Consider the following 72,089-nt stretch of genomic DNA (forward strand, 5'->3'; position numbering starts at 1 on the left):
CTGCTACACTGTTGACATTCAGGGTTAAGTATCCACTGAAGAAATCTCCATGTTTTAGGACATATAAATTAAAACTAGTAAAAATAATACATCAAAGGACCTCACATTTGTGGCCACCTTCCATTAGATAACAAGTGTTTTTTTATATAATGTCTCCTTTAATTTCTAGTCTAAACCTGCCAAATACAAGATTTTATTCAATTATAAAAATGAAGAAATTGAGGTTAGGAGGTAAGTCACCAAGAGTCACCAGTTTGTATGTCAGGAAAAAGTCACCCCTGATAACTAAGTTTAAAGGGAAAAAAAAAATTAAGTAGATTTCTCAAGAAGAAGATGTGGAAACTGAGATGGGTCATATTTCCACCATAACTGAGCTCAGAGGATATTCAGGATCTCAGTTTCTCAATAAAAACAGCCTCTCTCTTTAACTTAGTGTTATTAGTTTCAGAAAACACTTAAAAAAAAGGAAAACACTTTTATTCTTAATAGAGCTCATTTTATATATAAATATAAAATGGTAGTATATATTAAATTGTTGTATATGCAACAGAATAAGAACCATAGACAAATAATGAATAGTTATGTGTACTCATTGAAATATAAGGCATCTTTGGGGGTTGAGGTGAAGAATCAACAAACTAAATAAATCCTAATTCCTCATAATAGAATTTGTACAAAATTGGCCTATTTCATAATTTTTAAGGGGCTAGAATGAATTTGCATTCACTTGACCACTGCTTCACAGAAGCCTGGTACTATGAACTTAAGCAATTTAGAATTTATCATTACAGACTTGCATTCCTCTGTTTCAAAAGGCAACAAAAAATATTCCATGCATGACATACAAAAGAGCAAATTAAAACGTTTCATAATTTTAATTTTCTTGTTGGTACTTTTTGTGTTCCTTCTATATTAATGTGAAATCTGATTACTTAAGTCGATCTCATAATAGTTGGAAATCTCTAATTTAGTTGTTATGAGAACGTGGTAGCCACATGTGTTTAATGAGACTGCATTGTGCAATATGTAAGAAAGCCTGCTCTTTGCTTGGGTCTTCTGCATGAACACTCTTGTCTTTGTGTAGAGGTGTCACAATTTAAGTAAAATAGAGCCTCTCTTCAATTGCAGGCAATTTTGTCCAATTCTCCACACTATTTCTTTCATGTCATCATTTCTCAATTTGTACTTCACTTGCTCAAAAAATATTCTTAGATACCCATCATGCATACGGCTATAATTATTCAGAGTGTTTTTCAGCATTCATTTTACCTTTTACTGGCCTTTACAAAATAAATTTGAAGAAATGCAATTTGTTAATGGCATAGATTCTTAATAACAAAATGCTACATTTTTCAAGGCCTTTGAAAAAGTAATGCTCAATATTTCCTTGATGTCAAAAGCTTAGAAAATATTAATAAGGAAAATAGATACTTTATTATCTAGAAGACTGTGACGGTTCACCATCATCAGGATGTGTTTTTTTAAAATTAATTAATTAATTATTACTCCTTGCATTGGGTGATATGTTAAAAAGATAAAGTTTTAAAAGTAAAACTGAGTTTATAATACATCACTAACTAGCTGTATGATCTTGGACAAATTGACTTCTTTGTACATTATTTAAAAATAAAACAAAAACAAACAGACAAACAAACAAAAAAACTGAACTAATACCCAACCCAACTCTTTGTCTTGTTTTATGGATTATAAGAGTATATTGTTATAACATATATTATTAAAAATGAAAGCCCTCAAAATTTAGACTACTGCTTTTAAAAGTAACATAAAAGTGGATGAATTAATGACTGTAATTGTGATAACTAATTTTTATTTTTGTCTACAATGAAAATTTTTAAATGTTGTGATCTTTTTTTCAGCCAGCAATAAAAGCCTAACAGTATAATTTGGTATTAATGGAGCGACATTGTTCAAAACGTCCTTACACACAAGCATGTTTGAAATTGTCATTAATAAGAAATATGTGCTGCTTCTGAGACGGAACATTCAGCTCCTTTGAGAGGATTGCTCTGTCTCCAAAATTTTCTACTGTTCATCAGGAAACATGGCCTGTCTGCAACATAATAAGATACATGTCAGAAACATCAGGAAATAACAGAGATTTTTGTCGATCAAGACAACTTCTGAGGGACAGAAGATATCAAGGTAGTTTTCTACATTTAATAAATAATTTATAACTAAAGTGCTGTGCTCCCTTAAAAGAAGAGTGACTCAATTGTTAGCATTTTATTAAATGATACTCTGAAGGTAACAAATTATGAAGAAGATACAGTTCTTGTCTTGGGGCTTCCTTTCAGGCAAGTGGGCAAGAGTTGGAAAAAAAGGATATAACCCTCTAACAACAAAATATTTCTAATACCTTTCTGGCCAGAATGATTCCAAATGATAAAACATGAAAAAAAAAGTGAATTGCAAATATATTGCAAAAAATCTATTGACTAAAATAATCAAATGAAAGTTCTCATTTAAAAATCTGCCCCCCAAAATGCACATTAAATTGAGATGACAGAATGAAATTCTAAAATTATTACTCAGAAATTTCTATTGATCTCGTTTCTTATATAATATAATCTACATTTGTAACTATGATACCCATGGCCAAATAACCTTTCTAGTTCAAGCTGAAGCTTCTTTTCCACACACAAAGGCAAGGGAGTACCCTCATAGATACTTTGCCTATTTCACTTGTCCTATTTCCTGTGACTTTAATCTGCCTGTTCAAATGTATTATCTTCTAAGTCCTACCTTGAGCTTTACTTTTTCTGGGAAATGTCTTCCAATCTTCATGTCTTGTCTTGTGAGATTAAATCAGTCTAACTAAAATTATAGTTAGTTTACAGTATTGTTGATAGCTGTGTGTCAGTTTCATTACACTATTACCTAAACTTGTATTCTCCAGGACCTAGCATAAACCCTGGCATATAGCAGGAACAAATAAATGTTTGTTTAAATAAACTTGTTTTCTTGTATTTGAAATATTAATCTCTTTGGGTAGATGAAATATTTAGCATGAAATATTTGGTAGATACAACTGAAGAAGTTCATAGTAAAGTACCCATATGATGAATTGAATTGAAATGTTGAGATACTTAGAGAGTAAAACTTGTGATGTCAGCTTCAAAGCCTCAAATTGAAGAAATGTAGTTTATGATCAACTTCATCACTGCTGGCACATACTAAAAGAGTTGAAGTCTTTTTTGTGGAGTACACAGAATGAGTCAGATAAATTGAAGAAAGCTCTCAGAATGTCCAAGAGATATTGCAGCAGAGTCTATAAACCAGAAATTGGCCTCAATTGGTCTTGACTATTTGAAACAGTGAGAAGGTAACTAAGTCTTACTATTACTTTTTGGTCTGGGATGATCAGAATAGGTGTGATCCCAACAGACAACTTAGACATTCTAGAGCTGAGAAGCTTGTCACAAACATACCATTTTCTTTTCTCTAATTGCATTTGAACAGATCATTATAATTGTGATAGTTGTAAACATAATCACAACTACTATATTTATGTGCAACAGTGGAATAATATTTGTCAAGTAAGTATTCAACATTATTTTAGATTTATGAAGTATAAATATATTATTGGGTAGTCATCATTCATAACACCTCATTAATCCATGGAATAAAGTACTATTGCATTTTTACTGTTCTAGCCCTATCCAAAACATCTCATTCTCAGAATACCCATCTAAATCAGTGGTTCTAAACAAGGGATAATTTCACTTCCAGGGGACATTTGGTAATATCTGAAGACATACTTGTTTGTCACAACCGGGGTGAAGAGGGGATGGTAGTGGGAAGAGACCAGGGATGCTATTAAACATCATACAATGCACAAAACAGCCCTATCCTAACAAAATAGTATCCATCCTAAATGTTGATAGTGCCAAAAGTTATGGAAACTGTGAAGAGAATGAATACATGTATAAAGTACAGGAAACAAAGCAGGAAAGTAGAAAATGATAAAAGAAGGGCATGACAAACAATGGGGGCATGAAAGAAGTTAATGAAGCAAATATGAGAAATATGATGACAGAAATAGCATAAGTTGAGCAAATAGATTAAAAATGATCTTGGAAATAAATTCTCTGAACATTGCCCTCTGCCCTAATAAGTCTCTTGTGCACAGCTGGGTCATAGTTGTGTTCTTAGCAGAACCACACTAAAGAGGCCAGAGGGCTCATTGCAGAAAAGAAATAATTTTTGTGAACAAATATAGACATTTTATTGAGACTTAGTTATTCTAGTGAGTGATCATGAAATTGTGCTAGAAATCTCTCTTACAAATTAGACATAAGAAGCTGAAAAATTGATTATTAAAAAGTACGAAAATAATTTTGTAAACTGAGAGGAAGATTGCTTATAAGTAAAATTTTGATTTACTCTCACTTTCAGTCTTTCCATAATTTAAACTATATTTTTTTATGAAACAGAAACTGTGAGCCCAGATTTTCTTGGAAACAGAGACTTTGATGGTTAATTTTATGTGTCAATTTGGCTAGGCTATGGTGCCCAGTTGTTTGGTCAAATACTAGTCTTGCTCTCATTGTAAAGGCATTTTCCAGATGAATTTGTCGTTTATAATCCATTGACTTTAAGGTGATTGCTCTCACTAATGTGGGCAGGCTCATTCAACCAATTAAGACCTTCAGAGAAGAAGACATTCTGCCCATTGAAAGCATGCTGCCAGACTCTGCTTGCATGAGTAGCGTAGCAAGTGTGTGTGTGTGTTTCCTTTAGCCTAAGAGGGTTGGCTCCACAACAAGTGGATCCTAGCAGAGGAAAGCTGGGTGGGTGCAGCACTGGTGGTGGGCAGGAACTGAGGGTGAGGACCTACGGAGAAGTTATGGAAGTGTGTGTGCTGTCAGGGTAACGGTTCAGTGCAGAGGGTCCCATGGATTGGGGCGGGTGGTAAGACGGTGGTTTCTGGAAAACATACCACCAGAAAAGAGCTAGTATTCAGACATGAGTGATAAGTGAGGATATTCAACAGCAAAGACAGAACCATAGGGGACACTTAGCACTGGCTAAGTGGAAAGACTTTTGATGTCCCTTTTGAACATCTCAGAATATCACCAGACAATCTGTTAACTAAGCAAAATGAAGTGTATTCAAACTTCCTGCAGAAAAGGGAACACTGTTGCATGGAGGCATTTGGCTGCGTCTCTATAGACAGACATTAGAAGTGAGATCTTGGGCTCAGATGGTTTCAAGGCACAGAATTGATCAGCACTGGGCAAATTTATTAGTTGATAGTTTAGAATTGATGGGCATGGCAAAGAGGGGGTACCAACACGAGTCTCTTGAAAAGTTAACTGTTGCTTAATTAGAGAGCTATTTTTCAGGTCTGCAGACTGTTGTATTCATACTACAGGAGTTTCCTGAAGCATACAGTGAAATGATTTATTGGTTTAGTCTCATCTTTTCCCAGGAAAAGTTTCCTGAATCAACTAGCTCATGCTGACACAGTTGGTCTAAAGCAGATTGAGACAGATGGCCTCAGCTGTCATTTCCTTTCCTCCCATCCTTTCTTTTTGGCTTGAAGAGGAGAAGCCAGGAGGAGCACATTAATGGAAGACAAGAGAGATCAAAGCAGGTAAATAAAATGATTGGGCCCCTCCAAGTCACAGGCGGCCTACGTAATCACATGACAGTCTTGAACTCAAGATAAAGGGAGGAGGCTTTAATATGGCTGTAAGACTGGTTCTTAATTTATACTGGAGTAAACTTAACTACTAATATGGAATAAAATGTTTCTTAATATCTTAATGTGATCATAGATCTGCACAAGGTATTATTCAGAAATTCAGGGAAGTTAGAGTCTGCAGGTCAAGAGTGAAGTTCCATAGCAGGAGAAAAATGAAGCACTTTCCTAATGATGCCCTACTGGGTCCAATCTGTTTAATACATCACTTGCATTTAAAATCAAAGATGGCCATCCAATAATTCTGAATTGTTTCTCACATTCAGTTGTAAGGTTTGACTTTCACTCAGTGAGTCCCATATAGGGTCTAATATAGGAATTAATTTTTTTGATTGATGAAAGTAAAATAAAGTATATTGAACTTAATTCATGGAAAAGTCTTTTTTTCAGTTATTATTATACTATTTGTCATTATTTCGGCTTATTTGAAATCAGAATAAATTTCATGAACATGGAAACTATGAAAATGTAGCTCTCAGAACTTCCCTGGTGGCACAGTGGTTAAGAATCTGCCTGCCAATGCAGGAGACATGGGTTCGAGCCCTGGTCCAGGAAGATCCCAAATGCTGTGGAGCAATTAAGCCCATGCACCACAACTACTGAGCCCACGTACCACAACTACTGAAGTCTGTGCACCTAGAGCCTGTGCTCTGCAGTAAGAGAAGCCACTGCAATGAGAAGCCTGTGCACCACAACGAAGAGCAGTCGCCGCTCGCTGCAACTAGAGAAAGCCCGCGGGCAGCAGCAAAGACCCAACACAGCCAAAAATAAATAAATTTTAAAAAAAATGTAGCTCTCATATCTCCCACTTCAGGGAGCATAACTGACTTACAGTCCCAGCTGCCAGTCTCTGAATCTACCCCCACGTTTATGCCAAGGTCATGCTGTGCCCTGTTCTTGGCCAGTGACTGAGCTTGGCAGGGATACTCAGGCAGGCCCATCTCTGTGACTTGCGGGTGACTTACCAAAACTTTCTTGGAACTGTCTGAAGAAGATTATTCTAATGCAAACTTCCTTCCTTCCTTCCCTCTTTCCTTCACTGAGTTCAGACCTGCATTGTTGTCTACTGGATCTCCCAGAATTCTCCAGCTACCTCCCCATTTTCACTGACAGGTATTTTCCCCAATAAATATCTGTCATGTCAAATCCTAGAGAGCAGCTATTTCTCAAAGGACCACAACTAACATATTAGAACAGCAAGATTTATATTTTTATATGAACTGGTAATTTACACTTACTATTGTCAATAATGAGTTTTGTGTGATATTCTCACCATTCTTTGAAGTTTCTGTTCTTTGTGTTCCCTTTGAAACATGTTTTTATCACCATTTTGCACTTGCTACATGGCAGTGAGTTAAAATAGTGTGTGTGTGAATTCCGTGAAGGCAGGGAATTTATGTCTTCATTCAGCATAAATGCCTGGTCTAGCACCAGAACACAATAAATATTTTTCAACGAATGCCTACCTAAAAACAAAATTTTCTAAAGCAATTAGGTAAACAAATGTACCCATTGAGGAATATAAACCTGTTAAGACATAAGATATGCCATATATTTAGATTCTCTAAACTTCCTCTTTTCTACCCAGCAAAATATTAATGAAACATATGAAACAAAGAAAACAACAACAACAAGATGTTTAGCTAATGAAGACAGTTGAAGTTACTGGATGCATTCACTAAATGTACCATATGGATAAAAAAATGGAATGCCATAATTCATGCTAGAGAAATAAGTTTATTTTAAATGCCATATCTATTTGAAATACACTTAAGTGAAAGAGTCTCAGGAGGAAAATAAGAATCTTATTAAGATAGTAACAGAAATGATTCAGAACATTGGTATAGGAATGAAAATTCAAGATATATCTCACATGTCTGATTTAGAAAAGGTTACAGGCCAAGGTTACTTTGTTACTTCTGGGAGGACTGTGATAGCGAGTCCTAGTGTTGAAGATGGTCAGTAGTCAAAGATGTTGGAGAGGCTGAGTGTTAAAGTTTCATAAAGTGCAGATATAACCATGAGGTAACGGGAGACATTCAGTAAATTTATGCAAAAAAACGAGAGCTAAAGGCTGGTTGGTAACAAGATGATTGGCAATTCCTGGAAGAAAAGTAAGTTGGGCAGCAGAAGCTGGATCCACACCCCAGAGACTGCAAGCCAGTATTTCCATAACCAAAAGATCCAAGGCCAGTATTTCCAAAACCTAGAGATCCAGTGTAATTTGTTTGGCAGGGACTGTGGAAGATGATATTTTTTGGATGGAAGTAGGATTTCTGGTAGGATCTGGTCACAGCCCAGGGTGTCTGGAAGCTGGTGGGCTTAAAGAAGGTCTCATGACAACCCCCGTGGAGAGAGAAGCCCAGCTGGAAAGTGCTGGGGTGGGGGTAGATTATATTGCTGGGGTAGAAAGAATCATAGGTGGAAACTGGGTACCCCAGGTAACCTCTGAGGGAGAGGGAGGAGAAGTTTCCGGAGCTGCAGTTGAAAGACATGTTGCCAGGAGTTCTAAGTTCAACTGAGTTGCAGAGGGAAGTTTGTGAGTGTGAACATTACCTTCTATAGTGGACAGTTATATACTGTACTCTAGCAATGGGTGTAATAGCATGTGCCCATTTTAATAAGAACGCTTAATTAGGTTCTAGTCCAAATGAAATACATTAACCTTCAAAGACCTTTTTTTATGAATGTGGACTTTTAAATGAAAGAATTGCATTTGTTTTTTAAAGTAATTGTTCATGAAGCAAAAATGTTACTGTACTATAATTGTACCTATAAGATTGGTGTTTTATTCATCCTATCCTTAAAGATATTGTATTGAATGGGTAACACAGTGAGGATTTTGTTGTGTTTAAGGCTCTAAAAAATACTTTGTGTTCTGGAGGGGACATTTATTTAGTTCAAAGTTTAGCAACCAGGTTGAGAAAAAGAAACCCTCAATATCTGCTCCATCTCCCAAATTTTGTGTACCTTATAGAAGAAATAACCTACTTACAATCCTCAATTGGTACAAACATTAGATGAGTGTTTAACACATTTACATTCTAGTTTTCTTATAGCACAGGTACCCAAGCTGCTCTTGTGTGCATGAGTTTTTGATTTAAAAATAAGGGTTCAGTATTTGCAGGAGTGCTTTGAAGATTACATTATAAAAATACTTAAGTCAAGAAATTTTTGTTCTGAAGTTGATTTGCTTCTTGAAACAACTCATCACTAAATTTAATTCTCAAAAAAATCTCTATCCCCATAAAGTTTAAGTAACTTTTGGTGGTGTTGATGTTACTGAGAAGTAAATGATAAGCAGTATACATTAAAAATGGGCTCTTATTCCCTTAGTTTTCACTCATAGAGTGGGATTTTTATTACAGAAGGTAAGTAAAATCAAGAAATTAGGAACGTGTCTACCCCGGGTAAACTTCACCGAAAGATCAAGTTAGAAAAATTCATAGTCACAAATGATCTTTATAAATTGAACTGAGAGTGGAGGTTATCAAAATGTATGATAATGTGAAAAAGAGAATGAATCCTTTTGGGACCTCTGATGTGGTAAATATATCAAATGACGTATATATATTCTGCCTAGAGGACTAGTATAAGTATTTTTCTAGACTCTCTCATAAAGTTCATCATCGCTAACTGTAAATAGAGTAGTGCCTGGTACAGGGGATGGCTTAAGATAACCTGTGGGTATAGGCAAATATCTTAAGACATCTATCTTCAAAAATTGATGTATTGTCCAATGGAAATGAGCTGAGACTCATTCTATGAAGACTTGAAATTACTAAGTGGAAGTTTTGAGAAAAGATTCAGCTAAAAATCTAAAACAAGGTACTTTTACAGGTAAGTGAGATTTCCATCTTGGGGGCACTTATTAGATATCCACCTAAAGAGGTATTGTAAATGGGATTCCAAAATGGTAGAGTACTGAAGGTAATTGCAAAACTCCCTTCCAAACTGTAGATTTTATGAGTCTGAACATTTTGAGTAGACAAATTGGTCTTCAATTATGTTGCGTATCCTAGGTAACATAATACGTGCTCCATTTCTGTAATAAACAATTCTTATTTATTAGGCTTCTTAATTATGAATAGAAAAAACATTCTAGTAGATTCCTAACCTTCCTGTTTTATTTGTTAATAAATTATTGAACATCAAAACATCCATATAAATATTTAACTCAGCTAAATTGAATTTGCTTGCTTCAATGTCATCCACTCTTATATAAGCTATTTCTGTGGAAGAATATTCTATGAGATCAGATATTAAGTAATTTTGAGCATCCTTTTCTCAACAAAATGGAGGTTTGTGTACCCAAGCACTTTTGTTCAAAAGTAGAAGGGAAATGTTTTTCTATGAAATGAACAAATCAAACAGGACAGAAGCCACAGAAAGATAAACTTTCTTAATCTCTCCTCTTCTTCAAGGTTTTCAGTCTTCATTAGCCTACTACACAGAGGTGGAATACAAGTCATAGAACAATAACAACAAAAAAAAATGACGATTATTTTAGAAATTTTCTAATACTTGTCAGAAACACCTGAAAACAATTTAAGTCAAAGTGATATATTTCGCTTTCCGAGGCAAAGGAAAAATCTGCTTAAGATGACTCCTTTGCTCCAAAAGTTCAAGGCAATTACCTTATAAACTTTCTATAGAACAGGGGCATTTTTCAGATTCTGGGGAATCCTTTTAGTGGTAAACATTGCCTCTTATTAGAGAGAGAAATACTAGGCATTTTTGCCACATTTTTAATGTTTGTTTTTTCCAGCATCTTAGATAAATAACCTCTAACATTCCAAACTAATATAAAGAAATTTATATTTAATACTTAACTCATTCTACAGTAAAGACACACACAGAAGACAGAAAAACTAAGACTGACTCATTAGTTTGCATACAGTTTTAAGCAGGGACAGCAGAAATAAGGGGATCTCTCAGTTAATATTTCACTAAAGCCATTAAAATCAAGATCAGATGTAAAAAAATAATCCTCATACATCTGCATGTTACCATTGCTGCTTCCTGATGGCACTGTCCATTAGGTAAACTTTCCACTTCCTGGTAACAGTCAATGCATGTTTTTGCTTTTGAAAAAATGACTTTGAGTAGATCAGTTAGCAACTTTGTTATCCAGATGGCAACGATTTTGAGACAGACTTTGAAAGGGGTATCAATTATTTTTAATTAAGCCCGCTTCCCTCAGCCCAGACACTACATCTAAAGTTTTCTGAGTGATCTGCTCAGTGACCTTTGGTAGAGAAGGATGACTAAGAGCTTTGAAAATTCAATACTATTACCTGATTCCAATTACCTGAATTCCAAGGCACAAACATGACTGCACTTTCCAGTTGTAAAAACACAAATACTACATATGTATAACTATGCTGATCTTTTCCAATTCATTTAAAAAGAGGAAGGTGACTTGTTTTTATAAACCATGTGGATGACACAGTCAATGATAAGATTATATAAATGCCCCTGTCGAAAAAGCGACATTCAAACTTAGAGTATTCCCATTGTAAGTTACATGTCCTGTCAACATGTCCTACTACCGCTGCTCTGGAAACTTCTCCTCCCGCTCCCTTGGGGACCACCTGCACTACTCAGGCTTCTCCTGTGGCTCTTCTTACCCCAGAGACCTGGTCTAAAGCACTGATCGCTGCTCTCCCAGCTCCTACCGTCTGCACTCCTCTCTCTACACTGGCTGTCAGGAGACTTGCTGTGATCCCATCAGGTGCCAGACATTCCATGTTGTGTCCGGTCCCTGCCAGACGTCCTGCTACAACCGGAGGACCTCCATGTTCTTCATTCCCTGACAGATGACTTACTCTGTGTCTCTGGGCCTCTGGGCTTTGGTTCCAAGTAACTTTCAATCTTTTGATTGTGGCATCCCATCTCTGGGCTTTGGATCCAGTGGTTTCCAATCAGCGGTTTGTGGTCCCAGTGCTTTCTCATCCCTAAGTTGTAGATCCAGCTTTTACCTTCTGACCTACCTCTCTTCTAGGAGCTGCCAGTCTCTTTCTTTCCAACCAACCTGTGGACCTGGCTTCTACTAATATTATGCGTGAACACAATACCTACTACATCTAGAAATTTAATGCAATACCTGCTATATCAATATCTATACTATTTATTGACCTTTTGTCATACATTTAGCTTATAAATTTGACTTCTACTGTTACCTACTATGGCTTAGGGGTAATTTGAATACCACTAACTGGTATTACTAGTAGAAAAAAATGTTGTAAGTTTAAATAAAAATATGGTAGGGCTTCCCTGGTGGCGCAGTTGTTGAGAGTCTGCCTGCCAATGCAGGGGACACAGGTTCGTGCCCCGGTCCAGGAAGATCCCACATGCCGCAGAGCGGCTGGGCCCGTGAGCCATGGCTGCTGAGCCTGCGCGTCCGGAGCCTGTGTTCCACAATGGGAGAGGCCACAACAGTGAGAGGACCGCATACCGAAAAAATAAAAATGTGGTATATGACATCCACATATTGGCTTTAACATTATTTGTTTACTTTTTGTCTTCAAAACTACTTCTAAATATCTGGCTGAATATTTCTGTATCTTGTATTCATCATTGAAAAAATCTTTACTTTAAAATGTAAAATTGCCCAGTGTCCTTTAGGTTTGGAAGAAATTATTTCATCTTTTACGTTTACTCCATCTGTTAATATCTTTATATGATAAAACCTGAAAATACATTTTTAAGACTACAAACAAATAACTGTGACCTTTGGTTTTGTCGTGGGTTAGAAATGAATATTTTTATATAAAATAGTTACAAATTGTAAGGTGTATTAAATTGACTACATCATATAATTCCGGAAGGAAAGTTAATCATAAATACATTCTAAAATATTTGAGAAATTGAAATGGGGATATTCAGTAAGAACTTAGATTTTAGTGAGTTAGATTTGGTGAGAATTCCAGTTCTCCCAGCTTTACAGGCATATAAGAAATCAAATGAAATTTCTAATTGATTTATAAATGAAACATCTAACACATTCCAGCACTTATTAGCAAGTAATCCCAACATTTTCCATACAATCTGTTATACAAGTTTGATGGAGTCCCAATTGCTACTATTTTTTTAGTTCTGTTGATAACATTTGTTTAGAAGAAAACAAACAAAAAGAAAATGAAATTCAAAAACAATGCAAATATTCTCTTGTTACCACATTCAACTAAATGTTTAAGGAGCTGATCACTCCTGAATCAGCAGTTATGCTCCAAACTTTTATCCATTATGTCAAGGACAACATTACTGAAAGATACAGATGACCTAGATTCTCACCCACAGGGTAACCATATGTCTTGGTTTATTCCATTTGTCTCAGCATCCAGTCTCATTTGGTAATTGTCTTAGATTTTTCACTTTTTATTTATAATGAATAATTGAGTTAACATAAGTGATGATCAGTTTAGGAAACCACTTTGCTTTTCCTATGGTTTCATCTAGTGGAGTATGAAATACATGTATAGTGTACAGAGTTTTCACTTTAACCAGTGTTAAATCTGAAAGAAGACAAGCCGTATCCTATCCTTTCTTTGGTCATCCTGCCTGAACAAAATGGAACTACTCCTTTTATTGCAGAGGGACCATGGAAAACAAATTACACTCAGATACAAGCGGTAGGACAGCTCACATGTTCAAATCTTGCTGGAGGGTCATTTGTCATTCTAACCTAGTCAGTACTGCTACGGCTCTTTCCACAGCCTGCAAGATGCAATAATACACCCCAAACTACCAGTTGGTGGAGATAGTGGGGAATTTAGAATTACTGATTAGGTGTACATAAAATATGGGCCTAAAATTGAGGGTGGCACACAGCATATAAGTATTAATCTAAATGTTCTTGCTACAGTGGCTTGGCCACATGTCGTATTGTTTAAATCTACAACTATTCATTTAATTGTTTGGGAGCATCTTTCTTCTTTAACCTTTGCAAAAAAATATCTTTTTAGGAGCAAAGAGCTAAAGCTAAAAGTTCATATTTAATTTAAAAATGTGAATACTTAATATCTATTACTAAAGCAAATTGATGGTGAATATATGACTTGTACAGCAATTCAATAACATTAACTCTCCACCACTGGGGTCAGAAATATCACTTACCACATGAAAAATAAAAGAGGCAATTTTGCTGAAGAAGCATCAGTATCTATTTCAAAAGATAGAAATTTTAAGATGATTATTTCCAAAGATAATTATTTATCACTAGTAGTTGCAAAAGCTGTGTTAATATATCACTCTGATGCATACATTTCATTTAGGTCACATAACTATTCTAAATCATTTTCACTCATGTTAAATCCTAAGTTTTCTTGTGGAAGTAAAAACAAACAGGGCTTCCCTGGTGGCGCAGTGGTTGAGAATCCGCCTGCCAATGCAGGGGACACGGCTTCATGCCCCGGTCCAGGAAGATCCCACATGCCGCGAGTGGCTGGGCCCGTGAGCCACGGCCGCTGAGCCTGCGCGTCAGGAAAGAACAAGAAAAGATTAATTCAAGAGATTGGATTCTACTAGATCTTTGATGTATAACCTTGGGCAAGATTCTAATTCTTTTTGACTTTTCATTCCTTCATGCCTAGAAAGATCTATATGACACAATATCTGTCTTTCTCACAAGGATGTTTGAGCATTAAATGCAAGTGGTATATCTGGTACCTTTGTATTCTCTGTTATATCCTCATTTTCTCACCTATGATCCCAGGCACAGCTATGGTGAACAATTTCATGCAGGTTTCAACCCTCTTTGCACAGTCTCTCCCTTCATGCATAGACAACTTTTCTTTCACTCTCTACCTCGGTTTCTCAGAGGGCACAGCCAGGAAAACAAAAGGAACACACTATGAATCCTCTTTGCACAGGTAATGACGTTCCAGAAAAGTGACAAACATCAGGGACAACATTCTAGCAATGGGAAACAGAAGCTGATGCATAAATGCTTCCCCCTGTTGATCAGATCCTGGGGTGGACAATTCCAAAAGTCATTCTATACATTCCTAAAAAGGCCCTGAACGATTGAGTCCCCAGTGCCCACCATAAAGTCAACCAAAAAATATGTCCCTTTGTGAAATTTTCGTCTTTCATTCTTTCACCTTCCATGGTCTCCCAAACTAGCTCCCTGGGGTCTCGTGGCAAATACACTGTCTGCACCCAAGGTTTTGACTTCAGCTCTGCTTTCGGGGAGAGAGGGGTTCAGGCTAAGACTAATGGATACAAATGTTTGTTCAGCATTGCTCAGGTGTGTTGCTCTTAGTTGATGCACTTTGAACCTTGGAGAAGCATCAGGAGGTTTTCCCACACCGCCTCAACCCAGTTACTCCCCACTTAAGGTCATTGTGCATCTCTTTACATATGTTCATAGGGACGGCTCACGAATGGATCATGCTCAGAGACCAGGCTCAGGGAAGGATCATGGCATTTATGCCAAGCAACAGGGAGCAAAACATCTATCTTAGCAGTTGTTTAAGGCTCATCTTTTCTCTTAGCTGAAAATCCACACTCAGATACTAGACTTTCAGGTATGCTTTTGGTCTATGTTTAACCTTATCTTATAAGTTATATTGTATTCTTGTTGCCTGCATTTCTAGTTTTGTGCCAATTTCTCTGTTTTCCTTTATCAGCAGAAATCCATGCCTCCATTCTCAGGCAAGTGTCACTGATATTGAGACATACAAAATATGGACCTCCAGGAAATAAATACTCCCAGTAGGGAACATATGCACTGACAAAAGAAATTTGCTCAAATCTATCAAAATGTGTGTTCCCAAACCCAGTTTCAGAGTCATATTGGTCTTTATTTTAAATTCCCAAATCCTAAATAAACTATAGGCAAATAATAATAAGCCGAACAATATATTTCGGTGCTAGATGACAATATAAATTTATCAGATTAAGGTTTTCATTTTCAACTGCTCTTCCAAGAAAATCCAATAGCATATTTTCTATCAATAGTACAGATATTAGGACTTCATACTGGGTTATTCATTAAATTCAGAGTCTCTCAAAAGTTGATGATGCAAGAAACTGATGATTTTAGAATAAAAGAACAGTGGTAAATGGTGAGAATGAAAATGATGGCTGTACTGAGTAGAGACTTTGATCTCAATACTCGAAAGGATCTCGACCCTCAACAAGTTGAACGATAGAAAGCAAATCCACGTGTTGTTCTGTAACACGATGATCGGCAGCTACTGGAGGCAAAGTTGGTTGGACGGAAGAATCTGGATCCACAGCCCAGGGAAGGGAAGCCACAGACTCCATGACCCCGGGGTTTGAGGCCATGGAATCCATAGCCCAGTGAGTAGCAGCTTCTGGGTCCAGAGCTCAGGGAACTTCAGCTGCTGGACCTAAAGCCCAGACACCCAGCATAAGTTGTCCAACAAGGACTGCAGAGACTGGAGGGCCTGGGGCAGTAGCAGGATGTCTGGCAGGGACTGGACACCACAAGGGACATCTGGCACCTGATGGGCTCATAACAGGTCTCCTGACTGTAGAAAGAGGAGCCCAGCTGTCAGGTGCTGGGAGAGCAGAGGTCAGTGCTGTAGACCAGGTTGCTGGGGTGGAAGGAGACTGGGTAGCACAAGTGACCTCCAAGGGAGTGGAAGGAGAAATTTCCAGAGAGGCAATTATGGGACATGTTGACAGGAGATGTGAGTTCAGCTGAGTTACTGTGAGAAGATTCTAAGTTTGAATGTCACTCCTGCACTATGGCATTTATATACTTTCAGCAATAGGTGTGACACCTATGGGATCATGGGCCCTACATTAGATTTCCTCTTTTTCATATGTGTAATTCAATAGTCTTCTCTGTAATTGCAGTTGCATTCGAATAGTTTTCCGCATTTGTTTTTATGGGTGCTGTATTTTGTTGTTATAGCCAAAGCCAATGGACTACTGCTGTGTCAGAAATGCTGACTCTTTTACATTAATGCACATCCCATCATGGCCAGGAAAGCAACAAGACTAGGAAAGCTTTTCCTCTGGTTTATGCTAATCTGATTCCTGTGTATCCACATCTGGTTTTGCTGGTAGATGCTTTCCTCCTAAGAGTGGGGAGTGAGACAAAATCAATTTTCTTCTGGTACAATGGATCAGAGGCACAGTTTCTAGCTGGATAGAATCCTTCCTGGAATGATCCGCCGTGTCAACATTCATTCCCATTCTCCAAAATCACTTGGTGGTAATCTGTTATGGCAGCAATAGAAAACTAATACACCAAGTATCACAGTTACATTGTGTCTTTAATCTGATGAAGAGAGACCAAAAATAAATAAAACAGAGACTGAGAGAGAAATGGCTAGAAACTGAAAGACACTTTGCTGTGTATGTAAAGATAAGATGACAAAAAAAACAAAAACAAAAACAAAAAACGGCCCAGTTGAAATAGTACCAAGGAAGATCAATCTGGGCCCATCTCTATTCAGCCAGGAAGGAATAGTCTGATGAGGGGAGGAAACAAATGAAAGTGAAACAGAGAAGGCTCAGGATTTTGTTTTTTCTATTGCACTAAAATTACTATCTGTTTCCTAATGTCTTTTTAATTAAAATTTTCAAAATTAGTATATTTTATGAATTTTCATATGTTGTTCCTTTGCAGAGCTGCAGTTTGAAGGTGTTTTTTTTTTTTTTTTGCGATACGCGGGCCTCTCACTGTTGTGGCCTATTCCGTTGCGGAGTACAGGCTCCGGACGCGCAGGCTCAGAGGTTATGGCTCACGGGCCCAGCCACTCCGCAGCATGATCCTCCCAGATCGTGGCGTGAACCCGTGTCCCCTGCATCGGCAGGCGGACTCTCAACCACTGCGCCACCAGGGAAGCTCAGTTTGAAGGTTTTTTTTTTTCTTTCCAGTTCTCTTTTCCTCTGCAGAACGTATGAATCTCTCTCTCTTCTCTCTTTCTGTCCCCACAGTAGCATTTTTCTTTCCTCCTTTTTCTGTGCTTAACTTAGATTTTCTCTTCTGTTTTTTCATATATATATATATATATATATATATATATATATGTGTGTATATATATATATATATACATATATGTGTATATATATATAGCCTCTACTTAACTACAGATTATAAGCTTAAAAACAAAATTTGCTAGATTTTTCATATTCTGAGAGTATAAACAGATACTTTCTAGTTCATTCACAAAATATTTAATGTTAGAATAAAACCAGTTAAATTATATTCCAGACTCGAGGAAATATAGTGTTATGGTTGATGGCAATATTTTCTTATTTTATTTTCTAATAAAACTGTTATAAACTTACAAAAAATAATAATGTTAAAAATATTGAATTTTATCAATAAAATCTATGGCAACTGGGCTTCCCTGGTGGCGCAGTGGTTGAGAGTCCACCTGCCGATGCAGGGGACACGGGTTCGTGCCCCGGTCCGGGAAGATCCCACATGCCGCGGAGCGGCTGGGCCCGTGAGCCATGGCCGCTGAGCCTGCGCGTCCGGAGCCTGTGCTCCGCGACGGGAGAGGCCACAACAGTGAGAGGCCCGCATACCGCAAAAAAAACCAAAAAACAAACAAAAAAAAACTATGGCAACTTTAAAAGTAACATAATGTAGACCTTATAGAAGGAAGAGGACCGAGGAAAGAAGTAAATACAACCAATTCAAATAGTTACTTGGTGAGTCCTTTATTTTCTGTTCTTCAAGACCAGAATTCATTTCTTCTTGCTTTGTGCCTCAGCAAGTAGGTAAAATGTCTAATTGATACAATACTGTGGACACTATTCCTTCCCCATTTTTTCTGTTTTCAAACATAACTCTAAAAGTATTCTGATATTGGCCAAAGGGTACAAGATGTTAATTATGCAGGATGAACACATTCTGCAGATCTGATGTACAGCCTGGTAACTATAGTTAATGATAACACTAATACTATTTTGTATACTTGATATTTCCTAAGAGAGATGATCTTAAGTGTTCTCACCACACGTACACACACAAATTGTAACCACATGAAGTGATGGATATGTTAGTTTGATTTCAGTGATCATTTCACAATATATACCTATAGCAAAATGCCACATTGTACACTATATATATCAACTGTTATCTGTCATTTATACTTCAATAAAGCTGGACAAAATTTTTTAAATGTTTGAATATAAAATGCCTGAGTTAAAAGGGGAGCATAAATTTATCTGGCAAAACTGGGAAATTAAGTGAATTTGTCTTCAGTTACTCCAGTTTCCTTGTTCAAGGACTATTCCCTGAGAAGAGGTATTCTTCTCTTCCCTTTGCTCTAAATTGCTAAATTTTCATCTACCTTAAATTAATATAAATTCAAGAAGAATTTGTAAACTCCCTAATCATGGACGAAATTAAGCCCAGAGATTATATTGTTTGTTCTATGTACCATAAACCTCCACCATTATTTTTGTTCTTTTTTTTTAAACTGAGTTATTTATAACAAAAAATGAGATATATATTTCACGTAAAATTTAACACTTTGAGCTGTGATCCTGTGACTTCTGATTTTTTAATTGCAGAGTCTAAACCCTTATGTTATGAACAAAGTTGTTTTGATATGTGAGATGTGTTTCCAGCAGAATCTCATCCATAGTTAAAAGTTACAATGGTCGGCACCCAGCTACTACTCTTCTCCAAATTACCAGTCAACTTGTCACTAACCTGCTGGGGATCTTTCTTTTATTAATCATCTAGGTTTGAAACAATAAACAAAAGCCAATACTTCTTATATAAAGATCCCCTTTAATCACTATCTATTATTACCTATTAGCCACAAAATATGTTCTTTATTATTATCCAACATAGATTAGAAGTCTTTTGGATTCTGTGTTCTTAAAAATATATTCATTGAACAAAGATATCATGGCTGCCTTTCTTAAATGTGTCACATGCAATACTAAAGCACATTTCCCTTTGTAATATATTCTTGGTATTTTTCCCTAGGACTTTAAAATTACAATTTATTTATTTTTATTAAATTATGGTTGATTTAGAATACTGCATTAGTTTCAGGTGTACAGCACAGATTCACTTATAATGTACATATTATATATATATTCCTTTTCAGATTTTTTCTCTTATAAGTTATAAAATATTGAGTATAGTTCCTTGTGTTATAATTACAATTTTACAAGGTGGAGAAACATCAAAGATTTTTCAGTAAATGTATTAATGAGACATCCAAGTATTTTTCTATAAATTATCTGGAAACAAAGCTTGAGAACATGGTTTCAAGGGCAAGTTTTTTACTTGGGAGGTGATCACAGTAAACACCTGCAGTGGGTGGGAAGATTGACAGGGAATGGAAGGAAAGCAGTACAGTGTGCATTACTAAGCCAGGCACCACTGTAGACATTTGGAGCTCAGTTCTAGTGGAGGATTCCCTGTGCAGGGGCTCAGCATGCCCTGGGAAGTGAAAAGGTCCTTAGACAGAGCTTTACAGATGCGCTGAAGAATCAGCCTTCAGAATATACAGATGTACCCAGGAGACATAGGCAGGGTGTGGACAGCTTCCGTTGGGAGTGGGGTGTCACTTAGAAAAGCAAAGATGCAATAAATATGGAACAGAACAAGATAAGGTCTGGAAGGTTAAAACGGGATGAGAAAATCAGAAAGGTATGAAGGCACGTGGTGAGTGTAGGCCATGTTGTAACAGTGTAAGGCATGGGAAGTGGTACGGGGGTGGGAGACAGGGTTAGAAAGAAAGGTTGATACTCACAACAGCAGCTTTAAATTCCATGACTTCTGGTGTCATCTATTACTACTTAAACTGCTGTAACAGACTTTTAAATGGTCACCTTCACTGTAGCTACTCCCTTATTTGAAATGCTCTTATGTATTCTAAACATAAATAAACCTTTCAAAATTACATAAAATTTGCAAGCTAACATTGTTTAAAACATTGAACAATTCCTTTCAATGAGAATAGAAAAGCTGGAGAAATTAAAAAAAAAAATCTGTGTTTGAAAACTTCAGAGACATATCAAAATGTTCCAGAGTCACAGGGATACTATATGGGTCAGAACTGAAATCAAAAGAAACGAGCCTATATCTGGAGTTTGCTATTCCCTTCAAATTATATGTTGATTTTGGAAGTAGTGACTAAGAAGCTGAGAGAATTTTCATAAACTAACAGGGCTAGAGAAATAAAATTAGAATTTTGGACTTACCAAAGAGTTGGGACCATGGAAAATATCCCAGACCATGGAGAACAAGTTCATAGAAGTAAAACTGAGTTGCTAATAGACAGCTTCCTATAAGAACTGAAGCCCAGGTTTGAATTCTCTCAATCCCTCTTTGGATTAAAATAATCTAGAATTCTGACATCTTTATCCTAGCAGCCTTCCAAAAATATAAGCAAATCTTTCTGGAGGGAGGTAAAGTCACCCAGGTTCTTAAAATATATATGAAATATCTATTACTCTAAAAATATAGCAGGAATATGAGAAAATAAGACTGGAACAAAACAGAACAGCAGAAAATAGAATCTGAAATACACAATCCATATAATGGACCTGTCAAAATCAGACATTAAAATACCTATGTAAAGAATTTAACAATAAGAAATAGGAAAATACTATTATCAAGGAATATTTATGTTTAAAGAATTAAAGATAAGATTGAAGATTTTGACAGAAAACTGAAAACTAAACAACAGAAACTAATTGAAATTTTTAGAAATTTACAAAATAATAACTGATTTGGAAAACCTAATTTATATGTTTTATCAGGGGATTAAACATTGCTGAATAGACAATTAGTGAATTAGAAGATGGAATAGAAGGAAATTCCCAAAGTAAAGCATAAAAAGACAAAAAGATTGAAAATAGAGAAAAGACTGTAAGGGGCATATATAACATAGTTTAATAGTGTATTTTGCTTATAATTAGAATCTCAGGGAAAAAAGGAAATAAGAATGGGACAGAAAAAATACTTGAAGAGACTATAGTTGACAATTTATCAAAATTGATGAAAGACATCATCTCACATATGAAATAGTAATGAGGAAAATAAGAAGAGCTGGCCTAAGGTTGAGATGGCTGAAAGATGATGGGCTTTAGCAAACGTTACCCAGAGACAGCCTGCAACAAATGCGCCAAAGCTGAACTTCCAAACAGTTTTCTTTGATTATTAAATAACTGAAATAATTTTATTTGTTAACCTGGGTTGGCATGTACAAGACAGAATGTTCAGTCAGAATGCTTTACTACCCACCAACCAATTAGTTTAATTCCAAAAATGTGTAAACAAGATTCAACATACTCAGATTACCTGCATTTTTCCCTCACCAGAATCTACCCTTTGTATTTTAAATCTTATCTTGCCTTTGCTTCTTTAAGACAAAGTTTAATGACTGTCTTCCTTACATTTAAAGTAAGCATTTAGAATATTTAACATGCAAGACAGATAAATGCATCTGGGAATTCTTTGACACACAGATTAAGGAACCATCACAAATTTCAAACACAATAAATACAAAGAAAAAGATGGCTCACGCTGTCACACCAAAAAAAAAAATGACAATCTACAAAGAGAAATATACAAATCCACAATCACAATTAGAAATTTAATACTCTTCTTTCACTTCTGAAACAGATGACAGACAAACAAACAATAAGGGCATAGAAAATATTAATGACATGATTAGCAAATATGGCCTAAGTAACATGCATAAAACATTGTGGTCAAAACTTCAGAATATCAGTTATGTTCAAATGCCCACAAAGCATTTACCAAAATAGATCATATGCTTATCATAGTGGTATAAGCTAAGAAGAAATAGCAACTAGAACAACAGAATTAACTAGTAAATCCTCATATATTTGGAAATTAAGCATTATGCTTATAAACAATCCATCCTCAAAGAAGAAAACACAATAAAATATAAAATATCAAAATTAAACTATGCTTAGTAGGAAAGTTATAGCCTTAAATGCATATATTTTAGAAGAATGGCTGAAAATCACTGAATCCATATCCACACTAAGGAGTGAAAATTGGAAAGTACATTAATCCCAGATTAAGCAAAAGAGTGAACTAACAAAAGGGCAGAATTTACTGTTAAAAAAAATAAGGAAATGGAGAATCAGTAACACCAGATAGATTCTTGGCAACAAATCCGTAAGGCCTGGAAGAGACATAGTTGGGCTGGCAAAAGTCACTCCATAACTTACTGTGTTAGTACAGGTCATTCATGAAGCAGACACCAAGATGGAATTAAAGGTACAAGGATTGTATTGGGAAATGTCTGTGGGAGAAAAGAGCTGGGAGAGGGAGTGAAGAAGGCTAGGAGATGTCAGACTTCCATACGAGTCTGACCAGAGTGAAGAAGAGAGGGAAGGACATGCCCCAGGTAGCCACAGATTAAAGATAGTTCCTCAAGGCCATTGGAGAATCCTCAGTTGTTGGCCATCAGAGGATTCCATGTGTCTCTGCTATGCTCAGTCATTGCCCGGCAGCAGTCACATGAATAGGAAGGCTTCCATGCCAATGAAGTGCTAGATTTCAGACCATAGCATGGCGGGGGGGAGCCTTGGTCAATCAAGCCTCCTGCAGATGAAGATCTGAGAAGTAAATTCTCAGGGCTGCTACACATACAGATGAGAATCTGTTAAGACTACAGGTCTCATATCAGATACACTGAATCTAAAACTCAATTTTTCCTTCCCTCATCTCAATATTTCTTAGCTCTTTGATTCTCTTCATAAGGGTCCAAACTGGCCTGGATTTGTGACTCTGTCTTGGTTCTGTCTCTCACTGTCACTATGTCTCCAAATAATTGTCCAAGTTTCTCTCTGGTTGTAGCCATCAGTGATATTCAATTTGTCCTGGCTGATATTTTTTCCTCTCCATTGTATCTGAGACACATGTGTAATAGAATGTAATAGATGTGTAATAATTTTGGAGAATGAGAAAACATAGGGACAAGTAAGGTCAGTATTTAGTAGATTCCTCATTCAAGCCAAAGTTGCACCTTTGATCCATTGGCAAAGAAGAGATATAATTTTATCTTATTTAACCACCATTTGAGAAAAGTGTTTTCTCATCATTGCCAGACATAAAGCACACAAGTATTATGACAAGAGGAAAAGGAAAATGATGCTTATCTCACCATTTCCTGACTATGATGGGATAAGCATTAGTGTGAAACAGTCATAGCATTTCTGACATAGTGTAGTTCATTGGCCTGGGCTATAACACCAAAATTATAGCACCCATAAATACAATATGGAGAAAATGATTCCAACTGCAATTACAGAGAAGATTACTGAGTTACACACATGTAAACGAGGGAGCACAAATATGTAAAAAATGACCCTGTAGGTTACCACACCTACTGCTGAGAGTATATATATACACACCTGTCCAGAAGGTTAAATTCAAACTCAGAATCTTCTCCCTGTAACTCAACTGAGCTCATACCTCCTGTCAGCATGTCCTACAACGGCTGCCCTGGAAACTTCCCTCCTGCTCCCTTGGAGGCTATCTGCGCTGCCCAGGCTCCTTCCAGCCTAGCAACCTGGTCTACAGCACTGACCTCTGCTCTCCTAGCACCTGCCTGCTGGGCTCCTCTCTATTACGAAGCTGTCAGGAGATCTGCTATGAGCCCATCAGGTTCCAGACATCTTGTGTGATGTCCTTTCCCTGCCAGACATCCTGCTACCGCCCCAGGACCTCCAGGCTCTGCAGTTCCTGCTGGACAACTTACGCTGGGTGTCTGGGCTTTAAGTCCAGCAGTTGCCTCTCCCTGAGCTCTGGATACAGAAGCTGCTACTCAATGGGCTTTGGATCCCATGGCTTCAGACCCCTGGGTTATGGAGTCTGTGGCTTCCCTTCTCTGGGCTGTGGATCCAGATTCTGGCACCCAGTCACGGAGTTTCCGTTCATCTTGTTACTGGCCAATCTGTAGATCTGGCTTCTACTGATTAATTTGTAGAAGAGTCAAATCCATTAAGAAATTTAGATTCTGTACTGTGATTATCTATTATCTTAATTTCCTCCATTGAAAAGTATTCTAATGTTCCCCGATAACCGGCAACTCTTTACCTCTCCAGCCCTCGAACACTGGGTGATAGATTAACTCTGTCAACCTACAAAATTAATGAGAAATTCAAATTGAATTGTTGATAGAATTTATGGTTTTGTACTTCTCCCAAAGATAGATAAAATCAAATAATTTGATTTTAATAAATTCTTTATTCTGCTATCCAAATATGCTGTGAATATTGTTATTTACTAGTAATGTGTCAGCTAAGATTTGTATTGTCATTGCTTCTTTTAATGGGCTTTGGTAAGGTCAGATTTGGGGGACTATGCACTAATTTTGATTAGGCTTAGATATTTTTCTTTTTTTTAAGCAAGAGTTTTCCCCGGATGCCCACAGTTTCTTGGTACAGACTTTCTCTAAAAGAAAATCCAAGTGATTTGAATACCTTTATTCACACAATAAACACGGACCATGCATCTCTAAAGGTATTATATATGAGAATGGTTTTAAGAGTGTAGGAAGAAAATTTAGACTTCTATGATGAGGCATGGGCATAAAGGGTATTAAAATGGAAGACTAGTGTGTGGGTGTACATTTTTAGACTAGGAGCACCTCTGAGCTTTAGATAATCACAGTGGTGGAAATTTTCTCATTTTTTTAATTGACTAAATCCCTGTACCCCAGTTACTATTTTCAGTCTGCTCTAATTATCACCATTTGTATAAGAAGGCAGGCAACAAACTTAGATGGGAAGGAACTAGGCTCAGCAGGTGTGAGGTTGCACCTGGGTTCTTAGCCAACATAGAAACTGAATCTAACTGCAAACAAGAAAGCTTTAATATTATCAGAAATGAATGTTTCAATTGTATATTGAAATAAAATTGGATATTCTTTATTTTATGCCATTCTTCTGACATCCAAGTGTTACACAAAGTAACATACTGACATAATATAATAATAACTGGAAACTTAATATCCATATAAAACAAGTAATGTTCAATTTTTTTCTTATCTTTATTTTATAAGATTCTCAAACATCCCTGAAATTAGAAAATGGGTTGCAGGGTATGAGAGGCTTAGCAAAATCTAGTCTTATAAGTATTTCTCAGTCTTCTCATCACGTTCTCTTTACTTCTTCCTTTACGACCAACGTGATAAAATATAAAACATAAAGGAGTTAAATAGAATTTTACAAGATTACACAGCAAGTTATAGTAGAGTGACGAAGTAGAATGACTTTATTCCATCCAACTGTACCATTCTCTCTTTTCTCTTCCCTCATATGCTCCTTCTCTGCCTCACCTTCTTATTCCTCTTCCTTCTCCTCCCCCATGTTTAGGAACTAGTTATGGTGACTGTATAGTTAGAAGGAAAAAAATAAAAGAATAATGAAAAATAATTGGAAAAAAATTCATCAGCCACTGCATTATAAAAATTTAAATGATAAACAGTAAATCCTCTGTAAAGTGTCCTGCTTATGAATCTTAATGATTCAAGGTCATCTCATGTGCATAATCTCCAACCAAAGAAATAATCAAATTTTAAACTTCAAAACATAAGCAACTGCAGAACACTCATGGGGAACAACTGAAGCTGTTGGCCAAGCTGATGCCTCATCTATTAATGTCTCTCAATTTGAGATGCAGGAGTGGAAAGTTTTCTGACTTTAGGAATATACTAATATCTTAGTTTTTAAATTATTGCTATAACAAATTATATCAAATAAGCCATACATATATATATATGTACATATACATATACACATAATAGCTTAAACAACAATTTATTATAATTCTGTAGGACAAAATTCAGGCAGTCTCACTGGACTAATATCATGGTGCTGGAAGGACTACATTTCTTTCCAGAGGATCTAGGGGAAAACCTATTTACTTACCTTTTATTTGTTTTCTAGAGGCCATCCGAATTCCTTAGCCAATGTCCCACTTCCTCCATCTTCAAAGCCATCAATGGTGGGTTAAATCCTTACAGTGTATGACTCTGACCTACTCTTCTGCCTCTCTCTTCCATTTTTAAGGATGCTTATAATCATGTTGGGTCCACCTGGCAATCTCTGTTTTAACATCAACTGGTTAGCAACTTTAATTACATCTGCTACTTTCATTACCTTTGTCACATAACATAACATATTCAAAAGGTATATAAATAACGTTAAGGGGCCATTATTCTTCCTATCAAAACTAGTAAACAAGCAAATTTATAAAAACAGCTCAAAGATTTATTAAGTGTAACTAGCAGTATAATGAAGTGATCACAAATAAACACTAAAATTCAATGGTGGAGACAATGAATTTATAATACTACAATTATGTCTGAAATTAAATATAATATCCCACTTCAGGTAGATAGTCAGAATAAGAAAACTGTATTAGTTTTACAACAAGAAACACAACTCCTGAACTGATGTCTTGCCTTTACCACTCAGAAAACTGCATCTTCCTCTGTTCCAAGTCTCTGGCACATTATAAATTTCCCAGAGTAAAGATTTTATTCTTTCTCTATTTCATCAATTAATTATAGTATAGTGAATAATATAGTGGTCATCCAGATTTCATTAACTTAATCCCACTCTGCACAACTAAGAGGACACCAGCTGGCACTTATCTGGCTTCTAGCTTCCAAATTCCTCCTGGTGCATGCTTCCACAGATGGCTAACACCATGGACTGTGAACCCAGGGGTTTGAGTCCCAAGCTGCTGTCCACACAACTAAATTCCCAGAAGCTGCTGATTATCTGTCTATCAACTTGCTTCCAGTTCTGATTTCCAAGAATAAATATACCCAGTTTCCCAGGAAATTCTCTCATGAATCATTTCTAGGCACTTGATATAACAATTTCTGTTTATCAATGTTTATCTCATTAGTAATTACAGAGAACAACTTTATCCTTCCCAACTCCCTGTACCCATGTTTTTGTTTTTGTTTTCTTAATTAGTCACACCTCAGAACACATTGTCAAACATTTTGCCAGTATTACTATTTTCACAATGTTTTCATTAAACCTCTACCATGAGCCAAAATCTCTGCTATGGGAATATATTGTTGAATATATCTTTTAAAATAAAATTGTTTTGTGTATTACTCCATAATGAAAAATAAAGTAAGAAAATGTGTGCTCTTTGTTCTAACAGGACTGAAAGTCTAACAGAGAAAGCAAATATAAAATAATGAGCTGTGAATGAGTCCTTGATGCTACAATAACATACATCAAGGGCACCTCATCTTGTCTTAGAAGTCAAGAAAAGATTCCCAGAGGAACTGCATTTGAAACAGGTCTAAGGAATAAGTAGGGCATAGATAGGTGGGGCTTGCAGAAGTGTTTTTAGGACCAAAGTCTTGATATGTGCATTCTAAAACTAAAAGCCATTTTGTCTGGTCATTGAGGGGAAAGGAAGGAATGACTTGAAATTAGACCAGAAAAATTTTGGGGCCATTTTTCTCCATGTCTTTAGTGCTAATTCAGCATTGCATTTTCTTCTAAAAGCAACAAGAACTGTTGAATGGTTTTAAGCAGAGGTATAAGATTGTTGCACAACACATTTTTCCCTTTTTTTTTTTTTTAATTCTTTAACTGTATCCAGTGATTTTAATACCATGTGTTGAAAATACATTTTTCTGCATTTGAATTGATTTGGCATCTTTGTAAAAAGAAATCGACAGTATACTTGTGCATCTATTTCAGAATTCTATTCTGTTCCCCCGAATAATCACCTATACATTTTGCTGTACCATAATTTCTTAATATATCTGTATATTAAGTCCTGAAATGAAATAATAAAAGACTTCCACATTTAATTCTCTTTTTAAATATTATTTTGCCTGCTCTCATATAAATTTTAGAATCAGGTTTTCAATTTCTATTAAAATGCCTGCTGGCATTGTTGTTCAGAATATATTGAATCAAAATGTAAAATGGATGGCTAGTGGGAAGCAGCTGCATACCACAGGGAGATCAGCTCCATGCTTTGTGACCACTTAGAGGGGTGGGATAGGGAGGATGGGAGGGAGATGCAAGAGGGAAGAGTTATGGGGATATATGTATATGTATAGCTGACTCACTTTGTTATAAAGCAGAAACTAACACACCGTGGTAAAGCAATTATACTCCAATAAGGATGTTAGAAAAAAAAAAAAGCTTTGAATCCGGCCTCTGTATCCCAACACCAAATTAAATCTCAGAGACAGAGTTTTGGGTGAAGTAGAAAAGAATAGTTTTATTGCTTTGCCAGGCAAAGGGGGACACAGCAGGCTAGTGCCCTCAAAACTGTGTGTCCCAAGAACTGGGGGGGAGGGGAGTGGCTGTAAGGAGTTTTATAATCAAGGGGCAGGGTTACTAATAGGGACCGTGGTGCATGCAGGGCCCACATTCCCTCAATCCAGAGATCATCTGGTGTCAAGTGATGAGGGTTGAACTGTGACCTTCTCTGGAATGAAGAATGCTTCATCAAGTAGTTAACATCTTCCATTTGGTGGTGGTTTTAGTTCTGCAGAAGAGCTCAAATATATTGTTATGTGTTTCCCTTGAGGGGGAACCAGGACTCTGCCCCAAGTCTGTACTCGGTGTTTCTTGACTGCTCTTCCCTTATCTCTGCATCCCCTCCCTTTCCTGATTAGCAACGGTTTGAACCTGCCCTTTGGAACTCAGGAAAGGGGACACAGAAAGGCTTTTGTGCCCAGGAACTGCACAGGGCCCTGCTCAGTTTCAGAGGTAGGGGTTGGCTGTTTCTAGATTGTTGTATGGGATTGGGACAGTTTCTTGAGAAATAATGATAAAAGTTTTTATACTTTGATACTTATATATTTAAATGAGACTTTATTATATTTAACTTCAGCACCAGTTGTGATATTACAAATTTATTCTTTCCAACATTATAATTACTAGTTGTGTATGAGTACTTCACTTTATGGCTGTATAAATATTACTGAAACTATCCCTGATTCTTCTTTAAAACTAAGTTTGCTTTTTAACTAGAGTACTTCCAGAGGCCAGAGAACCACTTTCACATCTGAAATATGCAGGTAATTTTTAATCATCAGAGGCTGCTCTGACTTAACCAAAGTGGGCATTTGCATATGGGGATAACTTGGATTATCACATTTTCAAAACTTATGGAAGTTATAAACAAAATATGATTATGTTCATAGGGGAGCAACCCGATATTACTATTTCAATTTCTGTCAGGGATGCCAAACAAAATTTCTATATTTTCTCTCATTATTTTGATCCCTTTAGATTTCCCAGTAATAGTCTAAAAACCATGAATATTTCCCAAGCATTCTAATAGTGATGATGATGGTGATGATGAGGAGGAGGAGAAGAAGAGAGAGAAATGACTGAAGGGGAGAGAAGATGAGATCGCGTGGCACAACTGAAATTACATTAAAATGAAATAGGAGGGCTTGCCTGGTGGCGCAGTGATTGAGAGTCCGCCTGCCGATGCGGGGGGCACGGGTTCATGCCCCGGTCCGGAAGGATCCCACATGCTGCAGAGCGGCTGGGCCCGTTGGCCATGGCCGCTGAGCCCGGGCGTCTGGAGCCTGTGCTACACAACGGGAGAGGCCACAACAGTGAGAGGCCCATGTACCGCAAAACAAAACAAAACAAAATGAATTGATATCGCCCCTTAAAGATTTTGTCAATCTGGACTTCCCTGGTGGGGCAGTGGTTGAGAGTCCGCCTGCCGATGCAGGGGACACGGGTTCGTGCCCCGGTCCGGCAAGATCCCACATGCCACGGAGGCCACAACAGTGAGAGGCCTGCGTACTGCAAAAGAAAAAAAGAAAATGAAATAGGAATTAGGAGTTCTGTTGTTAGCCTTACCATTAACTTCCTGAGAGACCAAGAAACGAATGCTTCTAGTTCTCAAATTCTACATCTGTACAATAAGTAAGTTCAGCTTGGGGATCTATACAGTTACTTGTGTCACTCATATTTAATGTACTTAGGAAGAGAGTGAGACATTTTCATTTCCTTAAAGAAATGCCATCTTTGGCAAGTCTGGTTCTCTTTGAGCCACTCTCTTCTTAAATGCTAAAAGGACCTTAAAATATAATGAGCAAATTCCTCGCAGGTCTGCTTGAAGGTATAATGAAATACTAACGCTTAGGAAATTTCTTTAGATTCCTTGACTCTACACAAAGATAGCATTTTATTTTTATGTTTGGCTCATTTACAGCAAGTTATATTTTTAGCAACTTATTATTTCCTGAAATTATATGTATATTTATAAAAACTTAGAAAATAACCATAAAAAATCAAACAGTATCCAATTTCATGGTGAGAGGCAACCAAAACGGACATATGGGCAGTTCTAGAAGCTCATTTTCAGCTGCTTTGAGTTTGAGACTTGGGAAGGCATTGAGATGAAACAAATGCCTTCTGAACCTGACCCTTCTAGAGCTTCTAGAGCAGCCCATGTATCTGTTTTGGTTTTATCTCACCTGGGTTTAGATATAACCTCCTTACATACACTTAAGAGAAATGAATCAGACTAGAAACTGGTTGTTGAAATGAAAAATTCAGATACTTTTGCCAACCAAAATGAGGCTAATTCAATGATAGTTAATGAAAGATCATAGGCATTTTTTCCTCAAGTTTACAAATGTATACTAATTCTTCATTTACTTTTTTTTATATGACCTGGAACATATGAACTAAATTATTTCCTTGTTTTTCCTAATTCTGTCCTTCTGCAGATACAAACACATAGTCAATTGTTCATGAGTGAATTCAGCTCTCCTCTGCTTCGGAGATTTATAGTCAGAGAAAGTTGTGCCTTCAGTGAAATTCCAGGAAATTACCATATTAAGACACTTAAAATTCTGAAGACATTAGTTTAGACCTTGCACAGAGTTAGGATTTCAAAGCCCATTCACAGGGGAATATTGATCTTTTGTTTTAATCCCACAAATGGACAAGAGAACAAAATTAGAAAATAAACAGATAACAAACCACCACATTGTTTTTGAATTAAGGGGTTTATTACATTTAATTCATGTGAATTTCATTTTGAGGAGAAAATCTATTGAAATAAATTCTATCACAAATGGTGACATTAGACGTTAAATTTGGTTTATTGTTCAGTTTACTGCTGGCAATACATTTTTAAAAGGTGAGAAATCAGTAGATATCAGATAAAAATAAACTACAAATTTTAAATAAAAAGAACCTCATATGGCTGTAAATTAACACCATTCATAAAAATTCAAACATCAAAGAAAAAAATGGATGAAAATTTGGAAATATTTTAAAATGCATAATGATATAACCCAGTAAAATTTGAGAGGTACAGCTGTTTAGAAGGAAAATTTTAGATTTTAAAGTATATATAACAATTCAAGAAAGCTTGAAATCAATTATTTTAGTACTTTATATGAGGAACTTAGAAAAAAATAGCAATTTAAACCAAAAGTAAATTTAAGATAGAAATAAGAAAGGAAAGAACAGAAATCAATGAAATAGAAGTCAAATATAAAACAGAGAAAAAAAACAAGGTCAAAATTTAGATTTTGAGAAAATCAATTATTTTAATTTTTAAAAGAAACATCGTATAAGAAAAGAAGTAACCAATAGCTTCACAAAATTTAAATAATTATTTGGAAAAATATTTATTTTTCTATATTCCAAAGCAGAATTAATTTTTTTTTCATTTTTTCCAGTAGGCAAGGTAAATATCTTAGCCTTCCTCATTCTCCCTCTTTTCCAAACACTTCCTCAAAATAGCCCTGTTGGCAAACTTAAGAGTAACCACAGGATGAGCAGGGAGCAGAACTACTCTTAGACAAAGTGGAAAGTTAATCCATTTGTTTTCAAAGGGTATAGAATCTTAGTTCATAACCTCTGCACCAATCAAAGAGGCTCATGGCCTCATTCTTTACTAGTTTATTTTCATCTTTAATTCTACATTTGTATTAAAGTGAATGATGAGGGTTATCAGTTGAAGGAGACTTCCCAGGAACTCAGAACCTGGTCAACCCAGCTCCAGTCTTGTATTGATTATTCTGTACAGTGTAGGTTTCCAGGGGCAGCTTTTTTTTTTTTTAAGAAAAAAACATAATTATAAAACTGGGCATTTCCAAAATATGTGTGGTCTTTACCATGGAAATATTGACTTGCAAGTTTTTTTGTTTGTGAGTCTGTGTTCCTTAGATATGGATCCAATTCTTTCTGATATGAGAAGTGCTATTGATAGATTATAGTACTTTTTCAACTGCACCCACTTCTGGAAATTGTTGATCAAATCAGGCAGGGTCAAATTAATTATTTTACAGAAAATTTTTGAGGATAAAATTTTTCTGAAAATTTTTATTTTTTCTTTATTTTTGAAGGATATTTTGAACTGATATAGGCTGACTTTTTTAAAAAAACTTAAATCTTTAACTTTCTGTTTGAGAATATCCATTAGGTTGTTGTTGTTGTTTTTAAATGTACATATCTCTTAAAATTCCCTATATATTTATTAGTTATATCCATCTTTTTCTTAAATTATTCACATATCCATCATGAGCATTTTAGCCAACTAATTCTAATAAGTGTGTTAAATGTGAATTTCCTCTTATTGATTGTTATTCTTTTGATGGGGGCAGTAACACTTACATACTTTCTGACATTTTTTTGTAATGTTTTATTGCATTATGACATTGTATATAAAAGAACAGTGTATCTTGTAGTATAAATATTTATATTTTTGTACACATATGATTATATAATTATGTAATTGATACACATATATACACACAAATATATATATGAAAATATTTTGATTTAATGTTTTCAAGAGAATGTAAGTCCTTTTTTCTGTATGTTAGATGGGTCAAGGGCTTATCAGTAATGTTCTTCTAATAACTGAGTTAGGCAGGCACCGTCTCTATTTTTTTTAATTTTTTAATTTAATTTAATTTATTTTTTATACAGCAGGTTCTTATTAGTTATCCATTTTATGCATATTAGTGTATATATGTCATCTGATTTTAATCAGCTTGATTGAACCTCTAGTTTGCCTATACTTTGACCAGGTATTCTGACACTCCCTTATCTGAGCTCATTATTATATTTTATTTCAGCTGGGAGGGATATTGGCCCACAGTTTCAGACTGTTTTAGTTTGCCTTTGAAGTCATTTGAGTTTTGTACATTTTAGTTACTGTATTTTACAGTTTTTGCATTTTTCATTTTCATCTTTATATATTCAAGCACTCTGTCAAAATTCTTAAACTCGTCTTTAATTTCTTAAGAAAAATAACCACAATTATTTTTGTGTATATTTCTAATATGTTCATTATCTGGATCTCCTGTAGACTTGTTTGTACTCTATGTTGTCTCTGTTCTTGTCTTGCTTTTTTTTGCAGTATTGATAGTTTTTAATCAATTACTATAGGTAATTAGAGGTCTATTTGCAGAATTTACTCTGGAAGTACCAAGCTGGGGTAAGATTAGTAATATTGTCATATCATCAAGATGGATGTAATTCAAAGGTTGACTTCAGTTCCTGTGAAACATATTCTGTTTGTATACCCTTAAAATTCTAGTGGAGTTTTAAAATCCTATAATGTTTCAAAATCCTAGAATGTTTACCAATATCCCCAGTTCCTTACAATGCCATGGGAGTCTAATTCTGTTCATTCACACTATGAGCCCATTGACGTTTTTGGATTTAGTGGGCAACTCTAGGAAGAAATCAGCCCAAATACCAACATTTCTTTTGACTTAAAACCTCTCCTAATTTTGATCTAGCAGTTCTTAGCCTGGTAATGCTCCAGTGTTTGTGCACAGATTATTTTATCCAGTTTTACTAGCGTTCTAGTAGTGATTTGAACTACCCACTCTGATGCTGACAAAAGTTATACTTGGTAAATGATATCATGTTACACTTCTATATATAAGGATGGTTGGTAAAAATATTTATTTTACAATATATGCAAAATTATTTAGAATAGACAAGAAATCTGGTGTGAGAATTATCACTGGAAGTCGGTTCCATTAAATTTAATAGGTGGAGAGGAAACCTAGGATTAATGTCATTAATGTCATTCAAAATTCAAACTTCAAAATGATGGAGTAACGTGCAGCCATTAGAAATGCTATCTAAACCTATTTACCAAATGACTTAATTGCCCATTGTAAATTAATTGCCCATATATTCCCTGAACATACCAGGTAACTTTATATCTCTCTGCTTTGTCCATTCCATTTTATTTTTCCAAACTTTTTCGATTCTATCCTATACTACTTCTGTTTTTGCTTTTAATAGGAGGTTCCATCTTTTAGGAAAATTGTGAACATCAATTTCTCTGTAAGACTGGGATCTTTGGCCGGATCTTGAGTCCCTTTGAACTTCCATTGCCTCATGTTTAAAAAACAAACAAACAAACAAACATGTAGCACACAAAAGTTATGTTCCTCTGAGTGCTATTTAAAGTTCTAAAGAAATAATGACTTGAAAATCTCTTTGAACGTTTATTTAGCTCAACACAAAGATAATGCCCTTTTATTATTAGGTTTGTCTCCTTTTCAAAATGTGTCCAACAGCAATGTACCATTTTCTGAAATCTGTGTCCTATAAAAAAGATTAGCACATGACTATAAAAAAGTAAAAGAAAAGGATATCCATTTTTTGCTGACATAAAGGTTGTGGTTCTCAGCCATATGTAGCCTGAGCCACTGGAAAGCATAGAGATAAAAACTCACACATCCTGAATCAAAATTCTTCACAACAAGAATAATTGGCTTCCTTCTTACATGCTGTAAAAAAATGACTTTCATGGAAAAGTACTTACGGAGATTCAAAAAGTCGGTCACTTTTACCAACCAACTTTGGATGAACTTAATAGAAGTTATTTAAGATTTATATTTAGTATTTTCTGAAAATATACAGACACAAGTTAGATTTATATTTAATTTTTGTTTTATGTGCAAACCTAGAACTATATCTAAATTTTATTCTTTCTCTCTGCATTCCATACATATCCATTAACTTTCGTGATTTTCTTCTCCTGTGAAGAGAGGTATAAGGACACATGATTTAAAGAACAAGGCTTTTATAGCTCTTGAGATGTTTATTTGTACTGTCTAATAATAATAACATATATGGATGCCAGAATAAATGTGTTTATTTACTTAAGATAATTAGATACTGTTAAATTTTGAAGGATATCTAATAATTGGATGATTTCCATCACCAATGCAGGTATATGATTTAAAGTTTAGGTTTGTTACTTAGTTTTACATTCTACAAGACCAAATCTGTAAGTTAGGTTGGGTGGCTGGCTGCAGAGTGAGTGAACAGCCAGTCTTTGGGGACCATGAAGAGGGTTGTTTCTTGTAAGAATAAAATAGTTGTCATTTGAGGTTTCCCTGGTGGCGCAGTGGTTGAGAGTCCGCCTGCTGATTCAAGGGACACGAGTTCGTGCCCCGGTCTGGGAAGATCCCACATGTCGCGGAGTGGCTAGGCCCATGAGCCATGGCCGCTGAGCCTGCGCGTCCGGAGCCTGTGCTCCGCAACCGGAGAGGCCACAACAGTGAGAGGTCCGCGTACCGCAAAAAAAAAAAAAAAGTTGTCATTCTACCAAAAGATCTAGACATTCAATAAATTGGTCTTTAGAAGCCAGATCCACAGATAGGCCGAAAATCAAAATAGGTTGGGTGGCAGAATCTGGATCCATAGCCCAAGGTAGGAGAGCCCTGGACTCCATAACCCAGGGGTCTGAAGCCACTGGATCCACAGCCCAGTGAGTAGCAGCTTCTGGATCCAGAGCTCAGGGAGCAGCCTCTGCTGGACCTAAAACCCAGAGACCCAGCATATATTGTCTAACAGGGATGGTAGAGAGTGGAGGTCCTCGGACAGTAGCAGGATGTCTGGCAAGGACTGGACACCGCACTGAATGGCTGGCACATTGTGGGCTCATAGCAGGTCTCCTGACAGCTACTGTAGAGAGAGGAACCCAGCTGGCAGGTGCTGGGAGAGTAGAGATCAGTGCTATAGACCAGGTTGCTGGAGTAGAAGGAGTCTGGGTAGTGCAGATGACTCCCAAGGGAGCTGGAGGAGAAGTTTCCAGAGCAGCAGTTGTAGGACATGTTGACAGGGGATGTGAGTTCAGCTGAATTAGACTGACAGTATTTTGTGGCATTAGACTGAGAATATTCTGTGGTATTTATATACTCTAAGAAATAGGTGTTTACAGCTACAAGGTCACCATTCCTACATGTCTGCTCCCTCATGTGCATAGTATTACTTCAATCATCATTTCTGTAATTGCAGCTGCATAGTTCCCTACACATTGTATTTATGGGTGCTATAATAGTTTTGGTTACAACACAAAGCCAATAAGCTAGTCATGTCACAAATGTTATGACCGTTTTATATTAATGACCATCCCATCACAGCCAAGAATGTCGCTCCTTCCTGGTATACGCTGCATGTGTATCTGAGTCTGGCTTTGCTGGGGTATGCATTCCTTCTAAGGGTGGAGATCAAAATGGTACCATCTTTCTTTTTTATTTGGTTAGAGGCATAGCTTTGGCCTTCTAAAAAGCCTTCTAAAGATTGAAACTACTTGTGACTATTCATTTTTTTCTCCAAAATTAATTTCCAAGTATTAAATATTAATGCAGATATCTCATATCCAATGGAGAAAGCCCAGCAATGTTACAAATGGAATGGAGGAGAGCTACTAACAGAGGGAACCCTGGGTCTAAAGCCATTGGATCCACAGTCTAATGAGTAGCAGTTTCCAGATCCAGAGCTCAGGAAGTTGCAGCTGCTGAACCTAAATCCCAGAGACCCAGGGTAAGTTTTCCAGCAGAGTGTGGAAGTCCTTGGGTGGTAGCAGGATGTCTGGCAGCGACTAGACACCACACAGGATGTCTGGCACCTGGTGGGCTCACAGCAGTTCTCCTAACTGTAGAGAGAGGAGTTCAGCTGGCAGGTGTTGGGAGAGTAGAGGTCAGTGCTGTAGACCAGGTTGCTGGCGTAAAAGGAACCACGGGAGAAGCCTGGCTAGCACTGGTAGCCCCCAAGGGAGTGGGAGGAGAAGTTTCCAGAGCAGCAATTGTAGGACATCTTGACGGGAGATATGAGTTCAGCAGAAATACACTGAGAATATTCTGAGGTCTAAGGTCATCTTGTGGACTGGGTAATTATATACTCTTGTCAATGGTTCGGCACAGTACTGGTGCAATCCTCTCACATTGTTCACTCCTCTTCTGCATGTGTGTAATTCATTAATCGTCTCTGTAATTGCAGTTGACTAGTTTCCTACTTAATCTATTTACTGGTGCCATGATTTGTTATAACACAAAGCCAATGACCATTCCTGTACAGAAATTCTAGGACAATTTGTCAGTTATCTTCATCCTATTAAGGCCAGGAAAGCCCATTTTTTACTTCCTGGCCATGACTCCATGTATATCTACTCCTGCTTTGCTCTGGGATTTCTTCTGTCACTTTTCTACCATGTCAAGTGATCAGTGGCATAACTTTGTTTTTTATAAGGATGCTTCTAATGATTGATTCTACTTGTCACTACTGATTCACATTCTTCAAATTTATTTTCCATCTATCACATATTATTATACAGTGCTCCTCATATCCAATGGAGGGAAGAAAAATAACACATAATGAGAAATGGTTAGAAACAGAAAGGAATCAGGCAAACATTTAAAGACAAAGTGACTCCAGAAGACTGAATTAAGATGGAACCACAGGAAGAAACTGATTTGGGGCATGTGAAGAGGGAGTGGGGATAATGATGGTAGTTTGAGCTGGGAAAAGGGATGAAGAGACAGGGATTTCAGGTATCTCTTCTACTTGCTTTGAGACTATGGATCTAAATGCCATTAGAAAAAAACACTTTAAAAATGAATATAATTTATATATTTTCATATATTTTTATTTACCTCATAAAAATTTTAAAAGAACCTGGGTTCTGCATCCTAGAACAACTCAGGCTTTTCTCTGTTCATACTGTGAATGATTTTTGTGCATTTTTCAAAGTCAGTTCCTTTTCTGTAATTTCTTTCAAAAATATAAAATATTTTCCCTTTGTCACCCCTGTTCTCCATTTTATCTTTTCTGTTGTATAATATAATAGCTGAGTGCTAATTTCCAGCGGGCTAATTATATCAGATAAACTTGCACTGAAATAAACACAGAAATTCTTTAGGATGAAGGAAAATAATCTTAAAAGGAAACATTAAGTTTCAAGAAAGAATAGAATATTTGCTAGTTGGATTCTCCAGGAAGCAGGCACTGAGACAGGAATGGAAGAACAAAAAGTTTGTAAGAGAGTAACACTTGTGAAAGAAAAAAAGCCATTCTACCACCTTGTTCAGTCATTGACAAGGGGCTGCCATGAGAAAAACCTGACCTTGGCTTGAAATCCGAGGCAGATTCCAAGGAAGCCAACAGAGAAAGGCTGTCAGCTAACCTCACTTGTCACATCTGGATAGCTATTCCTTTTTTGAAGTGATGTGATGTGAGTTCCAGTGCAGATCTGTACCTGTCACAGTCCACCATTTTCACCTTGAGGGTCAACTTATCAGGAGAGAGATTCTCCGTAGCTCTGGTTGGCCTCTTCCTGAGGGGAAATGTTCAAGTGTGACTGGGTGGGATGAAACGCACTCTGTCACTGCATTTGATCTTGGAGCTGAGATGGGTACTCATTATTTCCCTCCTTCACAATCCATTAGAAATTTGCTTCACCCTCAGCTACCACTTCTTTTGGTCTCAGTGGATTTCTTGGTGGTATTACCTATGCCCTTTTCTAAGAAGTATGAACACTGATAACCATACCCTTTTCTTGCTATAGTTACTGCATATTACAAATCACATCAATTGGGTGGGAATTTTCAAGGGCCATCCAAGTAGATCGACTGAGCTCCACACATACTCCCTCTTACCCTCACTGTGTAACAGTAACCCTACTATTTTCTACTAAACAGGATCATCTACCCTTGGATTAGATGGTAACTCTTTTTTTTTTTTGCTTGCTGGTACCTGAAACAAGGAACTCGAAGTGCTCAGCCAGCAGTCATAATTGTAGTTCAATGAGACCCTTGGTATGTCCGTTGGGAACAGGTCTTCTACCCTTGGAAATTCCAGTTGCAGAAATAGGAAGCACAAAGTTCTTAAACAGGTCATTGGGGATGACAGTAAGTGGATATTTGGGACCCAATCTTTTAGGACATTGCTTCCATGCTCCAAGCAAACTTCAGCTTTGCTGTCAGTGGGGCTATTTAATGCACTATCAAGCAGACAGCTTCAGGGTCCTGTGGTTTTTGATATAATTTGTGGATCCCATTTCTTGCTGTCTCTACTATGAAGTGGATTTCCTGATTAGATGCTGCCTTGTGAGGAATTCCATGCTGGTGGATCAAGTTTTTCATCAGCTCCTGAATAATATTGCTGCTGAGATAAGCACAAAAAGCAGAGGCTTACTCTGAATAGGTAGTTATGTGTTTGAGGATGAACCACTTATCCTTTCAGGGCACAAGGGGGCCATGTTAACTTGTAACCAAGTGACCAGTTGGTTTCCTTGAGGAATAGTGCCATACTGGGAGTTTAGCATTAGCCTCCATTGCTGACAGATTGGACATTTGTAGTGGCATTAATTATATCAGATTTGTAAGTGGGAGCTTATGCTGTTGGACCCATTCATAGCCTCTTTGGTCACTTATTCACATGCTCATCTTGCTAGCATGGTGAGGACTTCTGGCAAAGGCAAGCTAGCTCGACTGACAGTCATTTTGTCAACTTGATTTTTTAGTTCCTCTTCCATGATAGATGCATTCTGGTGGGCATTGAGAAGAAATACAAAGATCTTGACACTTTAGACTAACTTGCATATATCCATCCATATGTCTCTATACCAGATTTTATTGTCTGAATATTATATATTCTCCCTTCCAGGTTTTTAACTAGCTGCTCATGTCAATTGCAACTGTCCGGGAATCTAGATGTATCATCAACTGGGACCACTTTTCTCTTTTATACAAAGTGGATAACCAGGTGCTAGACATATGATTCTACACATAGAGAAAGCATATTTTTCTCATCATGGTGTTTAAAGGCATCCATGCAATGAGCCAATCCATCTGCAAGCCTTGCTTGGGCTTTTCCCTTCCTCCTTCAGCTGGTCATTTGAGGCACCAAATGTGACCACACATGTGATCTGAGAAAGAGGTGGTGGTGCAGTGCTGGTCGGTGACATGGGGGTCTGGGCTTCTGCTCATGGAGCCTGCTTTCTTGTTCTGCTAGTGTTCATTCCTCTATGAGCTATTTCTGTCTTACAATGGATTGCTACTGAGTCCACCTGACTTCATGACTTGGAAGTTTCAACAGAACGCAGCTCACGATGGACAGCTACAGATGCATGATCACTTGTCCCACAGTCAAGTTTTGTACCTCTACCAGGTCCAAGTAGTTTCCAAGGATCTGATTATCCAAAGATATGTTAATTTTCAACTACAGATTATAAGACCTTGTTCTACAACTTTATTTGCCTGCATTGTGATTTTCCCACTGAGGTGTGCCGTAAACTTCACATTGCAGTTTTATTGTATTTTTATTTTTTTCAATACCACAGATGCCACCAACACCATATGGTCTGCCAGATTGTTTGACCCAACCAGTAGGGTTGCTTGCATCTGAGACTAGACCTACAGAATCTTTTCCTGCTCCTGGTCTAAAGGAAGCTTTGTATTAGGCCAGAGAGGTACTTCTACTTGGGGAGTATGTTTGTTCCAGAACCCCAAAAAGCCTACCAGATGCTCTGCTACTTTATTTGTAGTAGGGAATTTAAGAGATTTAACTCTTTGTTATATATTTTATATTTTTTATATTATGTTATATATTTAATATGAATATATATATATAAAATAAGGAAATATAATGACATACTATTTTACATAATATTTGACAAAAGTTTTATTTTATAAAGTATTTTAAAATGTTTAAATAAGTAGAAAATAGAATGAAAATGAACAGGCAGAAAGCTATTTTAACAGTATGAATAAGAGAAGATGAATCCTAAGATTAATGTGATCCAAAACTCAAGATATCCAAAACAATGAAGTGAAAGAGACCTATTATACCTCTCTAGCTGATTTTCCATTACTAATCCATACAAACTGTAACTTGATTTTCAATAATTTCCTGAACACAAGTACCGTTGTACCTCTCTGCTTTGATCATTTTATTTCACCTTCTCAGAATTCTCCTTATTCTCCCCCATGTTGCTTGCGTCTTCACTTCTTATATTAGTCCTCATCTATCATATAGATAGATGGTTTTATTTGGTTTTATTGTAAGACTGGGACCTATAGTGAACCCTTAATCTGCTTTGAGTCTTCATTTCCTTCTGTGTAAAATAACTAGTTCATAAAATGTGTGTTTCTCATAATTCTTATAGTGATCTGAAAAATGATGAATAGGAAAATTCTTTGAACCTTGTTCTTTATCTTTGTATAAAGATACTGTCTTTTGGCTATTTTCTTTAGACCTTATCAATAGGTTATCTATACCAGCACTATGCTGTTTTCTGAAATATGTGACCTATAAAATGTCAGAATTGCAACATAAAACATAAAAACAAGGAGTGTGTAAATGTGTGTTGCAATATGAATGAAATAGCGACTTCTGATGGTTTGAAAGCCTTGTTTTTCCAGCCATGTTTAATTTGGATCTTGGATACAATAAGGTGAAACTCTACATCTCATGAACCTAATTAATTCTCACCAAATATAATTGGCTTCCTCTTTACACCTGTGAAGAAATCAATTACATACAAAGATACTCAATGAGATGAAGGGATATGGCTTTTTTGCCACCCAACATTGACTGAATCAAAGAAAGCTCTCTAAACTAATGTACAAAACTTTTCATATAACCTAAAATTTTTCCCCATTCAGTTGTATTTTCCAAATTGCTTGCTTTTCTCCTTCAGTCAGCAAACATCAAGGCCCCATACTCTTTGAAGAAAATGTGCTCTATGCCACTCCTGAGATTATTATTCACGTGAAGTTTATACATGCAATGTAAGGATTTCAGAAAACAGAAGTTTTGAAGAAGAAAATGTTTAAACCCTCAAATAAATTAGTTCAAATCTCTCAATATTAGTTTTTCAAAGTTTGCTTTCAGAGGTATAGTAAACGTTAACTCAAAAACAGCCTCTAAAAAAAGCAAAAGAAAAAAAACCCCGCTTAACTAGTTAAAACTAACAATAAAATTAGTAGCATATTTGCAAGCCAGATTGAATGAGTTTATTAGATTATATTCATTTAGGTTTTTATCCATTTTGTGAATAAAATTCATGAACAATGATCCCATTAATTCATTAACATTAATTCATTGTTTGTTAACATGAATTTCATTAATTGATTTAGTAATATATTTCATTCATTTTACTAATTCCGTTAATTTATTCCATAAAATTAATCATTAAGTTCAGTATATGTGGCAGACAGTTTTTTGGTCAGTATTTTACGAATGGAAAAAAGATGAAGAACAGGTGATATTCCCGAAGATCATGAAGATGATAGAAGCTCTGTATAGAGGCTGGACACATTGCTCACATCTGAATGTTCCACAAGCTGATCAATAGAAGGCAGATCCACAGGTTGGTCTGTAACACAGTGATTGGCAACTCCTAGAGGCAAAGTAGGATGGACGGCAGAACCCGGATCTATGGCTCAACTAAGGGAAGGCGTAGACTTCATAACCCAGGGGTCTGAAGCCATGGGATCCAAAGCCCAGTGTGTAGCAGCTTCTGGATCCATAGCCCAGGGAGCAGCCTCTGCTGGACCGAGAGCCCAGAGACCCAGGAGAAGTTGTCCAGCAAGGACTGTAGAGCATGCAGGTCCTTGGGCGGTAGCAGAATGCCTGGCAGGGACTGGATAGCACACAGGATGTAAAGCACCTGATGGGCTCATAGCAGCCACTCTGGAGAGAGAAGCCCAGATGGCAGGAGCTGGGAGAGCAGCAGTCAGTGCTGTAGACCATGTTGCTGGGGTAGGAAGAGCCACAGGAGGAGCCTGAGTAGCACAGGTGGTCCCCAAGGGAGCGGGAGGAGAAGTTTCCTGAGCAGTGATAGTAGGACATGTTGACAGGAGATGTGAGTTCCAATGAGAAGATTCTGAGGTTTAATGTCACCTCCTGGACTGGGGTGTTTTTATACTTAGCCATGGGTGTGGCATTCTACACAGTCACCTTTCTCATGCTTGTAATCTCTCATCTCTGTATGTGTAATTCAATAATATCTTCTGTAATTGCAGATGAAAAATTCCTTTCATCTCATATTCATGGGTGAATTCACCGTGTTGTTAAAGCACTAAGCTAATGACCTGTTCCAAAGTCAGAAATTCTATGACTACATGTCTTTGATGCCATCTCATCATGACCAGAAAATCCCCTACTCTTCTCGCTGGCCAAGATTCTTTGTTCATTTGACTGTATATTGGCTGGGGGCTGCTTACCTCTAAGGGAAGAGACTAAGATGAAGTAAATTTTTTTTGTCAGTGGAATAAAGGCACCCTATTTGCCACCAATGATTTTCTTTCCCTAACTTTATTTCATTGCCTAAAATTATTTTTATATATTTTATTATAAAATTGCTTCTCAAATTCTTTAGAAAGAGAAAATAGATCAGATAAATTGAATAAGAAATATGGTGGATCACAGAGATAAACCAGAACAAATGTTTAGAGGCAAAAATGACTAAAGAAGTCTACTTTGAAGCAGAAACTCAGGGGATGCCAATATGTGCACATGTGAAATGACTCAGAGTCAAATATTTTAGAGTCAATTGGAGATAAGTAGTGACTTTATGGGGTTTTCTATCTCTGTAGTTTAAATTAAAAAGTTCAATATGAGTATAGTTTATGGCTTTTCATATATATATTGTCCCTTTTGTCATCTATATTTAAAATTTTCTAGAGGTCTCTCTTCTCTAGAACAACTCCCAAGTAATACCTTCTGAACATTTCTACCTTCAGATTCTTTCATATGATTTTCTTTTTCACTTTAAAACATACTTTTTATCTACTCTATTCCTTTAAGATTATTTTTCCACTGTAAAATATCCAAATATCTTCTTTTTATAGAGCTTTCCATAACAGGTAAACCTGAACTAAAATGAATATTGAAGGATTTTCTCAAATTAAAAAGACAATAATCTCAGGGGGAAATTTGGAATTGCAGGAGGGGAAAAGAAGACTGAAATATGAGTAAATTATGTCTAAATATACATTGTACACAGCACTAATAAAGTGGTTCTTAATATATAAGAAGAAGTATACAGTAATAAATTAAGAATGATCATTAAAATCTAAGATTTTGCTTAAAAATTAAAAGCCTGGAAAAAATAACAAAAGAGTAAAATTATAGCATTAAATCATTTTATTACTCCTCAAATGCATGAAAGGAGACAAAAAGAAACATAAAAGATGGATTAAATAACAATAAAATAGTAAATATGTAGGTAGAAATCTGACTGTATCAATAATTAAGTTAAATATAATATGACAAATAGTCCATATAAAAGACTTAGAATATCAGACTGGAATGAAAATCAAAACTATTTTCTACATAAAAGAGATTTTCTTAAATATGAGGAAACAGAAAAGGAAACATAAAAGATATATCTGGCAAAAGAAACAAAAATGCTAGTTCTACTTTATTAATTTCAAAGTTTGCTATATGTTAAGAAGTTTATTGTATATTAATCAAGATATTTCTTAACAATCAATCTGTCGGACTACCAGGAGGATACATATTATTTCATTAGTTATTTAAATGTTACACTAAGACCACACCATCCAATAGAGTAGGCACTAGCCACATATATCAAATTCAATTTGCATACATTAAATTAAATTAAAATTCAGTTCCTCAGTCATATTCATCACATTTCAAGTGCACAACAGATAACGTGTGGCTAATGGATACCAAATATTGGAAATTGCAGATAAAAAATATTTTCAGCATCAAAGAAAGTTCTCTTGGGCAGTGCTGCCTTAGGGATCACAGCCGATTGTTGATTTGCTAATATAAATTCATATTTTTACTGTTTTCTGTACAATGCAAGAATGTGAGAAATCTTAAGGCCATTTATCCTTACACCAATTCATGTATTATTATGTTAGTATTTTCATTTTATGTATGCTTATGCATATTGATAAATATTTGTCCCCATGTTTTTACAGGAAATATTTGCTTAAATGTACCCAATATATATTTTTTATTTACTCTTTATTCTTTCCTACATTTGTTTGCTATAGGCTAGGATCATTTTGCTTTTGACTATGTATAACTTTTATCTATATATTTTGTGCTGGAAGGCTAGTGACAAGTTCTCGAAGTTTTCAATTGTCTGAAAATATCTGTATTTATATTTCCTTTTTGAAACAGATACTCACTAGTGATGTATTCTAGTTTTAAATTGTGCTTTCTTCACAAATTTGAGGCTATTTAATTGTTTTCCTACCTTCCCCTTTCTATATGTTTAGAGTTCAGTTGTCAATTTTATTGTTGTTGTTGTTGTTGTTGTTTTTGTGGTACACGGGCCTCTCACTGTTGTGGCCTCTCCCGTTGTGGAGCACAGGCTCCAGACACTCCGTGGCATGTGGGATCTTCCCAGACCGGGGCACGAACCCGTGTGCCCTGCATCGGCAGGCGGACTCTCAACCACTGCACCACCAGGAAAGCCCTACTGTTGCTTTTTTTTGAAGGTAACTTGATTTTTTCCCCATAGGTTGTTTTACATTTTTTTTTCTTTTTCTTGTTCATCAGTTTGACTCCATTGTGCCTAAGTGTGGGCCTTTCTTCATATTTGTCATACATGGGATTTGTAACATTTCTTGAATTTGTGAATTGATTTTCCTCTATTTGGAAAATTCTCTCTGGATCTGTTTTTATTCTATGCTTCGTCTCTTAGATTTGGTGATGTCTTGACTTGTCAATGGCTGTTAATTTTTCATTGAATATGAACGTGTGTATATATATTTATATATATGTATATATACATGTGTCTGTGTGTGTGTGTATATATATATATATATATGTGTGTGTGTGTGTGTGTGTGTGTGTGTGTGTGTGTGTGTATACATACACACACAACTTGTTTTAGGACTCCAGTTGAAATTTTTAGACCTTTCCATATTCTCCATGTTCCATATGCTCTGGAATGCTGTTCAATATTTTTATGCTTTCTTAACTTTTTAGTTTGAACATACTCTTTTGAACAATCTCTAATTGTTTCTTCAGCTATGTCTAATTTATCTTTAATCCAATTGTAACCAATTCTACATTTAATTTATTGCATTTTTTAATATTAGAATTTCTACTTGATTCTTTTAATATGTTTCAATATTCTGCCAAAATTTTCTATCTCTTTATTTCTTAAGCATATGGATTATAGTTATTATAAGATCTATGTCTTACCTTTCTATTTACTGAATCCCTTGTAAGTCTGTTTATACCACATAACACATATTTTGGTTTTAATAATTTCTTAACTTCTTGAAGTCTGATAAATTTTCCTTGGATATCAAACTATAACTGTATCATCTATATATTCATCTATATTTACATATTCATTTATAGCTATATATTCATTGGTAATTATAGCTATATAAAACTATATCTATAACTGTATCTATGTGGGGATCCACATCCTACAAGGGAATCAATCTAATTTCTGATTCTGAGATATTCTATTCAAACAATACTCTTCCACCAGTTATAGTCTGAGTAAGAAAAATATCTGAGGTCCTCTAAAATTTGTTCAAATCCCCAACTTTGTAGGATTTCAAAACCTATTCCCATGTGCATATTGATCTTTTTCATACGATGATCAGTAGGAGTCAGATCCACAGGTTGGTCTGTAACAAGACTGGAAGTTCCCAGAAGTGAAGTAGGATGGATAGCAGAATCTAGATCCATAGTTTAGAGAAGGGAAACCACAGACTCTGCAAGCCACGGGTCTGAAGCTACTGGAACCACAGCCTGGTAAGTAGGAGCTTCCAGATCCATAGCCCAGGGAGCAGCTGTTGCTGGACCCAAAGCCTAGAGACCCAGAATAAGTTGTGTGAGAGGGCCTGCAGAGTGTGGAGGTTCTTGAGTGGTAGCAGGATATCTGACTAGGTCTAGACAGCACATAGAATGTCTGATACCTAGTGGGTTTACAGCAGGTCTCCTGACAACCACTGTAGAGAGAGGAGCCCAGCTGGCAGGTAGTGGGAGAGCAGGGGTCAGTACCAGTACCAGTAGACCAGGTTGCTGGATAAGAAGAGCCACAGGAGGAGCCTGAATAGCACAGGTGGTCCCCAAGGGAGAGACAGAATTTTCCAGAGCAGCAGTTGTAGGACATATTGACAGGAGATGTGAGTTCAGCTGAATTACAGTGAGAAGATTCTGAGTTTGAATGTTACTCCTGGACTGTGGTATTTATATATTCACAGTAATGGGTGTGGCACCTTACAGTAACATCTTTTCCATATTTGAGCCCACTCATTTGCTTACATGTAACTCAGTAATTCTTTTTGTAATAGCAGTTAACTAACTCCCTTCATCTTATATTTATAAGTGAACTCATTTTTATAGCTCTATGTCAATGAATTATATCTATGTTATGAATGGTCTGACAGCATGGAATTAATGTCTACTTCATCATGGCCAAGTAAGCCCCTCTTATTTTCTTGGGCAATAACTCCTTGTATATCTACTCCTGGTCTGGCTGGGGAAGGTTTTCTTCCTAGAATGGGGACTGCAATGCTGTCATCTCCCTTTTGTGCCAATTGTCAAGAGGCAGAAATCAGGTCTTGATGAGAAACCTTACAAAGATTGCCTTTATAGCAAGCCATTGATTCTCACTCTGCAACATAATTTTCCATCTTACTTACTTACTGTTTCCAATTTGCTTAACTATTAGCAGTGCTTACTATGTCCAATCTAGAAGAGCTGTATAAAATACCCAAAGGGATTGAGAGAGATCACTAGGAATGGGGATGATCTTGAATAAATTTTTTAAAATTGTTTAAAAAGTTAATCAATTCTAAAGCAAGAACAGACCACTATGGACATATGTGAAGAAAAACAAAGTGGGAGACACTATGGGGATGAAGTGAGGAAACTAGTGACAGTGGTAGAAAGAGGGACAAATCTGCCAGGATTTTCTTCTAACCCAGTGGATGACCTATGGATACTCTACTTTTAATTCATCTAAATCAAAATTGTTTCAAAATGAGCTCAATTCATGAGTTTTGTAGATACATTTATATTTGTAAAATGTCCTAGGGTTTCTCCTCCCACAATATTTCTGAACCCCATCACAAAATTTTGAATTCCTTCTGAGTATTTCCAAGGCCTTGGTAGAGCCCTACTTAAGTACATGATTCTGTCCCAGGTTTCTTATTAAAGGTGGACTCGGGTTTTGAAAACCTTGAAGTTTATAACTTCAGGGTCCTTTTATAACACAAAGAATACAACACTGTGTGTATAATAGTAGGTATAAATATGAATACTACTTTAGAATAAAGATAATATTAACCAACAAAAACCTACAGGTTGACTAAAGACACAAATATTACAAAATCAAGACATTAATATATCATCTATAAACTTTCCCCAACATTTCTTGGCTACACAGTCCTTGATCACCTCTACGTAGGATGATCGTTTTATCAACATGATTTTCTTTGGAAAGAATAGAAATATAATTCAGCTTTTCTCTAGAATTGTATATCAAAAAACAAATTATTTTCAATGACGTGGAAAGTTTTCTTTCAACATTGCCATTTGTTATAACTAATGCTGCACCTGTAACATCCTCCGTTACTCCTTCTTGGTCAGAGCTTCAAGCCTGGGGTTATGCTTAGCTCTGCCAGGTGTCCTGGTTCACCTCCCCTCTAAGTCTTCTGGCCCTGGGGTTTGGGGACTTGTGTGAAGATTAGCTGCAAATAGCTGTGGACCCTAGGCTTTAGTGGCCTCCTAGCAGGTAGCAGAGCAGTATATTGGTTCAAATCCTTCTTCTTGAGGTCAAAGCTCCCTGAGGTCCTGAGGTTCATCAGGTTGACTCTGTTGGCTAGAGGTAGTAGAGGCAGCTCTCTGGATTCATCCACAGCCCCAGCACTACCACAAGGACACAGAAGTGACACCCAGTCCATAGCAGCCCAGCTGGAGCAGCAGCTTTGTCCAAGCTTCCCTGGAGGAATGCCAAGAGAGCTTTGGAAAAAGTTAGGCAAAAGAATCCTCAGGAGGACCCTCACACTTAAGCTTCATTAGGTTAAATCTGTCTCTGTCTTTACCTTAGATGCCCTGCCCAAAATGTCTGAATATGTGCTATTGATGTTCTCTTTGAAATATCAGGATCCTATGTGGAGTGCCCAAATCTCCCTCCAAGATACCTTCCATGGCAACGTCTCTCTCCTGTGCTCCAACCAAAGCTTTGATCATTACATTGTTATAATTTATTGTTGCTTTTGTTATTTGTCTCTGATCTTCTTTAACTCCAAGTTAAAATACATAGGAACATGTCTGACAGATTTATCATATTCTTTGAGTATATTACTATGTTTCTGACAATTTCAAGAGAAACACACTGATGAAACACACACCAATGGTCAAATATGTGTTATCAGGAATTCAAGAAGTTAATGTTGTGGCTTATGACACTGAATTGCAGCTTTATTTAATACAAATACAATAAAATTATACTATATATGCTTAAATTATCAACCTTTCCTCAGTGTAAAAATATGTTTAATTGCCACTTAAAAAAAGAAAGCACTATCCAGCATTTTTATAAGTCAAAGGAATGATAAAATAGCTGCACCCACATCAAACAGCTACTTTTTAAAAGCTTATCTTTTAATTTTCTAATTTTTTTCACATGGACTTCTAGCCACTGGGGTAAAAATCCTAGCCCATGCAATGTTGTGAAGACCATGCCTTTCTCAAATCTCTGTTTCCTTTCTTGAAAATAGTTGCCTTATCACAAGTAAGAATGATTTTTTACTGGCTCAAGGCAGGACCAGTGTTAAGTAAAATAATAAATTCAGCAACCTTCTGGCTGCAACGATGCCCTTCTCTCCTCAGTACACCTCTAACCGTCCTTACATCAATGTGGTAATCAATGATACCAGTTGAAATAATACATCACAAACTCTCAGGTCCTCTATCAAATCCAACCCACATAGGTTTGTTTATTGCACAAGTGCGGGTCTCCATAGGCTTTTTATTAAACTCCAAATTAGTTGCCTATATTTAAAAATCAAAAGAGTTCACATAAAATGTGGATTTATGACTTCCAAAATTTCTGAAACTCTGGCTACACTGGGCTCCCTTGCTTGTCGTTGCCTGGAACTGCATACAAGCTGCTCCATTCGTATGGGTATGCTTCCCTCTAATTCCCAACAACTCTAACCACGCTGCTAATTTCAGTTACCATTAGTCATTGAGCTGGCACTACTATTTTGTTGTGTTAGTTAATGCCTCTATCATAAATAGGAGAATGAGAGATGAATTAGAAGCTTTGGGTGTTAAGACAATTTGTGAAAACCAACTCCCTTGTGCACTTGAAGGATATTCTTCCATGTTTAATAGGAAAATACCACGTATCTGTGTTGATGGGCTGGAATATAAAACATCAATTATGGAACAAATCACAAGCCAATTGGACCACCTCACTTACGTTGATGATCCTCTGACTTAAATTCTTCAGATGCCAGAAGAATTTGAGTTGGTTTTTATATACTGGGCAAAGACTTAAATCAGTGGTGTATTACTGCTGAATATGCAACAAACCATCCTGAAAAATACATAAACAATTAAAAATAACCCAGATGATTGAACTCCTTCCCAGACCACTCCACATGTGATTCTGATTGTTAAATCAGAATTTAACCATTGTTAAACTAAAGGTTTAACATCTAGCTGGTAGCCCATAGGAGATGCTTGTAGCTGTGTGAAATCATACTACATGCCTGACAAGTGTAACCACTTTTGTATAGGAATTGTCTTTCCAAGAATATAAAGCAGAACATTAAAAAGAGAGAAAGGGAAATCTATTTTCTGTTTATAACATCATAATTCTATTGTAATGGGAGGTTTCTGCTAATAATATGCAGTACCCCTTCTTCTTGTTACTGCAGAAATATAACAGCTGTTATGAACACTGTTGTTTGGGAACGTTGAAGATGGATTTAGTAACATTAATATCCATCCTGCAAGATGCGGCATCTTAGGGATTGAACAAAGGCAGCGTGTCACTACCCAGTGGCACAGTGCAGATGGCCTCATGATGACTAGTAATGATTGACTATAAATACAGGAGAGAAGAGCAATTTTGACAGACTATGATAGCTACAATTGGGAGGTGGAATAAAAAGGTCTTTTTAGTTAAAAATCAGATGAATGGCACGTTGAATATATGAGTGGAACTGAAACAGTCCATGGCATATAGTAGACACTCCATAAATATATGTTGATTGACTGAAAAGGGAATTTAGATAGCAAATATTTTAAATGAAATAAAACATGTAAGAAGGTTATGCAAATATTAGCTACTTTTTGTTTGTTCTTTCTTTGATAGGGTAGCTGAGTGAAGGTTGACTATACCTATTAACAGATTTGGAAATTTTTCCCCTCACAAGTCATGCTCAGATAAGACTCATAGGCTTGGATTTATCGAGGTGGTATCAAGTCCTGAGCTAGTGGAGAGTAGTAAGATGGGGAAAGAGAAAATGTTAGAAGACGTGTGTGTGAGCACGTTTCCTCTCCTGCCACTTTGTGGAGGTTTGACCTCTTCCTGATCTGGGGTTGTCACAATCCCCTGCCTCATTTCTTTTTGCCCAAAGTCTTTGCTGATTGAAGACATGATGAGTGGCATACAGAAGGCAGGCCCATATTTACTCTCTACTTAGTCATCTAACCTCTGGAAGGTAACATAGGATTGGATGCGCTTCCTGTTCATAAACTCTCTTCATCTCCAGATGTAGGGGTAGGCGCGTTGGGGGAATATGGATGGGGAATACCTGGAGGGGAGAGCAGGAAAAAGGATGCTGAAGAGGAAAAGTTTATCCCAAGATGTTTCTGGATTTTCAGAGCCTTAAAAGTAGAGGATACTTGAGATTTCTTTGTTTCCTAGGCTGTTCACCCCTGTAATTAGGTGGAGCCCTAGACAGGAATGGAGCCCCATTTTCTCTCGAGCAGACTGGTTTTGCAGTGCTAGGTTGGCTGAACACAGCAGTAGTTGGATGATTGGAGATACAGACACAGCAGAGGCCATGGTTTCCCAATGTCTGTTGGAGACGACAGGAGAGAGTTCTGACAACTGAGAAACCTCTAATTTAGGGTCTTTGTTTTGGTTTTCTCACTTAACCTGCAGGGTAAGCTGCTTAACTCTATTTATTTTCACATTGCAGAGCTCAAATTCTATGATGCTAAAACTTGGTTCTGGCAACATCACTGTCAGAGTTCTGTCCTAGACGAGTACTGTCCTAGACGAAGTAGACTAAGGTTTTGATAAGAGTGGTTAAAGGGCTGTAAAGCATAGTTTAGTCCATTTATTTCTAGGGAAGTGTTATGCACAGGGTTCCTTCTTCCTTTCTTGTTATCTTTTTTGATATTGAATTTTAAGCTTATGCTAAAACCACTATTTGATTTATTTCTAAAAACTTGGAATTTAAATAAAACAAACAAACATATAGGGCACTGTAGAATGAAGTATGTTTGATCACTCAGAATCTTATATTTTTTAATTATGGAACTATAGTTGATTTACAATGTTGTGTTAGTTTCAGGTGTACAGCAAAGTGATTCAGTTGCATATAAATATTCTTTTTCAGATTCTTTTTCATTATAAGGTATTACAAGATATTGAATATAGTTCCCTGTGCTATATAGAAGGACCTTGATGTTTATCTATTTTTTAAAAATTTATAATGTTTTTATTGTGCTTTTCTTATTACAAAAGTATTTCATGCAGAAAATTTGAAAAGTAAGGATAAGCAACAAATAAATATGTAAGAAACACTTGAATCTTATCACCCAAAAACATTCACTGATAACATATTATTCTTCGCTCTTTTCATTTTTTATGTTTTAAATTTTTATTGAAGTATAGTTAATTTATAATGTTTCAGGTATATAGAAAAAATGATTCTGTTATATATATTCTTTTTCAGATTCTTTGCAATTATAGGTTATTAAAAGATATTGAATATAGTTCCCTGTACTATACGGTAGGTCCTTGTTGCTTATCTATTTTATATATAGTAGTGTGTATCTGTTAATCCCAAACTCCCAATTTATCCCTCCCCCCATTTCCCTTTTGGTAGCCTTAAGTTTGTTTTCTATGTCTGTGAGTCTATTTCTGTTTTGTAAATAAGTTCATTTGTATTATTTCTTAGATTCCACATATAAGTGATATCATCACTTGATATCATCACATGATATTTGTCTTTCTTTGATTTACTTCACTTAGTATGATAATCTCTAGGTCCATCCATGTTGCTGCCAATGTCATTATTTCATTCTTTTTTATGGCTGGGTAATATTCCATTGTGTATGTATAGCACTCAGGAGGTAAAACTCTGGTGAGATAAAACATAGATCTCAGAATCTCACCAGCACAGTGAGAAGCTCTGGGGAGGGGGCCTCCCATCACAATTGATGGACAATGTAAGGTAGAAGTGAAAGCACAGGCTCTGTCATCAGAATCCCTTTGAGGCAAACCCTGGCACTGCCTTTTCTAGTACTGAGATCTTGTGCCATTGATTTGAGAACTTCATGCTCCACTTTTCTCACCAGTGACATGCAAATAATAGTACCTCCCTCATTGGATTTTTATAAGAATTAAAGGACGTAATGCACGTAAAATAACCAGAGTACTGCCTGGCAGTTAGTAAGGAATATATGTAAATCTTTGCTCAAATAAACAAAGAAAATACTTCCCGTGTGGTGTTGAGGAATCAAATTTAAGAATCACTGCTATAAATCTCTGAGGTACATTTTTATGATCTGAGTCATTCTTTAGCCAAAGAGCCAAATGTCTCTGATTAAATGAGAAACTTGGGATTTCAAAAACTATACTTGTGTAAAACTAAGAGCATAACAACTGCAGCCCCATGCAGAAAGCACTGTTTTAAACCTATACGGAACTAATCAGCGGTTCAAAACCAGTGATAAACGACTTTCAGGTTGCACTCACATGATGTGCTGCTTCTTTTATCCTTCCTTCTCTAGTTTTCCTTTCTTTCTCATCTCCATCCATCTCTTACTTTCCCCTTCTTTCCATTCTCTCTTTTTTCCCTTTCTTTTTATTTCATTTGCCTTTCATCTTGGTTTAACTTTCTAAACTGGTAATACTCTCAAGGAAATGTTTCTATTTGTTTCATGGGTTGAATAGAATTGATGCTTCTTTATGTCATTTCCAAGAGTAGTTAAGCATTTCTACTCATTTCTCTTAGAATGCTTGAAATTTAATTAGTTTTATTGGTATTTTATTTAATTTTAGAATAGAAATATTTGAATGAAAAATTTCCAGTGTTCATTTTAAATGTTGAAATCTCAGTGTAATAATGCCAATATTCTCAAAGTCAAACAATTTCAAGATGACTTGCAACTGTGGCCCTGATAAAACTGAGTTCATAACTGTACATATCTGGTTTCCACAGCATTAGTCTGTTTCTTACAGGGTGCTTTAGGAATATTCAGCTGTGCACATCATGTCTTTTTTTTAGAATTTCAATCACGTTTTCTTTATTGAAGTATAGTTGTTTTACAAAATTGTGTTACTTTGAGGTTTATAGCAAAGTAATTTTTATACACACAAATATATACATACATATACATATACATGTGTATATACACATATATATTCTGTTTCAGATTCTTTTTCATCATATATTATTACAAGATACTGAATATAGTTCCCTGTGCTATACAGCAGGTCCCTTTTGTTCATCTATTTTATATTCGGTAGTGTGTATATGTTAATCCCAAACTCCCAATTTATCCCTCCCCATTTTCCCCTTTGATAACCATAAGTTTGTTTTCTATGTCTGTGAGTCTATTTCTGTTTTGTAAATAAATTCATTTGTATCATATTTTTAGATTCTACATATAAATAATATCATATGATATTTATCTTTCTCTGTCTGACTTACTTCACTTAATATGATAATCTCTGGGTCCATCCATGTCCCTGCAAATGCATTATTTCAATTCTTTTTTATGGCTAATATCCCATAATATATATAAACCACATTTTCTTTATCCGTTCATCTTTCAATGGACATTTAGGTGGCTTCCATGTCTTGGTTATTGTAAATAGAGTTGCTATGAACATTGGGGTGCATGTATCTTTTCGAATTAGTTTTCTTTGGGTATATGCCCAGGAGTGGGATCATTGGATCATATGGTAACTCTATTTTTAGTTTTTAAAGGAACCTCCCTACTGTTCTCCATAGTGGCTGCACAAGTTTACTTTCCCACCAACAGTGTAGGAGGGTTCCTTTTTCTCCACACCCTTTCCAGCAATTATTATTTGTAGACTTTTTGATGTTGGCCATTCTGACTGGTGTTAGATGCTACCTCATTGTAGTTTTGATCTGCATTTCTCTAATAATTAGTGATATTGAGCATCTCTCCTTGTGCTTGTTGCCCATCTGTATATCTTCTTTTGAGAAATATCTATTTAGGTCTTCTGCCCATATTTTGATTGGGGTTGTTTGTTTGTTTGTGTTTTTGATATTAATAATCCCTTGTCATCATGTCTTAATCTACCAGATTGGAGGGACCTAGGTGAGAAGGATGATGTCCTTTTCTCAGTTACTGGTTCACAATGGACTTTCAGTAATGTTTATTAAAAAGATGACTATCAGAACTCTTAGTATTGACTTTATTATTTTTACTTGTTGACAATTGAAAATACCTAATCATCGCTCATGAACTGAGATTGTGCTGCCTTGTTCCTTAGGAAACAGAAATAAAAGAGCATGGTATCTTGTCAATGTAAGATGGCAGAGAGTGGACAGTGAGCAGGGAGTGCTGCTTTGTTGCATGGTGATTATTGGATTGTTGGCCATGAAAATAGCAACGTTCATTTTGTAAATGAGAAAAGAATGATTTGTGTCTCTTAAGTAAGTGAATAAAACATATTCAGCCATGTCTGTGCAGGGGAAAATTAATTTCATTTTAATTATATAACTGATTAGTGAGACCCCAGAGGACTTTACCAGGATGTTTCTGGCATATACCATACCCAGTGGTAAAGGTCTATAAAGTCCTTTAGGAGAAAATTCACCCCAATTCCTCATTAAACCCAAAGAAAGATGAAATTGGGAAACTGTATTTGATCAACTTTGTAAAGTGCCTCTTTTTCCATTTTTTTCTTTTTTCTTTTTTTTTTGCGGTACGCGGGCCTCTCACTGTTGTGGCCTCTCCCGTTGCAGAGCACAGGCTCCGGGCACGCAGGCTCAGCGGCCATGGCTCACGGGCCCAGCTGCTCCACGGCATGTGGGATCCTCCCGGACAGGGGCACGAACCCGTGTCCCCTGCATCAGCAGGCGGACTCTCAACCACTGTGCCACCAGGGTAGTCCTTTTTCCATTTTTAATGACTGTCTCTTGTTATGAGTTGAATTGTGCCCCTGCAAAAATTCATAGGTTGAAGTCCTAAATCCTAATACCTCCTAACAGGACCTTGTTAGAAGATAGGACTTTACAGATGTAATCAAGTTATAATGAGGACATTACTGTCAAAGTGGGGATCCTCCCTTCCCAGGAACTGAGTGAACACAGTGAGTTCCTATGCCTAGTGTCTACCAAGTATTTTCTGACCACCAGGGAACCTTCCAGCCATCCTGTGACCACATATGAGAGCTCTTCCACATCAGTGTATCTGGAAGATGAGACTGTGTGCTTGGTACTGTAAACTCTGTGATTTCCAGTCTCTGGGGTATGGATGAGGGACTTCCTCACCTCTAGGGATGGACTGGTGTCCCTGGACAGTCCTACTGTTTCTCCAGGAAAGGTTGGTTGACCTTATTCCCAACCCATGTGTGTTCAGAAGTACACAGGTCATGTGACACATTTCCAAGATCTCAAAGAACTAATTTTTTAAAACTTTATTACTAAGGAAATTTCAGATCTGCTAACTCAGGAGCTGCCTATAAATTTCCAAGAAATTACACTTTTAAAATCCATTTTTAATCACTAACTCAAACTTTTCAGTTCACCAATAATTCAAGCTACAACTAGGAATCTGCAAATTATTACTTCTGAAATTCTCTTTCTCATTCTCTTTCTTTCTCACTCCCCACCTCTCTCTCTCCCTTTGTCTTCCTCTCCCTTTGTCAGAACACATTTGTTATTTTAACATCTTTATTGGAGTATAATTGCTTTACATGCTTGTGTTAGTTTCTGCTGTATAAAAAAGTGAATCAGTTATACGTATAAATATATCCCCATAACACCTCCCTCTTGTGTCCCCTTCCCACCCTCCCAATCTCACCCCTCTAGGTGGTCAAAAAGCACCAAGCTGATCTCGCTGTGCTTTGTGATTGCTTCCCACTAGCTATCTATTTTACAGTTGGTAGTGTATATATGTCAATGCCACTCTCTCACTTCTTCCCAGCTTACCCTTCCCCCTCCCTGTGTCCTCAAGTCCATTCTCTACATCTGTGTCTTTATTCCTGCCCTACCCCTAGGTTCTTCAGAACTTTTTTTTTTTTTTTTTAGATTCCATATATATGTGTTAGCATACAGTGTTTATTTTTCTCTTTCTGACTTACTTCACTCTATATGACAGGCTCTAAGTCCATCCACCTCACTACAAATAACTCAATTTCATTTCTTTATATGACTGAGTAATATTCCATTGTATATATGTGCCACATCTTCTTTATCCATTCATCTGTCAATGCACACTTGGGTTGCTTCCATGTCCTGGTTATTGTAAATAGTGCTGCAATGAACATTGTGGCACATGACACTTTTTGAATTATGGTTTTCTCAGAGTATATGCCCAGTAGTGGGATTGTTGGGTCATATGGTAGTTCTATTTTTTAGTTTCTTAAGGAACCTCCATACCGTTCTCCATAGTAACGGTATCGATTTACATTCCCACCAACAGTGCAAGAGGGTTCCCTTTTCTCCACACCCTCTCCAGCATTTATTGTTTGTAGATTTTTTGGTGATAGCCATTCTGACAGGTATGAGGTGATACCTCATTGTAGTTTTGATTTGTATTTCCCTAATGATTAGTGATGTTGAGAGTCCTTTCATGTATTTTTGTGAAATTTGGATATCTTCTTTGAGAAATGTCTATTTAGGTCTTCCGCCCATATTTGAATTGGGTTGTTTGTTTTTTGATATTTAGCTGCAGGACCTGCTTGTAAATTTTGGGGATTAAGCCTTTGTCAGTGGCTTCATTTGCAATTTTTTTCTCCCATCCTGAGAGTTGTCTTTTTGTCTTGTTTATAGTTTCCGTGGCTGTGCAATAGCTTTTAAGTTTCATTAGGTCCCATTTGTTTATTTTTGTTTTTATTTCCTTTTCTCTAGGAGGTGGGTCAAAAAGAATCTTACTGTTATTTATGTCATAGAGTGTTCTGCCTATGTTTTCCTCCAAGAGTTTTATAGTGTCTGCCCTTACATTTAGGTTTTTAATCCATTTTAAGTTTATTTTTGTGTATGGTGTTATGTAGTGTTCTAATTTTATTCTTTTACATGTAGCGGTCCAGTTTTCCCAGCACCACTTACTGAAGAGGCTGTCTTTTCTCCATTGCATATTCTTGCCTCCTTTATCAATGATAAGATGACCATATGTGTGTGGGTTTATCTCGGGGCTTTCTATCCTGTTCCATTGATCTATATTTCTGTTTTTGTGCCAGTACCATATTGTCTTGATTACCGTAGCTTTGTAGTATAGTCTGAAATCAGGGAGCCTGTTCCCTCCAACTCTGTTTTTGTTTCTCAAGCTTGCTTTGGCTATTTGGGATCTTTTGTGTTTCCATACAAATTGTGAAATTTTTTGGTCTAGTTCTGTGAAAAATGCCCGTGGTAGTTTGATAGTGACTGCCTTGAATCTGTAGATTGCTTTGGGTAGTAGAGTCATTTTCACAATGTTGATTCTTCCAATCCAAGGACATGGTATATCTCTCCATCTGTTTGTATCATCTTTAATTACTTTTTCTGTGTCTTATAATTTTCTGCATATAGGTCTTTTGTCTCCTTAGGTAAGTTTATTCCTAGGTATTTTATTCTTTTTGTTGTAATAGTAAATGGGAGTGTTCCCTTAATTTTTCTTTCAGATTGTTCATCATTAGTGTATAGGAATGCAAGAGATTTCTGTGCATTAATTTTTTATCCTGCTACTTTACCAAATTCATTGATTAGCTCTAGTAGTTTTCTGGTAGCATCTTTAGGATTCTCTATGTATAGTATCATGTCATCAGCAAACAGTGACAGTTTTAATTCTTCTTTTCTGATTTGTATGATTTTTGTTTCTTTTTCATCTGATTCCTGTGGCTAAAACTTCCAAACTATGTTGAATAATAGTGGTAAGAGTGGGCAACCTTGTCTTTTTACTGATCTTAGTGGAAATGATTTCAGTTTTTCACCATTGAGACTGATGTTGGCTGTAGGTTTGTTATATACAGACTTTATTCTGTTGAGATACGTTCCTCTATGCATACTTTCTAAGGGTTTTTTTTTCATAAATAGGTGTTGAATTTTGTCGAAAACTTTTTCTGCATCTATTGAGATTATCATATGGTTTTTCTCCTTCAGTTTAGTAATGGGGTGTACCACATTGACTGATTAGCCTATATTGAAAAATCCTTGCATTCCTGGGATAAATGCCACTTGATCATGGTGTATGATCCTTTTAATGTGCTGTTGGATTCTGTTTGCTAGTATTTTGTTGAGGATTTTTGCATCTATGTTCATCAGTGATATTTGTAGTTTTCTTCCTTGTGACATCTTTGTCTGGTTTTGATATCAGGGTGATGGTGGTCTCATAGAATGAGTTTGGGAGTGCTCCTCCCTTTGCTATAGTTTGGAAGAGTTTGGGAAGGGTAGCTGTTAGCTCTTCTCTAAATGTTTGGTAGAATTCTACTGTGAAGCCATCTGGTCCTGGAATTTTGTTTGTTGGAAGTTTTTTAATCACAGTTTCAATTTCAGTGCTTGTGATTGGTCCATTTATACTTTCTATTTCTTCCTGGTTCTGTCTCAGAAGGTTGTGCTCTTCTAAGAATTTGTCCATTTCTTCCAGGTTGTCCATTTTATTGGCATAGAGTTGCTTGTAGTAATCTCTCATTCTCCTTTGTATTTCTTCAGTGTCAGTTGTTACTTCTTTTTCCTTTCTAATTCTATTGATTTGAGTCTTCTCCCTTTTTTTCTTGATGAGTCTGGCTAATGTTTTATCAATTTTGTTTATCTTCTCAAAGAACCAGCTTTTAGTTTTATTGATCCTTACTATCGTTTCCTTCATTTCTTTTTCATTTACTTCTGATCTGATCTTTATGATTACTTTCCTTCTGCTAACTTTGCAGGGTTTTTGTTCTTCTTTCTCTAATTACTTTAGGTATAAGGTTAGGTTGTTTATTTGCAATTTGTCTCAGTTCTTGAATTAGGATTGTATTGTTGTAAACTTCCCTCTTAGAATTGCTTTCACTGCATCCCATAGGTTTTGCATGTCATGTTTTCATTGTCATTTGTTTCTAGGTATTTTTTAATTGCCTCTTTGATTTTTCAGTGATCTCTTGGTTTTTTAGTACCATAATGTTTAACCTCAATGTGTTTTTATATTTTACAGTTTTTTTTTTTCCTGTAACTGATATCTAGACTCATAGCACTGTGGTCTCAAAAGATACTTGATACTATTTCAATTTTCTTAAATTTACCAAGACTTGATTTGTGACCCAAGATGTGAGAATGTTCCATGAGCCCTTGAGAAGAAACTGTATTCTGGTGTTTGTGGATGGAATTTCCTATAAGTATCAATTACGTCCATCATGTTTAATGTGTCATTTAAACTTGTGTTTCCTTATTCATTTTCATTTTGGTTGATCTGTCCATTGGTGAAAGTGGGGTGTTAAAGTATCCTACTATTATTGTGTTTCCCCTTTTATGGCTGTTAACATTTGCCTTATGTATTGAGGTGCTCCTATGTTGGATGCATACATTTTTACAATTTTTATATCTTCTTCTTAGGTTGATCCCTTGATCATTATGTAGTGTCCTTCTTTGTGTCTTGTAATAGTCTTTATTTTAAAGTCTATATTGTCTGATATGAGACTTGCTAATCCAGCTTTCTTTTGATTTCCATTTTCATGGAATATCTCATTCCATCCCCTCACTTTCAGTCTGTATGTGTCCCTATGTACTGAAGTAGTCTCTTATAGACAGCATATATATGGGTATTTTTTTTATCCATTCAGCTAGTCTATGTATTTTGGATGGAGCATTTAATTCATTTACATTTAAGGTAATTATCGGTATGTATGTTTTCATTACCATTTTATTAATTGTTTTGGGTTTGTTATTGTAAGTCTTTTCCTTGTCTTGTGTTTCCTGCCTAGAGAAGTTCCTGTAGCATTTGTTGTAAAGCTGGTTTGGTGGTGCTGAATTCTCTTAGCTTTTTTCTTGTCTGTAAAGTTTTTAATTTCTCCATCGAATCTGAATGAGATCCTTGCTGGATACAGTAATCTTGGTTGTAGGCTTTTTCCCTTTCATCACTTTAAATATTTCTTACCACTCTCTTCTGGCTTTCAGAGTTTCTGCTGAAAGATCAGCTGTTAACCTTAGGGATTCCTTTGTATGCTATTTGTTGTTTTCCCCATGTTTCTTTTAATATATTTTCTTTGTATTTAATTTTTGACAGTTTGATTAATATGTGTCTTGGCGTGTTTCCCCTTAAATTTATCCTGTATGAGACTCTCTTTGCTTCCTGGACTTGATTGACTATTTCCTTTCCCATATTAGGGAAGGTTTCAACTATAATCTCTTCAAATAGTTTCTCAGTCCCTTTCCTTTTCTCTTCTTCTTCTGGGACCCATACAATTCGAACGTTGGTGCATTTAACATTGTCCCAGACATCTCTGAGACTGTCCTCAATTCTTTTCATTCTTTCTTCTTTATTCTGTTCTGTGGTAGTTATTACCATTATGTTATCTTGCAGCTCACTCATCTATTCTTCTGCCTCAGTTTTTCTGCTACTGATTCTTTCTAGAGAATTTTTAATTTCATTTATTGTGTTGTTCATCACTGTTTGTTTGCTCTCTAGTTCTTCTAGGTCCTTGTTAAATGTTACCTGTATTTTCTCCATTCTATTTCCAAGATTTTGGGTTATCTTTACTATCATTACTCTGAATTCTTTTTCAGGAAGACTGCCTATTTCCTCTTCATTTTCTTGGTCTGGTGGGTTTTTACTTTGTTCCTTCTTCTGCTGCACATTTCTCTTCTTCTCATTTTGCATAACTTACTCCGTTTGAGGTGTTCTTTTCACAGCCTGCAGATTCATAGTTCCTGTTGTTTTTGTTTTCTGCCCCCAGTGGGTAAGGTTGATTTAGTGGGCTTTGTAGGTTTCCTGGTGGAGGGATTGATGCCTGTGTTTTGGTGGATGAGGCTGTATCTTGTCTTTCTGGTGGGCAGTACTGAGCCCAGTTGTGTGTTTTGGGGTGTCTGTGAACTTATTATGATTTTAGTCAGCCTCTCTGCTAATGGGTAGTTTTGTGTTCCTATCTTGCTAGTTGTTTGGCATGGGGTGTCCAGCACTGGAGCTTGCTGGTTGTTGAATGGAGCTGGGTCTTAGTGTTGAGACAGAGATCTCTGTGAGAACTCTCACCGACTGATATTACATGGGGCCAGGAGGGCTCTGGTGGTCCAATGTCCTGAACTCAGAACTTGGCTCTCCCACCTCCGAGGATCAGGCCTGACACCCAGCCAGAGCACAAAAATCCTGTCAGCCACATGGCTCAGAAGAAAGAGGAGAAAAATAGAAAGGAATAACAAAATTAAAATTAGTTATTAAAATAAAAATTAATAAAATATATTATTAAAATTTAAAAGTAATTTTTAAAAAAGAAGAGAGCAACAAAACCGATAACCAAATCCACCAATGATAACAAGCACTAAAAACTAAACTAAGAAAAAATATATAAATCAGAAACTATTCAGTTGCATACAGCAAACCCCAAGTCTACTGTTGCCCCCAAAGTCCACTGCCTCAATTTTGGGAAGATTCGTTGTCTATTCAGGTATTTCACAGAGAAAGGGTATATCAAGTTGATTGTGGACATTTGATCCACTGCTCCTAAGGCTGCACGGAGAGATTTCCCTTTCTCTTATTTGCTTGCACAGCTCCTGAGGTTCAGCTTTGGATTTGGCCCCGCCTTTGCATGTAGGTCGTCCTCTGGCGTCTGTTCTTCACCCAGATAGTAGGGCGTTAAAGGAGTGGCTGATTAAGGGGCTCTGGCTTACTCAGGCCAGTGGGAGGAAGAGCTATGGAATGCGGGGAGAGCCTGAGGTGGTAGAGGTGGAGGCCTAGAGACGTTGCAACAGCCTGAGGCGCACCATGTGTTCTCTCTGGGAAGTTGTCCCTGGATCACGGGATCCTGGCGGTAGTAGGCTGCACAGGCTCCCGGGGAGGTGTGGATATTGACCTGTGCTTGTACACAGGATCCTTTGTGGCTTTAGCAGCAGCCTTAGCATCTCATGCCCATCTCTGGTGTCTGCACTGGTAGCCGCATCTTGTGCCCTTCTCTGGAGCTTGTTTAGGTGGTGCTCTGTATCCCTTCTCCTCGCACATCCTGAAACAATGGTCTCTTGCCTCTTAGGCAGTTCCAGACTTTTCCCCAGACTCCCTCCCAGCTAGCTGTGGTGCACTAGCCCCCTTCAGGCTGTGTTCACGCAGCCAATCTCAGTCCTCTCCCTGGGATCTGACCTCCAAAGCCCAAGCCTCAGCTCCCAGCCCCCACCATAGCAGAGAAGCTTCTCAGGCTGCTGAGTGCTGGTCGGCATCAATCCCCTGTGTCAGAATCTCTGTACTTTTCCCTCTGCACTCCTGTTGCTGAGCTCTCCTCTGTGGCTCCGAAGCTTCCCCCTTGCCCACTCCCCGTTTCCACCAGTGAAGGGACTTCTTAGTGTGTGGAAACCTTTCCTCCTTCACAGCTCCCTCCCAGATGTGCAGGTCCCATCCCTATTCTTTTGTCTCTGTTTTTTTCTTTTTTCTTTTGCCCCACCCAGGTACGTGGGGAGTTTCTTGCCTTTTGGGAAGTCTGAGGTCTTCTGTCAGCACTCAGTAGGTGTTCTGTAGCAGTTGTTCCACATGTAGATCCATTTTTGATGTATTTGTGGGGCAGAAGGTGATCTCCATGTCTTACTCTTCTGCTGTCTTGAAGGTCCTCTCCTCCAGAACACATTTTATTTTCCCTACTTTCTGGATCATCTCTTTCTAGGATGTCACAAAAGAATAGAAAGATTCCAGCTTATTTTACAATAATTTGCTTAACTTAGGATAAAAAGTCAGGTTTATGTTTCTATTTATGTATTTCAGTGTGTTCTGTGTGCCTTTGGTCAGTTTTCTTTGGCATGAACATACATTGGTATTGCTTCCCCTAAGCAATACCATGTAACTGCAAGGTATAGAGTTTCTGAAGAATATGCAAACCAGGTGCCCCAGATATTGAAGTCATTGTTATAGTTAGATTCTTAATCATCTCTCCTTTTTCTCTATTTTCCTCTCTTGGTCTCTATCCAAACTTGGAGCCCCAAGCAAGATATTTTTTTAAAAGTCCAAACAATAATTGACCTCTCCCCATCTCTTGTGAGGTAAAGCAATGAGTACAACTTAAGAAATGTGCTGAGGAAAGATCTTTATTTCATGCTACCTGTTCCATTTGAGACCTAAGTGTTATCTCAAAGAAGTAGAATCAAAATTCAGACTAAGTTCAGAATACAGTTCTTGTCATCCAGAAATATATTGCAGGCTCCTAACAAAGTCAGAGTTTGGGAGAATGTGGGAATGGACTTGCTACGAATAATTCAGACTTTCTTCATTTGCTCTATTGTTTGTGTATCTATATATCAACTCATCTGTTCAAAATTAATAAAATACCTATTCTGTGTAAGAAACTCATACTTATGAGAGCAAACTAAATGAATAGAAAGAGTAAATTAATGAATGAATGAAAATAATGGAATTTGGAGTAAAATAAACCTGAACTTGAATCTTAATTCTATCACTTATAAGAAATGACTTTACATAAGTTGCTAAATTTTGTTTGTCTCTGCTTCTACGTCTCGAAAATGTGAGTTATAATGGCATGTATTTCTTAAGAGAATTAAATTAGTTTGTATACGTAAAATTCCTGGTACGTAGTTGCTTTTTTTGTTGTTTATTTGTTTGTTTAATACATATTGAATCTTCTACTTTCTTTCCTTTCCATCTAACCTCTATGCTACTCCATATCCCCCTTTTTTAATCTCTCTGTACCCAGAAAGACTTTCTGGATTAAATTTTCTCGACTTCTTATTATTTGTGTCTATGCTTTCTCCTGTATGAGCTTGCTTCTGATTATTAGTAGTCCTGAACTTGTCTTTTTTATGATTTTTGTATGCTTATAATCTATGACATGTAAATTAGAAACTATACTTTTCAGAGTTGACAAAAAAGGGTAACACTGATGAATATATTTGAACCAGGGGATCTTGTCAGAACAAAGCTAGAAAGTCCTCATGAGTACCATTATTTGAGGTGGATCTAAAGTTCAACTCTTTGAATCAAAAGAAGATGAAGATATTCAAGAAAGATTCAAGAATTTGTAATAAGTAGAGAATCAGGATGGAATATTTTGTTTTTTCTATTAAGGAATATAAAACATTTTTGGTGTCATTGAAGCCTAGGGTGGCATGAAGTTGTAGTATTTAGATCTTAGGTATTGTTTTTTTCTGGTTTGGTTCAACCATACACAGACTACAGTCTAATTAAAATTTATTTTCAACAGAATTGGGTTAACTGCAAACAAAATAGATCCTAAGTGTTCCTCAACCCTAATTATTCCAATATTTCTCACTTTGTTCTTCTAATATTTTCTCATTCTTTACCCTGCCTCCAATCTTTTACTCTTGACCCTCCCCACCATCCTTATCCATCTTCCTGTTATTGAGACAGTACACAGTTAAGAGTGTAGACTCAGATAAATCTATAATGGTATATAGTCTCTGCTCATCTGTGAGAAGATATAAATCATTATAGAACTACTGTGAGTAACATAGGATTCCTTACTCACCATGTATAATCCTTAGCACAATGTCTGACCCATACAAAACACTTATTAAATATTATTCACTAATGTTATTTTATTAAGAGAGAAAATTGAGATTAGGCATTGTGTTAAAAAATTAGTCATTAGACCATCCAATCTATTTTACCTGCTTTTCTGTTTTTAAGAACTAAGGATGTTTTCCTATATGTTTCTAGTTTCAAAGATCTCTCCAGGGCTTTCCCACTGCTTACACAAATTAATGATAATTAATTCAGTAATGTCATAGTTAAAATGTTAATAATCACAAGTATAGTGAGGGAAAATTCACATCCTACAGCAAATGGCAAATATAGTTTACAACTTTAAGTGAATAAATATATCTTAACAAATGTGTCTTCTATATAACAAAGATTTAGGGTCTCATGTTTCAAAGTCAAGAGTTCTTAAAACTATTATAATAAACATTTCAATATTATGGGAAATTAATTTATAATTTTTGGTAAATAAATACACAAGCATCAACTTTATGATGAGGTTTAGAGTACATATAGATTCAGTTTACATTTAATAGCACTGGTATATGAATATTCTGAAACATTCTTTCTTATATATGTAAGCAAGATGAATTCGTCTTTCCCAGATGGTGCTTTAGTTTTACAAAACACTTGTATCAAGAGCTTCTTCTTATTTTTTTAAAGTGCTGTTGAGGTTTTAAAGCTTGCAACTTGCAATATAACTTCATCCTGTTGACTCAAAGATATTTAGATTTCCACAAGTTCTATATTATCAATATTATTAAAACAAACAAAAAATACTAAATCAACAAAATGAGAACATGGTACAGCAACAAATAATTACATTTTTCTGATGAAAGCATTGTTTGCTAACACTTTAATTCCTGATAATACTTGATTTGCAGGTATTGTTTAAAGCCTTAATAACCATCTCTAGTGGTTAACTTTAATGTTTCCACTTGCCTAGTATATGGTGTCCAGTTGTTTGCCATACACCAATCTAGATGTTGCTGTGATTAACATATAAATCAGTAGGTTCTGAGTAAAGCAGACTACCTTTCGTAATGTGGATGAGCCTCGACCAATGAATTGAAGGCCTTAAGGGCAAACACTGAGGTTTCACTCAGAAGGAATTATCAAGGTTGCAACATTGAAACCCTGCCTGAGCTTCCAGCCTGCTGTATAGAATTCAGACTTGACTTCCTCATCAGTCTGAATTTCTAACTCGGTCTGTTTTGTAGGTTTCATACTCAATCACATGAGCCAATTTTTAAGAATAAATCCCTCCCTCTGTCTCCACATGCACTCACATACATGTACACACTACATATAAGTGTGTATACTGTATACATATCTTGTATAAAGACACACATTATATATATAGACACATATACTCATAAATATATTATATACATGCATCATACACATGGTTCTGTTTCTCTGGAGAACTCTAATACACTCTTCAAGAAATAGATGATTTCCTTAATGTTTGTTATCCTTATCCTCTCTAATCAAATTGACCATGTGCTTCCCAAATCTTGCTTGAACTTCACTAGGGAGGGAATGTACCCTTTCTTCACAGTCAGAATAGGGAATAAAACCAATATTTCAAAACTTTAAATACAGTATAATTTATAAAAATTTTGAATCTTTATTGTGTTTACCTAAAACAAATATAACATTGTAAATCAACTATACTTCAATTTAAAAAAAAAGGAAAAAAATAAAGAACAAAATGTAGTCATACGAAAACTTGTGTAGATTGAATTATCAGAACATGAATTTTACCTTAGAGTCATAGAATTTTGCCATTGTCAAGACCTTCAGCAGCCATTTAATCCTGTCTCTAATGTATGTAATAGCCAGTGCTGTAACTCAATGTTGTTCCCATCACAATACACTAAAACTTATCTTTGTCAGTGTAAGAAATTAGACTTTATAATCCATGGTTTCATACACTAGCATTTCCTTGGTAGGTTCAGTAATATCTAATTCTGTGAAATACGTTTGTGCGTTGCTCAATTCCTAGTTAGGCGCTTTTCTGTTTTGTCCACGACACTGAATTTAGACAAACAAAACAATAAAATAAAAAAAAAAAAAACCTTAGAGTTGAATATGATACTGGACTCCCTTTCTGGTCCCTTAACAATTTTTTTCCAGATTATGCACATCTTTAAAAATTTTCAAGATGGTGATTTGAAAACTAAGTTTTGGAAATAGGAGTTAGATATTTTTCAATCCTCTCAGAAGAGTCAGAAGTGTTTATTAACTGACCAGCAAACTGGAGATTGAGGACTTCCACTAACCTCTGCCAGTTAAATGATCCATCCATCCCCCAGGAAAGGATCTTCACTTCAAACGCAAGGTGAAACCTATCACCACCTTCTGTCCCTTAGTAACACACCACTAAATGTGACAGCAAGAGGAAGTGAGGTAGAAAAGTGGCCAGGCATGTCCATAAAAAATGATGGCAATAAGACAACTGGGGCATCTATTCAGCTGGAGTGTGTATTCTATTTTGAAGCAATAAAATTTAATAGGATTTAAAAGATGTTTGGTTTCTTTAAAAAATTTTTAATAAAGATAATCAATAAAATTTGATTTGAATGAACATCTGAAAGAGGGCAGGTATACTAGTATTACGTTATTTTTTAAAGATGGTTTCCATTTTTTGATGGGTAAATGCAAGTGTAAGATCAGAGAGGTCTGTAAGAAGAACCCTTTAGAAGTCAGCTATCCTGGCCTTTTCACTTTAAATAAAAGTTTTGGATGACGCAGTTCTGCAGATGTAAAATGGGTCAATTTGAAGCAGGAAAAAGCTGCAGTCATGCAAGTGGAGTACCAATATCAAGAAGAATCTCTAACAATGAAGCAGGATGACCTCTGGAAAAGCAGCAGCCAAGGGCAGACTTCCATGAGTGCCTGCGAGAGAGGCCAGAGCAGAAAGGTCAAGTGGTTTATCTCAAGTCCTTTACCAAGAAATGATCTTTCAACCCATACCTAGCAATAATGCTTAACAGATGGATCTCCTACTGAGTAAGAAAATTTGGAAAGTAAAATGTTAATTAACGGATTTCCCCAGCAGCCCAGTGGTTAAGACTCCACACTTCCACTGCAGGGGACCCAGGTTCGATCCCTGGTTGGGGAACTAAGATTCCACATGCTGTGTGATCTGGCCCCAAAATAATAAAATATAAAAAAATGAGTAAAAAACTGGAAACAAAGAAATAAAACTAAAATTTATAATTTTTTAAAAAAATCTTAGTGAAGAATAGTTGTTATGAAGAAGAGCCTTTGAGGAAGGGACAATACAAGGGTTTTGTAGGTCTAAACAAGGCAGTTTTGAGGACACAGGAGAAAAGTGAACAGGAAGGGAAAAAGTTCTAGGTTGGAGCATATGGATTTCAACTCTTTCTATTACTGCCTAGTATTTGCCTAATTAGAAAGGTTTCAAAAATCTCTGAAAACTCATTGCAAAGGGGATTGTCGTCTTTAAGCCTGAGCTACATTAATATTGTGACCTGGAAAAAAACATCATTATTCAAGTCATTCAGATCATAAGCTACTTATGACTAGTGGATACTCCAATATTTGTTCTATCCTACATAATGTTGGTATTCCTCTATTTCTCAAAAAAAAAAAAAAAAAAGTTTTCCAGTATTGCATTTTTCCTCTGACTTATCCAAAGAGTAAAATGTTTTTCTCTTAAACACTTTGCCTGTGTGTACAGAGCACACAGAGTATTTTATTAGTTCCAGGATGTACTTCTGAACTATTATAACAACTTCAGTTTTGTTTTGCTTTTTCTTCCTTTCAGAGGGACACATTTATTAGCATTCATGAGTTATTAATTAGCATTTGTACAAAGTGTACAAAAGACTAATGAAAAGTGTTCACCTATTAGGAATAGGCTGGGGGGAATGTTAATTGGAATTGACTTATTCCTGAATTATTTTAATATTAATTACCAGACACAGAGTGCTGGTCTGGAAAAGCAAGGACTTCTTCATATTAGAACATCTTTCTTTTTTTAAGCAGAAGCCAATTATTAATAGGAAGAGATAAATATTATCCATTCTAAAGGAGTTAAAAGCTGACACTATAAGGAATCCCCTGTGCTGGGGGTGACACATACATCTTTAGTAAATTTAATAGGTATCCATTCATAAAGCATAGCTTATTTTACTTCAGTGAATCAGAATGATGGTTTAAGTATTGCACAAGGGCACTTCATGTGATGCATGCCACACTTTGGATTCTGCATGGGAGAGATAATCATAAAATAAAGTCACTAAGTGCTCTGAAGCAGCGTGCTTTGGAATAAAGCAACTTAATTTTCAGGTAGTTAAGGAGCTCTCTTTCCAATAACAATTGTGAATGCCATTTCACTTAAACCAAATAAAATGTTAGATTTCAAAGAAGACAGGGCTTCCCTGGTGGCGCAGTGGTTGAGAGTCCGCCTGCCAATGCAGGGGACACGGCTTCGTGCCCCGGTCCGGGAAGATCCCACATGCCGCGGAGCAGCTAGGCCCATGAGCCATGGCTGCTGAGCCTGCGCGTCCGGAGCCTGTGCTCCACAATGGGAGAGGCCACAACAGTGAGAGGCCCGCGTACAGCAAAAAAAACTAAAATAAAGATAAAAGAAGACAGATGGCCACAAAACCAGATTTCAAAAGCCCTTTTTCTTCTTTTTTTCCCCATTAATCTAAGTATGGATTATACAGGATTTTTTCTCTTTCTTGGGTTATAAAGTAAAATATACTTTAAATGTATAAAGACCAGTGATGCATGGAATCATGGAATTCTACTCTGGAACACTATTCAATGCAAATATTCTGAGATGTAAATAAAGCTTTATTAGGCATTTGTATCTTGGTATAAGTAAGCTTAAGATTCATTTCTGAGACAAGTTAAATTTGCTTTTTTCTTTGCAGAGTATTTGAATCTTGACTGCATAAGGAAATCATAGTTCAAGCTTCAATTTTGTTTCAATCTTGCTGAACAATTAAAGGAAATTTATTAAAATTCTCTGGGACATTTTTTTTTTATGTGTAAGTTCATCAGAGGATGGTAAATACCCATGTAGATCTAATAT

The 72,089-nt window shown here is 36.5% G+C and overlaps 4 protein-coding genes and 4 pseudogenes across 4 annotated transcripts; 2 read left to right on the forward strand and 6 right to left on the reverse strand.

Moving 5' to 3' along the window:
* Window positions 1–7,773: 7,773 nt before the first annotated feature.
* Window positions 7,774–8,220, reverse strand: KRTAP15-1 (keratin associated protein 15-1). Its single transcript, XM_027108323.1, has one exon. The coding sequence runs from the start codon at window positions 8,218–8,220 to the stop codon at window positions 7,774–7,776; it is 447 nt and encodes a 148-aa protein (XP_026964124.1).
* Window positions 8,221–11,265: 3,045 nt separating this feature from the next.
* LOC113611204 (keratin-associated protein 13-1-like) lies at window positions 11,266–11,781 on the forward strand (annotated as a pseudogene).
* A 4,082-nt stretch (window positions 11,782–15,863) lies between these two features.
* On the reverse strand, window positions 15,864–16,424 carry LOC113611749 (keratin-associated protein 13-2-like; annotated as a pseudogene).
* A 7,673-nt stretch (window positions 16,425–24,097) lies between these two features.
* Window positions 24,098–24,640, forward strand: LOC113612361 (keratin-associated protein 13-1-like; annotated as a pseudogene).
* An 11,675-nt stretch (window positions 24,641–36,315) lies between these two features.
* On the reverse strand, window positions 36,316–36,816 carry LOC113621585 (keratin-associated protein 13-1-like). The gene is given in 1 exon segment (XM_027108617.1): window positions 36,316–36,816. A coding segment is annotated over 1 exon segment (477 nt). The 5' UTR covers window positions 36,793–36,816.
* Window positions 36,817–37,598: 782 nt separating this feature from the next.
* KRTAP23-1 (keratin associated protein 23-1) lies at window positions 37,599–37,777 on the reverse strand. The gene is given in 2 exon segments (XM_027109812.1): window positions 37,599–37,663; window positions 37,666–37,777. Coding segments are annotated over 2 exon segments (177 nt in total).
* Window positions 37,778–43,309: 5,532 nt separating this feature from the next.
* LOC113613608 (keratin-associated protein 13-1-like) lies at window positions 43,310–43,828 on the reverse strand (annotated as a pseudogene).
* A 3,736-nt stretch (window positions 43,829–47,564) lies between these two features.
* Window positions 47,565–48,131, reverse strand: LOC113612979 (keratin-associated protein 13-1-like). Its single transcript, XM_027093699.1, has one exon. It carries the CDS (start codon window positions 48,078–48,080, stop codon window positions 47,565–47,567), a length of 516 nt encoding a protein of 171 aa, XP_026949500.1. The 5' UTR covers window positions 48,081–48,131.
* Window positions 48,132–72,089: the final 23,958 nt, after the last annotated feature.

Source organism: Aethalodelphis obliquidens, unplaced genomic scaffold (genome assembly GCF_003676395.1).
Source record: "Aethalodelphis obliquidens isolate GAN/ISIS:26980383/991018 unplaced genomic scaffold, ASM367639v1 scaffold1, whole genome shotgun sequence".
Classification (NCBI taxonomy): domain Eukaryota; kingdom Metazoa; phylum Chordata; class Mammalia; order Artiodactyla; family Delphinidae; genus Aethalodelphis; species Aethalodelphis obliquidens.

Bases quoted from the DNA above. Each gene is read 5' to 3' on its own strand.
- KRTAP15-1 (XM_027108323.1), bottom strand. From the start codon at position 8,220: ATGTCTTTCAACTGCAGCTCCGGAAACTTCTCCTCCCTCTCCCTCAGA.
- LOC113612979 (XM_027093699.1), bottom strand. From the start codon at position 48,080: ATGTCCTACAACTGCTGCTCTGGAAAATTCTGTCTCTCCCTTGGGGAC.